Source organism: Haemaphysalis longicornis, unplaced genomic scaffold (assembly GCF_048455015.1).
Source record: "Haemaphysalis longicornis isolate Haplotype H1 unplaced genomic scaffold, Haemaphysalis longicornis Haplotype H1 scaffold_2, whole genome shotgun sequence".
NCBI classification, from domain to species: Eukaryota; Metazoa; Arthropoda; class Arachnida; order Ixodida; family Ixodidae; genus Haemaphysalis; species Haemaphysalis longicornis.
The window spans coordinates 52,407,600-52,479,688 of NW_027526295.1; the positions used below are offsets into that span (position 1 = coordinate 52,407,600).

Genomic DNA, 72,089 nt, shown 5'->3' on the forward strand with positions numbered 1-72,089 from the left:
AAACGTTCTGCGTGGCTTGTGCGGCATGTAGTGTGTGCGTTCAAAATTACTGCATGCAGTGACTGTGAGTTGGAATAATGCCTGGTAAGTGCAAGTTTCAATGCTTGCAGCTGAACGACAGTTATAAGCACTGGTTCGCACCGGACCAGGCGAATCCACATCGGGCAAAATGCAAGCCTGCGAAAATGTTAGACATTGCTGCTATGGGAGAGTCGGCGCTGAAAAGTCGTGAAAAGCTCCAAACATGACTGAAACATGAAGGCAGCAAGTAGCACCATGAAGAACTTTTTGTTGCCCTCGCAAAGTAAGCAATCTGTGGACCCAATGCCATCACAGTTGCCTAACTTGGGCAGCGTGTGCAGGAAGCAGGAGCCAGTGACTGATGCAGAGATTTTGTAGACACTAAAAGTAACTACATCACACTAATTCTACAATTCCTGCTCGCAGACAAATGACTTATTTGGAAGAATATCTCCTGACAGTGAAGTTGCCCAAGCCTTCTCCTACAGAGAGCATGGTCTCAGACCTTTTCTTTTAAAGGGACAGACAACTGATTTTCATCGAGTACATCGTCTCTGAAAAGGCATCTTTTAAAACACCTTGACATAAAACAGTCTTGCTGATAGTGCCCTAGAACTTCTTAAATCTAAATTTTTACATCTCTGAGCCGCACGTGCCCTACCAAATAGAATGCTGGCAACCATGACATACAGTAGTGCGACATGGAGGAAAGAAAAGGTTAGGAGAGGCCCTGACGTCACATTTGTGAAGCCGAGTGCCGCCATGACTTGAGCCCACTGAGCCCAGCACTCTATCCCATCATCCTTTGCTATCTCCGGTTTGATTTGAATAACATGGCGTCGCCCTGCCCTCCCGCTTCGCAACGAAAACAGCTTCGTCGCTAATTCCTCGGTACGATGTCATGTTCTAAGCTGTTGATTTCGCCTTCAATTTGCCCATTCTAACCCTCACCCAAAGTTTCGATCGAAAAACGGCGTTCGTTTTTGAGATAGAAGGACGATTTTTCAGCTCTTAAGCCTGGCAAAGTAGCGTTTGTCGTCGCCATAGCAACAGACTCGCGGGATGGCGAACGCATACGAGTTAAGGCCGCCTCCGACGGCGGAGTTTTCAAACTGGTCTAATCTAAAAACGTTTGTCGTAGCGAGTGTACTGGTTTGCAAGCGTTGCGAGGCAGCCACATACTAAGCGCCTTAAAAATTTGTCCGTTTTATTTGCCCAAATGTGGCCGCCGCAGTTGTAAACAAGTAAGCAACATTGTCCATGGGCTCAAGAAAAATGACGCCACTTCCTCCACACTTTTCGCAATGCATTGGGATGCTAGGGGCCTCTCCTGAGTTTCTTTCCTCCATGTAGTGCGGCAACAAGACTGCCGCTCGGGTTGAGGCAGAAACAAGGGCGCTCAACCGACAACATGTGTAAACAGTGGTCTCTTGTCTGGACGAGACATTGAGCGCATTGCGGAGCCCCTGGAAGCGTCGCAGGGGACGGAGTACTCACAACTAGCACATGTAGTCCGCGAGGCACTGGAGAAAAAGCCACGTAGGAAGGGCCAATGGCAGAAATACAGACTGAAAAGGTTGTGAAATCGGGAGGTGCAGACCACAGTAAAAGAAAGGAAAGAGACGTGCCGGGCACATCGGCAGGCAGTCGGAACGGGACAACCGGAAAGTATCCAGAACTGGTGGTAGGGATACTTGGTGAGGAAACATCGGGCAGCAACCACGATGCAGGAGAAGATTAAAGCAGTTGACGACCAGTTTCCGGACGAGTTGAAGAGGAGCGGCCGGGACACGTCAAGAAAATTCTGGTGGCATTGGCAGTGGGTGCGCAGGCACGCCTGCGCATCCTGGAGTGACCTGGAGTGACCTCAACATAACCTTTGCCACCCGGAGTCCGGTCAGCGGCTTTCTGGGGAGGAAGGATGCATCCTAATGGAGCAGCAGGTCAGAAAAATGTCTCAGTCCACGGACACGGAGGACTTTACCACAGCTGCTGAGGAGGAAGACACAACAGAACTTGAGGAGTGGTTCGGCTGTATCAGTGACCACAGAAAGCCGGATATCCTAGCCACTAGACCATGCCGTGTCAGTCAGTGAATTGGAGCTGAAAAACATCTTCAGTCACATCCAGGCAGGGACGGCGACAGGACTGGATGATTTTCCAGCAAGATTACTGAAGAAACTAGGCCCCCAACAATGTCTGGCACTGCAGGAGATGTTCAGTGACATGCTGAGGACAGGAACCGTGACTAAGGAGTGGGCGCAAGGCAGGAAGGTATTTTTGTACAAAGGCGCTCGACAGAGGTGCAGCTGGACCTCATGCAGGCCAATTACAGTGACCCCTGTGCTGTATCGGGCCTTATCTTAGGTACTTCGCAGGCGGATACAGGACTGGGGAGAAAGAAGAGACGTCCTGGGAGAACTGCAGAACGGTTTCCATGGGGACGGCACCCGGAAGATAGCCTCTTTTGTCATTACAGGGTTCGGAGATGGCGCGCGCACAGGGCAATGAGGTACGGATGGCCTTTCTGGACATACAGGAGGCCTCCGACTGTAAGCCACGCCATGCTCTGGAGCCGGCTTTGTAGAAAGGGCCTGCCAAATGAGGTGTAGTCGAGGGTCGCGGTGATGGTAGAATAGCAGGGCAGGCTATTGGGTTCGGTGCCCCTAGAGCGAAGTCTGCGCCAGGGATGCCAGTTATAACCACTGCTGTTCATGCTGCTGCTGTGTGACCTAGAGAAGGAGCTGGAAGTGTGTGGCCTCGGAGTCTACTTGCGTACATGGACAAGTAGTGCGCCAGACGTTGCCCGGCCTAATGTATACAGACTAACTGCTGCTAACGACCGGCTCACAATCTGAACTGCACGGGCCGTTGAACATCTGCATCAGGCAGGTGGCCAGCCTTGGGCTCCAGTATACTGCACGAAAGTGTGTAGTACTGCGGTGGGTAGCCCAGGCTGAGCTGGGGCAGACGGAGTCACCGACTGCAAGGACAGGCGATCCCCTACGCAACAACATACCAGTACCAGGGGCTGGTGATAGGAACGGCAGCTGGGATGGCGATGGCGGTTGGGGTACGGCGGTAAACGCTATCCCCCTTTTCCCCCTCCACTCGGGTCTAGGACATTTCTGTGCGCAGACATTTCTGTGCATGGATATTTGGATGCACGGACCTTTCGGTGCGCAAGCGTTTTGGCGAACGAATTATCTGGTGCTTACTTGTTTTAAATAAACAGCCATTCTATATTTCAATGTAACTTGGGTTATGGAGCACAATCTACTGCAGTGCTTGCACATTTACATTGATGCCACATTTTATTTTTGCCAGTTATTTGTATAAATTGAGCATTTCTATATTTCTGTTTACACCTTATTGAGAAAACACCTATTATGCAGCCAATTAATTAAATCCTTTTGCAGACCTTCTTATTCTTAACAAGACTTCATATTGTAGAATCGCTCTTATTTGCCGCACGCACATCAGCTAACGAAATCAGCCGGTGTTTACGATGCATTTTGCAAGTAATTTCCTCTAATTAAAAAGCACACTCCCACAATTCCAAGAAAGCAACGTTACAAATATTCTGTGGCCCCCGAAAATGCAGAAAATCTAATGAAGTGTTTTATGTGCGCAGCGCTGTGACGCTAAAACGAACTTGCAAATACTAGAGAGGTATAGCAGAGCAGAAAAACGGCCCCGGTACGTTACCCGCTACACCTGTGCAAGCGCTCAACCAGTTTTTTTGCGTCGGGGCACGCTCAGTAGCATTAGTCGCCTACCAGGTGGGGTCCGGACAGTTTATCGAACGCCGTTTTATTGAACACCATGTTATCGACGGAGTCGTTTTATCGAAAGTGGTTTTCCCGGCCTTTTCGACTAACAGAATTTTCAGTCCATTTTTTTAATTTCCTCCTTGCTATGTAATTTGAAATTCTTCTCTCCACGGCGAGCCTATTTAACAAAATGTGTAGTCTTTGTAATAGTTGTCTTTTATTCCCAGCGTGTTCGTTGTTTTTGTGATGCGCGAAACATGTTTCCAGAATTTTTTGTTCTGTTCATTGCTCAGGTCGTACTGCCATAAAGAATTTCCTATTGTCGCTAGTCCCCCCTCTGAACCGAAGCATATCACAGCATTGCAGTGTATTGATTAAAATGCCTCGATATGCTTCGTACTTTTTTGTGTACACCAGTTTTGTGTCGACACATAATCTAATTACTTCACCGCGTATGTTGTACATAAGTGAGGCACTTCTTGGCGCTTGTGGGTCCAATGTCGAAAACCTAACTGGAACGCTAGCAAAAGTTTCTTCTGATATATGCATCCCTAATTCTTAATGGGTACTGAGTTCAGTTGCCAAGAGGTTATCAAGCCTTTTACTACTGTTCTCGATGCCTTGCTTGAACTAACGAGAAAAACATTAGCTACAAAATTAGCCACGGTCCTGCAGGTTGGTTCTTTTTCAACTCCCCCTTGTTGCACCCCACCATGTCTGGAGTTTTAGCCCATACTCTTGCCTTTTCATCACAATACATAAAAAACGGTAAGATCAAAATAGTAAACCCCAAAAATATAGAAATCATGAAGGTCTACTTAATGCAGAGCCATGACCCGATTACCTGGAAATTAAAATGGAAAATTAAAAAAAATGAGAACGACCAAAACAAAGACGTTAATACTATGGCCCGTGGGATTACCTGAACAAAGCACACAAAAACGAACAAAATTCCCTCCCTGGTCGGGCGTGTTCCTCCAAGGCCACCACGAAAACATGAGGTTGGTGATTCGAAGGAGGGGCTAAGAGTGTTGACGCAAAAGTAGAGATTTATACGAAATCCTGTATTTTTACCAAAATGCGTGATTAAAAAAATGTAACTTGTGACGGGATGGGCAATTGTCCAGTTGTACTAGGTTACAAGTTTCCCTAGTGTGAGATGACCTCTGATGACTTGTCCTACTTGACGAGTTCACCTATCACGAGTTGGCTATGGCGGGTTCCCTTGTGACTTCTCCTAGACTCCACCACCTCTGTTCAGGCCTCACTATCACTGTCGGAGCCCCCTGCTCCAGTCATATAGCACTCATCTTTCAGAAGTTCTTGGCACAATATTTTTCCATATGCAAACAATGTGACCCCAAGGTCTGAGTAGCAGTCGCGTGCGAACCACGTGACTAGAAAAACTGGGGGGACATGACTTTGGATCACGTAATGATGAACCATGACGCAAGGGATATATTTGGCAACACCAACCTAAACACGCCGACACACATCTAAGGAATATTGCGCACGGGGTTATGGTTGCGACTATAGGAGCAAATTCTGTAATATAAACAAGGGGGACAAGCATGCTTGAGTGCAATCAATGAAGACTCACAAAATAAAAACAGACTTAATAAAACAACGGTGATCGAAAACGTGGCAAAGGCACGTTAACACATATAGGCAGGTTTTTGTATGTAATGCACGGCAGAGACAATGTAGAATGAAGCTTATTGCAGGTTAGGTTAATGTGATGGCCAGTTTAAACAAAATAAAGCCCGAAAATTACAATGAAAGACGCAAAACTGCACTTTCGATAAAATGGTCGTAGGTGGTTCGATAAAATGGCATTCGATAAAACGGCATTCGAGAAACTGTCTGGTAACCCTACCTGGTATCGTACCGGGACTGGTTCTCCCCTCTGCTTTTTCTTATGGAGAGGTCTAAAATATCGTCGTGGCAGAGGACTCGGCCTTTTTGAAGACAGCCGCAGCTTCTATCTGTCTTAAATCCTGCTAAAGCGTGCATGGATTGTGCGTACAAATACCAGTCACTCCCGTGTTCAAGCAAAAGCGCGATGTCACTTGCCTTTGGGCCCAAAGACAGAAAATGCAAAGGAAAGTGTTCGAAGTTTTCCTAGGCATGTCAGTTTGGTTTTGTTTCGTGCGCCGCGGGATGAGGTGCCTCAGAATATCTGTAAAAGTGCATATGCAGACGTGCTTGTGGTGTCACAAACTGGTATGATCTCCATTCAGCAAAACCAATAGGTAATTGGGTTAGCCAAATGTATTATAAGTAGGGCCTGCACAACATACCATGAAGGTAAGCATTTGGCTGCAATCTGCTTGGTTGGGGTTTACAACAAATGAGAAGTCATTATTACACTGCAAACAATGATACAATAAATGGAGAACCCGACGTTTCACAACCACCTTTCTTTCTCTGGGGTAACTGGGGCGCCCCAGTGCCTTTTTGTGATTATGGATCTAAAAGAGCAGTTGTGGCACATCGTGGCGCAGACGAAAGATTCCCTGTACAGCAACCTGGGCAAACTGAAGGAACGCATAGACGCAGGAACCACTGCCCTTAGTGGCATCGCAGATGGTGCTGCATGCAAAGCGCTTCGGCAAGATGGTAAAGTCCGGTGGAGTGACCTGAATCTTACTATCAGATGGGAGCCCTTTGTTTAAGTCAACTTATGCGTCAATATGGCCTATTCAGTTCATCGTCAACGAGCTGCCGTTTCCAAGCCAAACAGAACACACCATGCTTGCTGGATTGTGGTTTGGACACAAGCATCCAGAGATGTTGCTCTTCTTGCCTAAGTTTGTGAAAGAAGTGAAAGCTGTGGGTGAATTGATGTGGAAATGTGCTTCTGCGGAGCTACGCTCCAAGGTGTATCCTGTTTGTGTCTGTGTTGATGCCCCTGCTAGAGCTGCGGTTGGGAACCACACCCAATTCAATGGCCAGTTTGGATGTCCTTGGTGCCTGGCGTGTGGAAAACGTGACAACAGTAAGCATTTTTTCCAAGTGCATACACATTTGAACCTGTGCTTGTGTAATTACACTTTCTAGCTCAGTTGCACATCATTTTCTGGTGCCCATAGGCAACAATTATTAAAACCCATTGCAGTGGCTCAGTGGCTAAAATATACTTCAGAGCCAAAGAACATGGATTCAATCCAAGCCATGGTAGCCACTTTTCAAGTAGAGGTGAAGGAAGGAAAGACCTATGGTTGAGATTCTGGAATGGCTTAAAGTTCCCCAGGTGGTCAAAATTAATCTAGAGCCCTCCACAATGGCATGCCACAAAGCCCAGGCGTAGCTTCGGCATGCTAAACCTCCAAAATTAGAAAAAACAAAGTCAACAATGCCGTACAGAGCATTTGGTAAATGCCTTGTAAAAAAATGCTGTCATCTTTAGCCACATCATCTCATCATTAGCCTCGTCATCTTGCAAATCATGCACTGTACTTAATCACATTGCTTAATTTATGTGCATAGCATACTAAAATGCCTAGCTACTAGCGAATTATTGCGATGTTCACATGTATGAATATTGTGGAGTGTCCTAACTAAAATGGATCCACTTGTGTCATTATATTCGTCTCATTTAATGGCAGGCATCGTTGTGTGTGAGTGGGTTTGTTTTCTGCATATACTTGGAAACCTCTGTGCATGTCATTCATGCGAAAGTGCCTGGTGGAATCGGCATCATGTGCAATAACAATAATTGTAATATATAATTTGTTCTGGGCGTTTTTATTATGGAAGTGACTGGTGCCTTTAAAGGTGAATAAATTGTGTTCCATTTAAATATTATCCCGCACCCTGTCAAATTTGTGTTTCTGTTTCCTACACCACGTACACAGGGTTAATCATGAAGACATCCTGCCTCATCACAAAAAAAGAATTGCTCTTCTGTAGGTAACTCAAACTGTGAAGGGTTCACAATACAGGGTTTAAACTGACCAATTTTACGCGAATGTTTATGTATATAGGGTTAGCTGTACAGTCTGATAAGTTAGATGCTGTAAATTCCCATCGGCTGGTTTCCTTTTTTAGATGTCATTCCTTATCGTGGAGTTAACAGACCTTGGAAGTTGAAGTGGTGCCTGCAGCATGGGTGTCTCACGATATGCGCTGCTGGCCTAAAGCGAAGCCAGAGAGGATTAAAAGGCTGGTGAAGGATGTTGCCGAACCACTGAAAGGATGGCCACAATACTCGGTGGAAGTGAAAGGTGTCTTTAGTAAGTTGTAAGCGCGTTTGTCACTGGCAGATTTTGAGTTATCTATTTTCTTTGCGTGGGTTTCATTTTCAGCAACTTGATGAGATTTTTGCGGACGCAAAGTCTCTTAACCAGAGAAATAGAGACAAATGAGATGTTTTCGCTCTGCAGGCCAGCTCGCGGCTGCTCGCGAGCGGGGAAATACCATTTCCCAGAAGCGCGGTGTGCCCAAAGCTGGCACGTGCATGAAAGTTACGCGCGAGCTGCACGCGCTCGCAGCTGGCGCCTGGTGTTTTCATGTGCCGGTGGCGCAAACTCAAACCCTTAAAAGCGTCAAATATGGCGGGGGCGCTGCGAGCGCGCGGAGCGAGCGAACGCACTTCACATCGGCTCCGTCGACTATGCTAATTATCAGCGCATCATCGACCCCTAACGGATCAATTTTGGTACGTGAGCGTTCCTCTTAACTAGCGGACCACGTTGATACCAAATTTGGGCCATTTTACCCAATTTTGGAGGAATTAAGGCGACTTTTGCGTCTAGAGTGGGCGCCGCCCCGCTTAGCCTAACGCTGACTGCCCCCGCGGCGGCCACGTGCTCGGCCGTCGCGGCCCCTGAAGTGGCCTTGGGCGCCGTTTCTGAGTTGGCCACGACTCCTGGAGGCGAAATGGATTACGGAAATGAAGAAATCCAAGCCATGGACATCACTGCTGCGACTACGGATGCAGACCAGACTCGCAAGAGGAGACAAGGCCTCGTGGACGTAGACCCAGCGAGGGAGAAGGCTGCTAACACTACTGCGACTACGGATGCAGACCAGACTCGCAAGAGGAGACAAGGCCTCGTGGACGTAGACCCAGCGAGGGAGAAGGCTGCTAACACTACTTCGGGACCGCCACCCAGTGCTTACGGGAGCGTTTCGGCTATCGGCGACGGTAGCTTTGCCAAGACCGGCACCGGACTGTGCACCGAATCAGTGGACTGTGCGAGTGAACCAGCGAACTTGTGCGCGGGTTGGACTGTTGTAGTCTCGCACCGCAGCAAGAAACAGCAGGCAATGGGAGCCTCGTCGCAGCAAGGGACCCAGTCTAAAGGTAAGCCGAGCACATCTCTCTCGGCTTCGAACGCTAGAAGTAAAGAGATGGGGGCGCTGCGTGCGCGCGGAGCGATCGGACGTGCTTCACATCGGCTCCGCAGAGAATGCCCTTTTTCGGCGGATCATCGGCCCCGGGTGAATTAATTTTGGTGCATACTTGTTCAGCTAAGTGAGCGGAGCAATCCGATACCAAATTTGGGCCCGAGGACCCATTTTTGGGGATTTGAGGACTGTTTTCGTGTGCGAGGCGGGAGCCGCCCCGCTAAGCCTAACGACTGCCGGCGAGCGCCGACCATGTGCTCGGTCGATGCGAAGCCTGCCGCGGCCCTAAGGGCCTCACCGGAGTTCTTCATCGACCACGGAGGTGAAGCGGAGGTGATCTACGATGGATTTCAAGTCATGGATACCTTGTCAACCGAAAATGAAGAGGATTCGGATCGCGAAAGACGAGCGGGCCAGCTAGGCCTAACCGCCGGGAAGAATAGAGTGACTCAACCAACGAGGGAGAACGGCCACGTAAGCGACGGGGATGCCTCGGCGAGTGACGGAAGCGGTCCTGCGACCGCCAACGAAGATGGACGGGACATTTTCGGCGCGGACAGTGACTGTGACCCAGTGAACTCATGCGCGGGGTGGACTGTTGTGGGTCCGCGTCGGCGCGGGAAGAAACTTCTGGAAACGGATACCTCATCGCAGCGAGGAACACCAGTTGCAGGTAAGCCAGGCAAAACAGCCTCGGCTACGATTGCTAAGAGCATAGAAGAGCGTCGTAGAGAGTTGAAAGCTCAGTACGTGGCTCGGGTAAACGCCAACATGGCAAGAGCGGCGAGAATGCCAACCTTCGCCAGGAAAGACGAGCACCGGGTGGTAATTAGACCTCGCGGGGGACTCGCAGTGAACAACGTCAGGGTTTCTGTGCTGCGTGACGCGATCACCGCGGCAGCCAAGATAACCAGAGAGGAGGCGTTGGACGATTCGTTCGCTCCGAATGCGGCTCAAAACATTGTAGTTCTCAGAACGCCGAGTGAAGAGAGATCATTCCGCTACGGATCGATCAAAAACATTACCATCGGAGAGCAAACGTTCGAGGCGTTCGCTTACAAAAGCACCGCGGAGAATACTTCGCGATGAGTAATAAGCGGGGTCGGGCCTGAGGAGACCGAGGAGGATATCACCCAGTGCTTAGTCAACAGGCAAAATCCAACGATCATGGCGGCCCACCGGCTCGGTGGGCCGCCGACCTGAGTCGGTAGTAATTCTTTTTGACGGCGAGAAAGTCCCGTACGTGGCTTCGGAGCCACCGAAGCGAGCAGTCGTGTTTTTCACCGCTCTCCCATTTTGTTCCACCGTCTAATAATGTAATGTAATGTAATGTAATATCTCTCTCCCCCTCAGTTTATTTTAGATCAGGCCGTGCCCCGTGGCAAGCCCTTCTCAGGGCTCAATAGGGAGGGCCTTTTCTTCCCCGTTAATTAGCACCTCATCTCATCTGCACTCATCATGCCCCCCCCACCTTCTAACGCCCCATGGCAACCTCTATCCCCCCACCAACTCCCCGTTCCCAGCCTGTCCGCACCCCCATCCGCACTATCTCACCTTGCTACTTGCTTGCTCTAGAGTCCGGCATGAGAGCTCTTAGCGCCATGAAAAGGGCAGCGGCTCAGGCTAGCGATGGTGGCGGCGAGACGACCCAGGATTCCGTCTCGCCGTCTTCCTCGTCGTCTGCCACTTCTAGCAGCAGCAGTGAAACCAACAGCAGCTCTGGTGAGTGTTCGCCCCCCGTTTCTCCCCCACAGCGCCCCTCGCGATCGACCCTAGACCGAGAGCGCTTCCGAACCCGAGGGCACAGCGCCGATAGCCCCCTGCAGCGTATCGCCTTCTGCCAAAGCGCCTGGCTCAATCATCGCGCATCGGTGACAGTTGCGCTCCCAAAACGACCCGCAGCGACGCAGGAGGCGCCCCCCACCCCCCCGCTCTCTCGCCTGCGAAAAAGCGTGCGACAAGGACGCGTCCCCGCATCCCCAAAAAAGCGCCGTCCAGCCCCAAGACGAAAAAGAAACCATCCTTCCCCTGAGACGCCTCGAAGGCCCCGGCCATCTTTTCTCCGGCCTCCCAGTGGAGATCAGTCTCTTGCGGCCATTGCCGAAGGCCCCCCGCCCCCTTCAAGCGGCGACGAGGCACGCCAGACGACTGACGGCTGCAAAGAATGCGGTGGGCCCCCTGCTGCCGGCGGCGCATCACCAGAGACGGATGGCCCGAGCGGGAGCCGCGGCGACGAGCGGGAGCCGCGGCGACGAGGCGGAAAGCGTCCCCCTGGCCGCTGCAGCCGATCGCGAGGCAGCCGCTAAAAGCACCTCCGGGCGGCTGCAAGAGACCACGCATGCGGCGCCCGCTTCCACGAACACGTGCCACCCCCCTCCCGCGGAGACGTCGCAAACAGCGCGCGACCCCCCAAATGCAACCTGCGGCTCCTCCCCCCCCCCCCCCCCCGCCAACTCCACGAGCAGGAAGAGTGCGAACGACGTAGTCAGCGAGCGCCACCCTCCCCCCACGAAGACGCAGCAGGCAGCGCGCAGCCCCCCGAGCGCGGTCCTCAGCTCCTCCTCCCCTGCTGGCTCCTCCGATGGCAGAGAAAGCCCCGAACGCCCCGATGCGGATGACGCGGCCGACGCGGAGGACGAGGGATTCACGTTGGTGAGGCACGGGAAGCGCCGGCCTAAAAAAACAAGTCCGCCAGCACCCCCCCCCCTCCTCTCTCCCAGGCCACCCCTCCCCGAGCGGGAGGTAAACAAACCGACTCTCGGCGGGCGAGCGCCGCCGGCAGACTCGCCCCTCAGGTCACGGTGCTCTTTAAACCCAACACCCAAGGCGCAAGCCTACGCCAACTGAGCCGCTATGACCTGAGCGAGGAACTGAAACACCTCCGTGGCCTGGGAGAGATCCGCATAAACGCGCGGCTCAATCTGGTGGCAATAGATACCGTACGCGATGACACCCGCGACGTTCTGCTCGGGCTTCGCTCCCTCGGGGGTGTGCCCGTGCAGCCGTACCCTGCCTCGAGGGAGGGACGCACGCGCGCGGTTCTGCGGGGCATTGATGCCGCAGGTGGAGCAGAGGAGCTAATTGCAAGAATGAAAACTCCGGTGCCCATCATTGGGGGGTCGCGCAAGGGTCAGCTACTGTTTTTGACCTTCCTGGGCCGCCAGCCACCCACCCATGTATTTCTCTCGCACATCCGCGTCCCTGTAGAGCTTCTGACTGCCCGCAACCTCCAATGCGGGCATTGCTACCACTTCGGCCATGTCCGTACGGCCTGCAGGGGCGCGGCTCGCTGCGCCAGGTGTGCTGGCGCCCACTCCACACAAGACTGCGCGGCCCCAGGGCTCCGCTGCTGCAACTGCGGGGGGACCCACTGGGCAACAGCTACAAGATGTCCCGCGCGCCCGACCGCAACGCTGTCACCTCCCACAGCGCACATCCAACCCTCCGCCCCCCACCCCCCCCCCAGCTGTACGAGAACGGCCCGCTAGCCCCCGTCACTGGAGCGACCATCTTACGCCAGCCGGCTGCGAGCGCCAGCCCCCTCGGCCGTACTACTCGATGAAGCGCGCAAAACGATAGCAAACCTCACAAGTTACATCGAACTCCTCGAAAATGGAAAATAACATTCCCACTCCAAACACCCGCGCCCAAGCAAAAACAATACCATCCATACTACAATGGAACTGCAACTCACTCCGCAGGCGCCACGATGACCTTTACGCGCGGGTCCTACATCATCCGTACGACATCCTGTGCCTCCAGGAGACAGACACCTTACCTGAGCAATGCCGACTGCCAGGTTACGTCGCCTACCATTGTGCGACGAAATGCGCCGAGCCGCACTGCCCGCTCAAGCGTTGCGACAACACCGCGCACGCCCCCGGCCGCACGAGAGCAGCCATTTACATCAAAAAGTCCATCCCGCACGCTCGGGTCGACCTTGGTGGCCCCCGGAGCGATCACCTCGAATGCGTGGCCGTTACGACGCGCATGGGGAAAACCGAGACGACGATGGTGAGTGCCTACGTGCCACCCAACCGGGACTGGGACCCTGCCGAGCTGTGCTCCCTGACTGCTCTCTGCACGCGTGATAAGATCGTGTGCGGCGACCTTAACGCACACCACGCCAGCTGGGGCAGCAGGCGTGCCAACAAGCGCGGCACTCAGCTTGTTGACGCTATTACCACCTGCGGGCTCGCCCCCATCAATACCGGGGAAACAACATTCGTAAAGCGCAACAACCGGCAGTCGTGCATCGATGTCGCCTTCACATCTGAACACCTCAGGTACTCCTGGAGGCCTCAGGCCAGCACATGGGGCTCGGACCATAAACCAATTGTAATGGAACCAGAAAGCGGGGGCGCCGCACGAGGCCGCGTCTTCTCCGTGACGCACTGGGACCGCTTCCGAGAACTGCTCTCCGAACACCAACAGGACGACTTTCTCGGCGCGCTCGAGCGGTCCCTCAAAGCGGCCACAACAACGGCCCACGCGGCCCCCTTCCAGCCGGCCCCGGATCTGAAACTCCTCAACCTGCGCGCCGCGAGACAGCGAGCGCAACGCCAGGCCCTCCGCTCCGGCGCGCGGAATGAATGGACCCTGTACAACAGAATCGACGCCGCATTACGCCGCCACGCGAACAGACTGCGGCGCGAGAGCTGGGTTTCTATCTGCGCCTCGCTCGAAAGCGCCGGGGGCACGGCGAGAGCGTGGCGGCTCCTACGTGCCCTCACCCAGCCCCCCTCGCCCGGCAAGCTTCCCCTCCTCTCGCTGGCCATCGCCCAAAGGAAGCCCCTCGCCGAAGTGGCCGAGGCCTTCGCCGCGCACGTCACCTCCTCCTCCCCCCCAGCCTCCGCCGGCCGCGCGCCGCCGAACGTAAACAAACCACCCCTCTCGGCCCGCGACGCGCGCGCGGCCGAGGTCATGAATGAACCCTTCACGGAGCAGGAGCTGGAGCGTGCGCTGGCGAGGGCGAAGCGAAAGAGCGCCCCGGGCCCCGACGGAATAACCTTCCAGGCGCTCCGAAATCTCAATGAAGAGCAACGCAAGAGGCTCCTGACCTACTTCAACACGCTGTGGGAACGGGGCACGCTGCCCAATTCACTCACCCTGGCGCACGTCTGCCCCATCTTAAAGCGCGGCAAGCCACCATCCGAGCTCGGCTCCTACCGGCCCATCTCTCTAACTTCTGCGGTAGGAAAACTGCTGGAGATGATGGTGCTGGCAAGGCTGGAGTGGCTCGCGGGGGAGCACAAACGGAGCCCCGAGCAGCAAGCCGGCTTCAAAAGGGGGCGCAGCACGGCGGACTGCATCGCGGACGTCGTCTCCACGTTTGAGCAGGCCAAGGGAAGCAAGCACACCATGTTTTTGGTCCTGCTCGACGTGGAGAAAGCTTTCGACGCCCTCCCCCACACGACGATCCATGCCGCGCTTGACCGCTGTCGAGTGACGGGGCGGATGCGCGCATACCTGAATGCCTTCCTAGGCAACCGCCACCTTCAGGTGCGCGTGGGAAAAACCCTCAGCTCGGCCCGTCCCGTCACAGCAGGCGTGCCCCAGGGCAGCGTGTTGTCCCCCTTCATCTTCAATCTGGCCCTATCAACCCTTCCTGCAGCATTCCCCTCCTCCGACCCCATCCCGACCCACATGATGCTCTACGCCGACGATATCGCCATCTGGAACAGCGCCCACACGGGCAGGCGGGAGGCTGCCCGCGAAGCCATCCAGGTGGCCCTCAACATCGTCGGCAGACAGCTGCAAGAACTCGGCCTGCGGGTATCGCCCACCAAAACTGTGGCCCTCACATACCACCCCACGGCGGGAATGGAGAAGCGCACCAAAGAGCTCCAACTGAACGGTGTCATCCTGCCGTGGAAAAATAAGGTGGTGTATTTGGGGGCCACACTAGACAACAGGCTCTGTTGGCGGCCCCACCTGAAAGCTGCCCGAGCCATGGCCGCCACAGCCTTACAAGCCATCAAGAAGATCGTGGCAGGTGGGCGTGGCTGCACCCCGGAGCTGGCCGCGCGTATGTACACAGCCACTGGCGTCAGCCGTGTACTTTACGCGCTCCCGCAGGCCAAGTTAACCCCTGCAACTTGGAGGAAGCTTGAACTTCAACACCGCGCCGACCTTCGCCTCTGCCTCGGCCTCCCCAACCACTCCCGCATCGTCGAAACCCTCTCCGAGGCCGGGTCGTGGCCCCTGCAATCCATCGCACTGCGCTACGGGCTCAACTTCATCGCGCGCTTGAAGCTCGCCCCAGACGGCCACACCCTCCTCGAGCGGTTTCGACAGCGACCCCATTCACAAGCCTTCCAGCTTCTAACCAAGTACGAAGAGCTCGTGGGTCCAGACCCGCCACCCACAGACCCGCCCCCCCCCACCGCAGCGCGACGCGGGTGTGCACATCGACACCACGATCCCCGGCGTAAAAAGCAAGCGCGCCACCCCCACCTGCGCTTTACAACAAGAGGTCGCGTGTCTGCTGCACGAGCGCTACGCAGGTGCAGTAAAAATGTACACCGACGGCTCCGTGCTGCCCGGCCCCCCAGGCTCCGCCGCCGCCGCTTGCGCGGTCCCCGAGCTAGAACTAACGGTGCAGCGCCGCCTCAGCTTTGCCTCCAGCTCAACAACAGCCGAGCTGGTAGGCCTGCACCTGGCGGCGGACGCCCTGGCGGAACGCCGCGACATCCTCCAGGCCGTCATCCTTTGCGACAGCCGGGCGGCACTCCTGCGCCTGCAAAGCCCACACAAACATGGGCCGCTCGTGCGGCAGCTCGCCAAGAAGCTGCGTGACCTACATTCAGAGGGGAGACGCGTCTCGCTGCACTGGGTGCCGGCTCACGTGGGTTTGGCGGGCAACGAGCTGGCCGACTCGCTCGCCAAGGCGGCCCACTCGGCGGACACGGCCGTCTATGAAGCGGCCACCAAGGGGGACGAGGCGCGCTACTGGGTGGCGAAGCACGCAGAACAACACCTGCACCCGCGACTGGCCAACGGGAACCCCCCGGGGCGCCTCCCGAGCCGCACCTTCGGCCGCGCGGACTGCAGCCTACTGCTTCGTCTCCGTACGCGCAGCGCGTTCTCCACGGCCCGCCGCTTCTTCTTCGGCCGGGCCGCCTCCCCCAACTGCCAGCACTGCGGCGAACTCGACAACACGGAGCACGCCCTACTACGCTGCAGCCTCCACCACACCGAGCGGGCCAAGATGCTGCAGCGCTACGCTGCCCTCGGAGTTGCGTGCAGCACGCGGGAGGAACTACTATTCCCCTCGGCCTCCCGCGGACGGGGCGCGGCACTCACCGCACTGCTGCAGTATTTGCACGCCACCGGCTTGGCCCAGCTGCTGTAGAGGCCAACGGCCCCGCCGCCGTCGCTCTCCTTCCCCCTTCCCCCGTGCGGTGGCGGCCCCCCGTGGCCGCCACCGCACGATCCGGCTCTTCCGTGTGCGGCCCCTCGGGCCTGCTGCCGCACGAACTCCGTGCCCCCTGCGGCGTGCGGGGCCCCAACGGTCAGCCAAGAACACTCCCCCCAGACTTTCCTGGCCCGGTGCCCGCATCGGAACGCGTGTGAATGAGTGTGTGTGTGTGTGACACAGTGCGGTCTGGTAGGAACGTGCGCCCGCGCCTCCCAGCACACCCAGCCTGCCTCAAACTATCCTGTGCCACAGACAACTGAACACTACGAACACTCTGCCTGCGGTGCGCGCCTCTTCGACCTTTTACACATCATCACCAGCGACTATATCAACCCGCTCACGTGCTGTACCAGTCCGTAACCATATATCCCTTTCCAACAAACCTAGTATTTACCCCCGCAAGCCCCTTATTACGCCCCCTGTACCTCGCTTACCAGCTATCCCCACTTATATCCGCCCCACCTATTCGCTCTTTCCAGATACGGTAGCGACGCCACGCGGTTTTTTTCCGAAGCCTGGAGAAGGTGATCGCGGAACGACCGCTCCGGCGTACGGGCCCGCTCTGGCAGTACGACGGCGGCGACGTCGCATGCAGCGAGAAGCAATCGCATGTGCAGTGTCCCCCAGTGCAAGAACCGAGCTATAAGCGGCAAAACAAGCCTTCACAGCTTTCCGAAGAACCCAAAATTACGTAAAGAGTGGGTGATAAAACTGCGCATTGGAAAGAAAGTGACCGAACACATGTTCGTATGCAGTGACCACTTCAAAAAGGATGACATGTTTTGGGGCCAGCTTGGTAAGTGAAATATGCGCTTCCTTGCGTACATTCTGTATTTACCGGCTCACTGATGCATTAATGTTGGTTTTAGATAACCTGGTTCAAGTCAAACCGAGACTGAAGAAGGGAGCGGTACCTTCGCGGAACCTACCTGTGCGTAGTCACGATGTTGCACCGAGGCCGAGGCGCAAAAGGAAAGAAGTAGCGAACGGTGCGTTGTTTGACGTTTTTATTTAAACAGTCGCGTAATGAAATCACTGATGAAGCGTTTTTATATGTTAACCCTCTTAACGCGCTGGTTTGGATCGCGTTGACGGTTCAAACATAATACGTTTCGATGCTGCATCCCTAAAAAAAAAAACAGCGTTGAAGCGCTAATTTGATTTCCATTGAGTGCGCCTAATTGTCGGTAAACTGTTTTATTCCAGAAAACAGCCCCGGAGCTGTGTCAAATGGTACATGCACTTGTGAGCCTGCATTGGCGCCGGAGGAACTCGGGAGCAGTGGTGAGGCAATAATAATGCAGTGTGTTGTAGTATGTGCGCTCACACGCACGCACACACACACACACACACACACACACACAATCTCACCTGTATCCACAGTTTTTGGCAGTTATATAAAGTTGCTAAAATACTTTTGAGGTATGTAGCAACTGTGAACTCAGGTTGCAGGTTGTTGCAAAATGCAATGAAGCTTTCCATGATTCGCGCTTATCCAAATTTGGGCATCTGCTTTTATCCTGCTTTTTGTAGCAGACCTACCTGTGCTACAGTGGATGGAAGATGCCAGTTCGTGTCCAGCCTTGGCCTCACTTAACGGAGAAGTGACACAAGGTAGTTTTTCTAAACGTATAGTTTGAAATCTGCGAATTGTATACGTGTAAAAATTTTGTCATATGCCTCATTTCAGAACAGGCAGCTGCCGAGGCCCTGCTGCTGCTTCAGCGGTTGGATGGTTCGCCAAAGGAAGACAAAGCAGTTCAAGCTAACCCGCTGCAAGACATAGGGCCAAAATTTAGGATAACTGATTTGCTGACAACAGACACTAAATTAAACACCTTCACAGGGATCCCAGACCATAAGATTTTGAATAAGCTAGCCCTACTAGTTAAGAAACACGAAAACACGAACAAGATGGACGCATCACCTAAAGAAAGAGTTGTTCTAGTTTTCATTGTTCTAAAGCAAGCGATTTCATTCTCCTGCCTGGCTGTACTTTTTGGGTGTAGCATTTCCTCTGTGCACCGGTATTTTGTGCACACTCTTCCAGTTCTTGCCGCTACGCTGCAGGCAGCCATTGAATGGCCTTCGAAAGACGAAATATTGAATAACATGCCCCTGCACTTTGAGAAGTACACGAGAGTAAGGGGAGTGGCAGACTGCACTGAAATTCCCGTAGAGCGCTCACACTGTGTGACATGTCGGCTGTTGACATACTCGCAGTACAAGTCAACGTACACAATTAAATTTCTAGTGTGCGTCAGTCCAGGAGGAACGATTACGTTTATTAGCGACGCTTATGGTGGCCGTGCTTCTGATAAGGCTATAACAACTCAATCAGGCCTCCTAGACAAATTTGAGTCTTTTACAGATGACATTATGGTTGACAGGGGATTCTTCATCGACGACCTGTGCGAGTCTCGTGCAGTTGGCATTGTCAGGCCACCCTTTACAGGGAAGGATCCCCAAATGACCCAAGGGGATGCGGTGAAAACAGCTGATATTGCAAGGGCAAGAGTTCATGTTGAGCGAGCAATTCAGAGGATAAAAATATTTAAGACTTTCAATTCTGTAATTTGATGGGACATGTTGCCACACATTGACCGATTGTTTAGAGTTGCATGCGGCTTAACTAACTTGTGTGCTCCTATTCTCGCAGATGACAAATTTCTTTAAGCAGTGAAGGATTCACCACGTTGTTTTGGAATGTCATTCTCTCATTATAGCACAAGTCACAGCAGTGTGCTTGATGAAAAAAATTGTGATAATACCCATCACTAACCTTTCGATCTGAAGTGTACGTTTCACCAAAATCTGCAATGGTAGCATGTACACGAATAAAACACCACTGTTGTCATCATGAGTCTGTGCTGCATTTATTAGTGAGTGACCGTGTAATTGAGACAAATCGCTGGGCACCACAAGAGAACAAGAATATTTGAAGTCGTGTAAGTGACCTCGTCATTATACATCGGTGACGCAATGCTAGCGAGTGTTGATCTCGGCAAGCTTTGGAAGAATTTTTTTAAAGTACACGTACTGCAGCCTGCCCAAAAGTTCTCGCATGTGCTGCACGTCCCTTGGCACTTCAAGCACAAGGCTTCCCACAGGTGAGTAGACAACAAAGTGGCACACATCCATTGCGAGAAGGAGCAGGCCCAGCTGCACTTGGGAATAGTATTTGTGCTGCTTCCTGAGCACGATGTTTCCTCCCTCGGCATGGAGAAATTGCACCTTTTTTTTCAGCACGAGGTTCACTATGCTGTCTTCCTTGCCCAGCACGGGGCACTTTACTTCAATTAGCACGCGCCTGTTACCCTGGCTGCTCACTCCATCTGGGCTGTAGCCAAGCCACGGAACTTCTGGCGCAACTACCAGCCCTAGCCTGCCGACCTTTGCCTGGTGTACTGTTTCATACTCCTCCAGTGCAACGGGTTCATTGTCTCTTCCATAAGTGGTTGCTTCGTTCCCTGTGAAGGTGCTGCGACAATACAGGCGATCGAGCTTTGCAGCCCACGTGCGTTTGTTCTTCTCTTCGAACGTGTGCAGCTCCCTGCAAATACTTCCAGTAATTCTTTTTTTTTCTCTCACTCTGCCAGAGAGTGCCATCCTGGTTAGCTGTGTCTAGACAGATTTGCTTGGCCCGTGCGTGACTTAGGCACACTTTCTCTTCATAGAATGCCCGCTCCTTGGCGTCCAGCATGGACAAAGAAAATCGTTTAACTTTGAGGCTCATTCCCTGCGTAACTGGCTCAAAAAACTGAAACTCTGTGTAATCCCTTAGAATCGGATTAACATGTTCTGCGGCAAACACTGTGTCCATCACACGTTCTGCGTTGATGTCATGTGGAGCAGCCTCCCTTGTCTTCCTCTGTCGTTGCTTATGCTTTGCAAGAGCAGAATTCGGCGCTGCCTCTATGAGCTCCTTTCGGATGTCTTCTTGAACGTTCTCCGGAAATGTGCTCTCTTCCCTGCGTTCGACGTGGCAGAATTGATGGACTGGACTAGGCTCGTACAAGGTGTTCACACTCACTCGGCCCCACTGCTGCTGAACATCTGTGCACGAAAGTGAGTCCAGGCGTTCGGTGCTGACTCTGAAAAAACATGAACCAAAGAACGCTGAGTGTAATAACTCTGAACATATGAATTGGTACAAGTTGACTTAATTTTGAGCCATAAACATTATGACGGCATGTAAATAAAACAATTTTGTGTACTGCTTGCTCTAAATATTATTTTACAATGCAGATGGGACGGGAGTCAGAAAAAAACAGCTCGCAGGCAGCTTGACCATCATACCTAGCCCATTTAATTTGGTTTGGCATAGCAGCATTGCTGCCAATCGAAACTAAACACATAATTCATAGTAATGAACTAAGAGACACTTTAGAAGGAAAACTTTTCAAAAATACGCTCTGTAAATTGCAAATACATATTGCAATACAAAAAAAAACCACTCACTTGCTCAAGTAGGTGAGGGCAGCAAAAAAATGCTTGCATCGTCCCGACAGGCCAGCCTTGCAAGAGCATTCTCCCTGAAAAACGACGCAAATAACAGTAATGATTTAGAGAAAATGGTAACTAATTTAGCAGACATGTCAGCATAAATTTAAAAACTGGTTTTCGAAAAAAATGGAGACGGCAGTTTCAATTCAGCAAACGGTGGCGGCTCGTGCAAACGAGCCTACGCGGAAAACTCGCTCGTTGACGTTTGCGTTACAAACACAGCAGGCTGCGAAGGCACATTTCGCTAGTGAACGTTCGTATGTCGCACGTAGCGTAAACCTATTTCTATTTTCTAAGCATTGGCTTCGGGAGTTCGCTCACAAGCACCTTCTGAAAGCACTGCTACTACGCGAAATTTGCCGAGAGGCAGCACGCTCAGCGACCGCCAGCACGTCCCCGCTACGTTCTCTGCGCGATTCGCGAAAATAACGAAAAACGAACAAGCACACAATGTAACGAACGTAGCGGCAATGTTTACATACCTTTACTGCTCCGGTCCCGTTGTGAACGTCTACCTTGACGCGGTGGGGTGGTTTCTTCAACCCACTTGACTGCAGGCAGAGTGCTTCGATGCCGATCACGTCTTGCGTTGCTTCTCTGACACCGCAACACACAATGTGACCAGCATTGTATATAGCCTCACCTTCGGAGAAGCATTTCTGCGTCGCTTTCGCGAGCGAAAAAATCGTTTTAAGCGAGACAACCGGGCTCAAATCGGCCTGTTGGGCTAAACGCGCATGCTTCCGACGGGGCTCCATCACCGTCTCGTCCGCCATTGCGGTATACCGCCGCGCCACCTATAGGGGCTGGAAAGAGCGGATATCCTGCTGCCACTATCATGTACCCCTGCAACCCGCTATACGAGGTTCCTTATTCTTATTATTCTTATACCATTTGTTGCTACTGTTTTCTTCCCCTGCAGTGTCGGCCGTACCTAGCACAGCTGGCTAATTCCAATGTGGCCCCCTGTTAACCCACGCAGTAACCAATGTCTTACACTCTACACTGTCCTTTCTAGTATTATTATTATTATCACTTTTTTTTTCCTCCCATACCATTTGTTGTTATTGTTTTCTCCCCCTGCAGCGCCGGTCGTACCAAGCGCACAGTCGTCGACTTTATCTGCCGCTCGTACAGCTGCTGCTGTTACGTCTCCCCCCCAGTTGTTTCGCGGTTCCTGCATATGATACTGATTACACTCGCAACTCCCGATGGGGCCCCCTGTTAACCCACGCAGTATCCAATGTCTGACACTTTACACTGTATTCTCTTTAGTATTATTCTCTGCAGAGTCCCCCCATGTTATTCTACTCCGGCGTCACCTGCTAATGTTGATGTATCCCTCTGTTATTGTTTTCTGTCTCCGATGTCTTCTGCCGATTCTGTTGTGCCCCCCAGTTTTTCTACCCCGTTCCCTATGCCACCAGCTAATTCTGGTGTGACCCCCTGTGTTCTTATTTTGTATTCGTTACCAACCGCCAACCTTGTTGTAACACCCTGTCATCCCCGCCTGCCCCACTGTACTGCGAAATTTACGTGTGCGACTCATGTTACCTGCCACTCACCTTCTCCCTACTCCATCCCCCCCCACTTTACCTACTCTTTCGTCTCTCCCACCCTCCTTGCTTCCGTTCGGCCGGTTGAGGTGTCGGCGTAACGCCAGACAGTTACCGGCCTCTGTCCCCCCTCCCCCCCCAACAACCACTTCATCATCATCACCATGTGAAGTATGGCGGCGTAGTGACAAAGTGCACGCTATACAGGCAACACCGAGAAGTGTGCAGCACGTGCGGGCAGATCGGGCATAGGAGAGATGTATGCCCGACACCCAACGTGAAGGTGTGCTTCGCTAGCGGGTGGAAAAATCCCGACGAGGAGCACGTAAACCATTGCAAACCAAGATGCAAACTATGCGGCGGCTCCCACGTCACAGGAGCGGGAAGCTGTAAAAACAAATTTAAGATGCCACCGCAAATAAAGAAGCGGATAGCGGCAAAACTGAAAAACGGAACTATAGAAGGCAAGATGGCGCCGGGCAAGATGGCGCCGAGCAAGATGGCGCCGGCTTCCCGCCCGGCGGCCAGGCCTTCTAGAAAAGACGACTTTCTCGCACAGAAAGTTCGAGAAGCTCATACGTCGCAGGCAAAGGCGAGGAGCAAGAGCAAAAGCAGGCCGGATGGGCTGACGTGGGCAGACGTCACATCCGGCAAGGAGCACAGAAAACGCTCGAAATCGAGCCGAAGGTCCGCATCGGGGCGCCGATCGGTTTCCAAGAATAGACGGGAACCGGTAAGCAAGTCTGACGTCACAGCCAGGCCGGCGCCGGCGAAACCCGAGCCACAGAGCGTTGCCAGGGCAACGGGCAGGGAGCCAGGCAGGAACGAAGAGAGAGGCGGCGGCGAGAGCAACCGCACGGAACAATGCAAAGCAGAAACTCGCGAAATGAAAGCGATGATAAAGAGTGGGCAGAAAGAAATCCAAAACCTGCAGACGGTGGTGACAGCCTTACAACTCACCATCAAGCAACAACGCGAGCACATGGCCAAACAGGACGCCATCATCAGAAACTTCCAAAATGGCGGCGTGCGAAAGGATCGGCGGATACAAGAAACCGAAGAGAAGATGGCGACGGAAAGCACCGTCGAGGAAACGGGAGCGGAGCCGCAAGCAACGAGCAGCTCCTGCCAAAGAACAACGCAAACAGCTAGAAACAGACCTCAATCCAGAGAGGCAGCCTTTGTGGCAGCCAGAGGGATCGAACTGCAATCCGAAGACGAAGACGGCAGCGAGAGTGAAGTCGAGGAGGGGGAGTACGATGACGACGCGCTATCAACGGCAACCGGGCCCGAGGGGAAGGAGAAAACGCAGAAACCCGTGGGCTATGCGGGCCTCAGTAACAGGCTTACGAGACTCGAGAATACGTACAAGAAATGGGACAGGAACCTAGAGGCAATGGAGCAGAGAATCGTCCAAAGATGCTCGCAACTCATACAACAGGAAATAGCTCAACAAATGGAGCAGCTCCAAAAGCAGATGATGCAGCAGTTCGCGAACCTGCTGCAACAACACCAATGTAATCACAAGCCCCAAGATGGACAGCAATAATACGATCAGAGTATGGCACTGGAACGCAAACGGTTTCAGATGCCGCAAAGCTGTCCTACAGCAGCACATAAGAGCGTTGGAGCCGGAGAAAAGGCCCGATGTGATCGCCATCCAAGAGACGCACTTGGAAGAGGCCCTAAGACTCATGGGATATAGAACGCATGATAGCCCACCATCAGCCCGAACATGCGGGAAAGGTGCGGCACAGGGGGTGTGCACGCTAATCAGGAAAGGGTTAGCGTTCACCAAACACCAACAGTTCCTTGGTAGCAGGGCCACCGCAATCGAAATGTGCGTAACGGAACTCGCTTTCATGGGACGCAGAAGATCGCAGGGAAGCAGAAAGGGGAAAGCGGCCACGTCGCTTCTCCTAGCTAACATTTACAGCAATCCGAGACACAGCGGGCCAAAGTTCAAAGCCCTCTTCAGTAAAATCAGAACCGCCAGACAAATGGCCGGGAAAGAAATGGCTAAAATGGGGGTTGCCATAGCACTAATTTGCGGGGACTTCAATGCTCAGCACGAAGAGCTGGGATATACAGTCACGACGGCGAAGGGCAGAGACCTACTCGAAGACGCCGCAGAAACCGGATTCACACTGCTAACGAACCCGGCACAACCGTCCAGAATCGGTACCTCCACGGACAGGGACACAAACCCCGACCTGGCTTTCGCGCTCCTACCCGAGGGCGGCACCGCGAGGTGGAGAAACACCGGGATCAACCTCGGAAGCGACCACCATATTCTGCAGATAGAAATCCCGTTAGCCCACACCAACGGCGACCCGGGCAAGAACAAGAAACATAAGATAGTAGACTGGGATGAGTTTAGAAAGCTCGACCCGGGCGTAATCACCAACGTCGAAGAATGGTCAGAGAAACTCAGGGAAGCCACGGACAAAGCAACGAGAGAAGCTGAGGCCACCGAGGACATCAGCACGATGGATTCGCGACTGGCCCATCTATTTGACGCCAGAAGATCGCTGCAGCGAAGATGGCGAAGACAACGACATAACAGAAAGTTGCGCAAGAAGATCACCGAGCTAGGCAAAGAAATCGAGCGACACAGCAGGCGGCTCTGCAACCAGCAGTGGTTTGCCCTGTGCAATCAGATCGACGGTCAACTCCACCGCATCGGTCCATGGAAGATTCTCAAACAGCTCATGGACGAAACCAAGAGCAGGGAGTTCCAGCATACCCGCATGGCACAGATTCTCCACACTACGGCTCGCCGCATGGGGGAAGAGGAAATGTACAAGCAGCTCAACGACCGGTACCTACCGGAGACGAGCAAAGAGCGGCATCGAGACTACGGCAGGCAACCTAACGCCCACCTAGATAAAGACATCGAAGAATGGGAAGTCCGGCTAGCGACGCAGAACCTCAACGTTCGCTCGGCCGCTGGTCCGGACAAGATCTCCAACAAGGCGCTCCGTAACCTGAGCGACTCATCGATTGCGGCACTAACGAAATACTTCAACGAGTGCTGGCGGACCGCACTCTACCGAAGGCTTGGAAGACGTCGAAGACGATCCTCCTACCCAAGCCCAACAAGCCACCGGGGATAGAGGGCCTGCGTCCCATCTCGCTCACGTCCTGCGTGAGTAAGGTGCTGGAGCAAGTCCTCAATACCCGGTGGAACGACTACATGGAACGGCACGGCGGTTTCCGGGCTCGTCTGGGCGCCCAGGACGCCATGCTGCTACTGCAACGAGAAGTCCTGGATCCCGCAGGAGGGCTACCCAGCAGGGACAACCGGGCCATCCTGGGCCTGGACCTCCAGGGGGCCTTTGACAACGTGAAGCATTCTGCAATCCTGGAGCAGATCTCCCGCCTAGGCCTGGGCGAGAGGTCGTACAACTACGTTCGAGCGTTCCTGACGGACCGTACGGCCCGGCTGGAGCTGGGAGGCAAGAAGTTGGAGGAGCGACGACTGGGCAGTGTCGGAACCCCGCAGGGCTCGGTCATCTCACCGTTTCTCTTCAACATCGTAACGATCGAGGTCGCCAAACGCCTCGAGGCACTGAGCCCGGGGGTCTGGCACTGCCTGTACGCCGACGACGTGACGATTTGGGTCACTGGCGGCAGCGACGGGGAGATCGAGGCCTACCTCCAAGAAGCGGTGGGTGCCGTAGAGACCGCGCTATCGAGCACGGGTCTGCGGTTCTCGCCGCAAAAATCACAACTCCTGATCCTGCCACCGCCGGGTCGCTTCAGGAAGGCGGCCAACCAAGCAGCAGCAGAGAACATCGTGGTCCGAACGAGAGATGGGGCGCCGATCCCGCACGTGCCCGGACTGAGAATCCTGGGGATGTACGTGGATGGAGTCCAAACGAACACCACGGCGATGAAGAACATCGTGACGAAGATCGGAATCGCCACTCGCCTGGTAAAGCGGGTGTCGACGAGGTATCAAGGCATGAACGAGAGAGGGCTCCTGCGTCTGTTGCAAGCCTTCGTAGTCAGCCAAGCAGCATACGCGGGAGCCTTCCACCGTTGGACCAAGACGGAGGAGGGAAAGATCGACGCCGCCATCAGAAAAGCATACAGAAGTGCGCTGGGCCTGTTACCAGGCACGAGAACGTCGGCTTTGCTGGCTCTGGGAGTGCACAACACACTCTCGGAGATAGGCGAAGCTCAACGAACAGCGCAACTAGCCCGCATAAACAGCACAAGGACGGGCAAAAGCATCGTGACTCGGACCGGGCTCAGCTTACCCGGAAACGGGGAGGCTGAGAACGGTGAGCTGGAGGACCAAGTACCCATAAGGGACGAGGCGGCGAGAGGCATCATCGTGTTCCCGCTGCCAAAGAATGTCGACCCAGAACGGGATCCGGAGCGGCGCAAGGCAAGGGCGGCGGCTCTAGCAAGACAGTTCCAGAGAGACGAGAATGCTGCGTTCGTGGACGTGGCCAAACACCCAACGAGGAAAGAAGTGTTCGCGGCGGCAGTCATCCGGGCGTCAACGGGTGAGCTGATCAACGCGGGCACAGTACGAGCCAAGACCCCGGGCCAAGCAGAAGAAGCGGCGATAGGTCTGGCGATGGGAGTTCCCGGCATCAAGACGATCCTGAGTGACTCCAAAACAGCGATCAAGAACTACGCCAGAAGCACGATCTGGAGGGAGGCTGAACGGATCGTGGGGCTCGCCAGAGCCTCGCAAACCTCGGACGGCTCCCCTACCGGACCGACCATCACCGTGAAATGGTTCCCCGCCCATGTGGGGGACCTGCCAAATGCGGTTGTGAGGACGTTGGGGTTAAGCAGACGGGTGTGTGACTCGCGGAGGAAGATCACAAGAAAGTTGACGCCATGGTCTTGAACAACACTGAATATATTGGAAACGGAACGCGCACACAAGCGAAATAAAAAAATACAAACAGGTCCAACCCACTAGAGTTCGGGAGAGAAGCGGGGAAAAAAAAACAATGCCACGCTCACGGCTCTGTCGCACAGTGATGGCGCTCAGTGGCCACGGCGTTGACGCCCTCACCGCAAGGTTTCGGAAGGCGGCGGACCAGTCGCGGTTCCGCTGAGTCACGCGCCGCTGGCTCCGCTCGCTAGGCCTTGCCTCGGAACTGCGGCTCCCAGGGTCGTCGCGGCGATCTGACAACTTCCCGAGCGGCGACGTCGGTCTTCCGCGTCACAGGCCCGTGGACATCACCCCGCTGGAGCGACCACGATAACGGAACCTTGAAAGCCACGAAAGCCTCGGCCCGCCTGCCTGTCGATTTGGTCCAGCTGCCCTCCGGAACCTCCGCCGCTCGCTCCGCTTCCCAGGCCAGCCCTCTATGATGATGATACTCCCCTCCTGGCACACACCCTCTAAGGAAAATTGGCCCGGTCACCATCTTCTTCTTCTCGAAGCACCTGCTCTGCGCCGTCGTCCGGGTGTTTCCCCACTCGTGGGACGCCAGTCATCACAGCGGTCAACCGCAACGAAGAAGCAGACGCAGCCGCCCGTGAACTCATCAGATGCCGGGATGGCAGCGTGGCTCCTCGTACGGAAGACAACGACGAAAACGCGCCCGAACCCCTGACCGACTATGGCGACGTTCTCAGAAGATTCAGGGAGGGCAGAAGAGTCTACCCAGCGCCGCATAGAGATCTCTCTCGTGCGGAATCGGTGTTACTCAGACACTTACAGGTGAAGTGCGTGTTAACCCCGGCGTTGGCGCGCCACATCTGCCCGGAGATGTTCGCAAGCCCTATGTGCAGTGTTTGTGAACAAGAACTCGCGACACTCGGACATATTGTGCGGTGTGATGGTGCAGTGCAACCGAGCAGTGACGCGTCCAGCGGAACTACCGATGAAGAACACGTCAGTGGTAGAGGCGCAACGAGCGAAGACGAAGATACCGACCTCGTCCCCGAGCAGACCCTACCCGGACAGATGGAGCGATGGATTCGCTCTATGGACTGCCAATGCCAAAAATGGGCGATCCAGCGGCTTGAGGAGGCGCTGGCCAGGCAGAAGAGAACGGGAACCAACGGCCCGTCAAACCGGGCCGAAGGGGCTCAAGTATCTGATGCTAGGCCAGACGTAACCCTCGAGATCTAGGCCCAGTGTTCTTAGGACTCTATTAGACTAGAGCACTAGAAGGGTAGTCCGAGCCCTGCGCGGCCGGAAACTACCCGCACGCAGGATCCTGTGAATAAAGTCTTTTCTCTCTCTAGAAGTAAAGAGGAGCGACAACGCGCAGCCAAAGCGCAATTTGTAGCTAAAGTTAACGCCAATATGGCCAAATCGGCACGCATGCCAAACTTTGCCAGGAAGGACGAGCACCGCGTGGTGTTTAGGCCTCGTGGCGGGCTAGTCGTAAGCACGACTGCGATGACTGTTTTGCGTGGAGCGATACTCGCAGCAGCCAACATTACTTATCAGGAAGCAGAGGAGGACTCAATTGCCCTTAACGCTGCTCAAAACATCATAGTGCTGAGTACGCCCAGCGAAAAGAGATCTTTCCAGTACGGATCGATCAGAAGACTAATGATCGGAGAATGCTCGTACGAGACTTTCGCGTACAAAGCTACCCCGGACAACACCTCCCGTGGCGTGATCAGCGGTGTTGAGCACGATGAAACTGATGAGGAGATCACCAAGTGCATCGTGAACAAGTACAATCCAACGGTCATGGCCGCGCACCGACTGGGCAACTCCACGTAGGTTGTAATATTATTTGAAGGGCAAAAGGTCCCGCACTACGTAAAGTACGGAGGCTTTATTGCAAAGTGTACGTTGTACTGCCAGCACCGCGAGGTGTGCAAAATCTGCGGCCAAGTGGGGCATAGGAAGGATGTATGCCCTACCCCAAATGTCAAAGTGTGCTTTGCGTGCGGACGGAGAAATCCAGGCGAAGATCACGCAGAATACTGCAAGCCTAAATGCAGGCTGTGTGCCGGCTCCCACGTTACCGGCGCGGGTAGCTGCAAGAACAAATTCAAAACGCCGATCCAAATCAAGAAGAGACAGTGGGCCAAGCAGAACGCTGAAGCCCCTGCAAAGATGGCGCCCGCGCCCTTGCAACCCGCCATGAAGACCAGACTTTCTCGAAGGGACGAATTCTCGGAACTGGAACCAGGCCGAAAGGGGAGCAACGTGGTGAACCGCAATTGGCGTAGGATGACGTCAGACGGCCCAACGTGGGCTGACATCACTACTGGAGAGTCGAAAACAACTCGACCTCAGCGCTCGGTTTCGCAGAAACGAGAGCGCGAAAGATCGCAAAACAAGATTGACGTCACACAGGAGGGAAAGAAGGAGATGCAGAGAAGGAGGTCCGTGTCCCGGGGAACGAAAACAACCCCTGATAACGCGGACGCGACGCCAGGCAGAGATAAGGAGTCTGGCAGAATTCCCAGCAACGGTTGCGAGAAGCAATACAAGAAAGAGGTGGGCGAGCTAAAGGCCACCGTGAGGGAACTGCAAAAGATGATGCAGGACCAGCAAACGAAGATGGCTGCAATGCAGCTAACGATAGCGCACCAACGCGGAACCATAGCGAAACTCAAGGAAGGCAGAGCAACGAGCGAAGCCAACAACACCATGATGTCGATAGACGCCGACGAAGATGACGAGGGCACCCAGGCAAAAGCCTCGGCAAGCTGCAGCATCAACACCACCGTACCCAAGACCTTTCAATTCACCGCTAAGGCGACGACTCCCAAGACTAGGGCGTCCATCATTGCGGCCGCAAGAAGAATAGAAGAGCAACCTACAGAGGAGCTCGACAGAGACAGCGAATGCGAAGACGATGAAGACGACGACATTTCCGTCAAATTTACTGCAACACACGGAGCGGACAAGGCTAAGAGGCAACCTCTTGGATATGCCGGGCTCAACAGACGCATCAACCAGCTCACCACAACGGTGAACCGCTGGGGCAGGAACTTCGAGGCTCTCGAACAAAGACTCCTGACTAAATGCACCCAAACCATCCAGCAACAGCTGGCCCAAACCATACAACTGCAAGTAAAGCAGGCGATCGAACAACTACTAAGCCCCGAGAAGTTGCAACCACTCATCGACCCGGCGGTGCAACGTTACTGCAACGCGCAGAAACTGTCGCCACAATAATGGATAGAAACAGCGACAGCACGATGAACATATGGCACTGGAATGCAAATGGGTTCCGATGCCGCAAAGCAATACTGCTACAGCACCTGAAATCACTTGACCCGTCGGAACAACCAGACGTCATAGCGATACAGGAAACACACATGGAAGACACGCCGACGCTGCCCGGATACCGTGCGCATGCCTGCCCGCCGAGCGCCCGCACATGCGGGAAGGGTGCGGCGCAGGGAGTGTGCACGTTTGTCCGCAAAGGCATCGCTCACGTAAAACACGACAAATTCTTAGGCAACAGAGACACCGCAATCGAGCTCTGCGTCACCGAGCTAGTCATCTCCACCAAGGGACGTAAGACTCGAGGCGGCAAGAAGAAGACGTCGACAACGATACACATTGCCAACGCCTACAGCAACACACAGCATGGAAAACAGAAATTCAGAACCCTGTTCCAAAAAGTCAAGAACGCCACGATGCAAACGCAAAAGGATCTGGCGAAAAGAGGAGACGCGGTAGCAATCATCTGCGGCGACTTCAACGCCCAACACACAGAACTCGGATACACCCACACCACATCCAAGGGGAGAGATCTAGAAGACGCAAGTGCGGCCGAGTTCACGCTACTGACGAACTCAGCTCATCCGTCGAGAATTGGAACGTCGACTGCCCGAGACACGAACCCGGATCTTGCCTTTGCGCTCCTGCCCGACGGCGGGGCCGTAAGGTGGAAGAACACGGGACACAACTTGGGCAGCGACCACTTTATCTTAGAAATCGAAGTGCCACTAAGTCATCCCAACGAAGGAGTGAATTACGGCAAAACAACGAAGCACAAGCTGGTCAATTGGCACAAATTCCGAGACGCGGAACTTGGAGAAATTGACAATATCGAAGACTGGACAGCGAGAGTGTTGACAGCCACAGAAGGCGCCACAGACGAAGTAGGAGCGCCAGAAGAATACGAAAAGATGGACTCACGCCTAGCCCACTTGTTAGAGGCTCGGCGCTCGCTCCAACAACGCTGGAGAAGGCAGCGGCACAATAGCAAGCTGCGCAAAAGAGTGGCAGAGCTCGGACGAGAAATTGAACGCTACAGTAGACAGCTATGCTCACAGCAATGGTTTGCGCTTTGCAGCCAGGCTGACGGGCGGCTGCACCGTGGCGGCACTTGGAAGCTCCTGAGGCAGCTCATGGACGAAACCAAGAGCTGTGAATACCAACGCACGCGCATGGCCCAAATCCTGCACACCACCGCAAGACAACTGGGGGAAGAAGAGATGCACAGGCGCCTGAACGAGCGCTATCTCCCCTCCACCCAGCATGAAGATCACCCGAGCTACGCGGGTCCGCCGAACCCTACCCTCGACCGAGACATCGAGGAGTGGGAGGTACGCCAGGCCACGCAAAATTTGAACTGTCGTTCGGCGGCCGGACCCGACAGAATCACCAACAAAGCTCTGCGCAACCTCAGCGACTCGGCCATCTCGTCGCTCACGCGCTTCTACAACAAGTGCTGGCACAGCGGGCAGCTGCCCAAAGCCTGGAAGACAGCAAAGACCATCCTGCTTCCAAAGCCAAATAAGCCACCGGGAATAGAGGGCCTGCGCCCCATCTCGCTCACGTCCTGCATGGGCAAGGTGCTAGAACATGTCCTCAACACCCGGTGGAACCGCTACCTGGAGTCCCAGAACATGTACCCGGACTCCATGCTGGGTTTCAGAGCAAAACTAGGAACCCAAGATGCCATGCTTTTGCTTCAACGGGAAATCCTGGACCCCCGGGCGGGATCCCGAAGAATGACAACAGAGCAATCCTGGGCTTAGATTTGCAGAGTGCGTTCGACAACGTCCGCCACTCGGCAATCCTGGCTCAGGTATCCCGCCTGGGGCTGGGAACAAGATCGTACGACTACATCAAGGCCTTCCTCTCCCGCCGCACAGCTCGGCTAGAGGTGGGAGGAACGAAGCTGGAGGAGCGAAAGCTGGGCAGCGTGGGGACTCCACAAGGCTCAGTAATCTCCCCGTTCCTGTTCAACCTCGTTATGATAGAGGTGGCCAGGAACCTGGAGACACTCGATCCCAAAATCCGACACTGCCTGTACGCCGACAATATCACCATTTGGGCAACGGGTGGCAGCGACGGCGACATAGAAGCAGGCCTGCAAGCTGCGGTGGATGCCGTGGAGTCCGCGCTCTCGGGCACGGGACTGCGATGCTCGCCGCAAAAATCACAATTGCTCATCCTACCACCGCCAGGACGGCACAGGAAGAGCGCAAGCCAAGAAGCGGCTCGTCACATCGTCGTCCGCACGGGCGACGGGGAACCGATCCCACACGTGCCGGGGCTCCGAGTCCTGGGTATGTTCGTGGACGGCACCCAAACCAATGGTACGGCGGTGAAGAACATCGTCACCAAAACGGGCATCGCGGCACGTCTCGTAAAGCGGATTTCGTCTCGCTCGCGAGGCATGAGAGAAGGAAGCCTCCTGCGTCTGCTGTAGGCTTTCGTCATTAGCCATGCGGCATACGCGGGGGCTTTCCATCGGTGGACCAACGCGGAAAGACAGAAAATCGACGCGGCAATCCGCAAAGCCTACGTGGGGGCCCTCGGGCTCCTACAAGGAACCAAGACGTCGGCCTTGCTGTCTCTGGGAGTACATAACACGCTCTTGGAGATCAGCGAGGCCCAACGCGCATCGCAGCTGAGCCGCCTGGGCAGCACGGCAGCGGGCAGAAGACTGCTAGATAGAGCCGGGCTACTACCTCCCAGCGAATCGACGGACGACCAGGACGGTCTCGTGCCCCTGGGCGACGAGGTGGTCCGAAGAACAGTCGTCTACCCGCTACCAAAGAACACCGATCCAGAACGGGACGGCGACAGACGGGCGGCGCGCGCGCTAGCGCTCGCTCGTCAACATCGAGAGGACGAAGGTGCAGTCTTCGTGGATGCCGCGAGGTATCCGGGGAGGAGCGGCGCCTTCGTGACGGTGGCAGTTCGAGCAACCACCGGGGAACTCCTAACGGCGAGCACCGTGCGTGCCCGAACGGCCGGCCAGGCGGAGGAGATGGCGATCGCCTCGGCCATGAGCCTACCGGGCACGCGCACGGTGCTAAGCGACTCCAAGTCGGCGATTAGAAACTTCGCCCGAGGAATAGTCTGGCGGGGCACCGAGCGGCTAGTAAGATCCTCCGAGGTCTCGCGGGCTGCTCGGGAGACCGTACCCAGACTCATCGCTCTCAAGTGGTTCCCGGCCCACGCGGGCAGGGAGCTAACACCGAACATCGTGAACCGCAACGAGGAGGCGGACGCTGCGGCCCGTGGTCTCACCAAGTGCCGGGTCGCGGCTGATCGCCACCTCGGGGCATGCGGGGAAGATCAAGACTTCGCGGAGCCCCTCACCGACTACGGCGAGATCCTGGCCTGGCACCGCGAAGCCAGAAGAACCTTCCCGCCTCCGCACCAAGAACTGTCTCGAGCGGAGGCGGTGAGGCTTCGACAACTGCAGGTGGAGTGTGTGCTGACGCCGACCCTGTCCCGGCACATGTGCCCGGACCTTTACGAGGACAGTACGTGTAGTGTGTGCAAGCGAGAACCGGCCACCCTCCAGTACATCATGTGGGGGGGTGCGAAAGTGTGGTGCGCGCTGGGGATGTGCAGTGCTCGAGAGACACGTATCCCGAGGAAGTGCGCGTGTGTGTGTGTTCTAGTGAACTCAAGCATCAACGGATGGCCGTCCAGCGGCTCGAAGAAGCCCTGGCGAAGCAGCGGAGAAAGGGACCCGACGCCCCGACCGCCAACGGCAGAGATGCCAGAGGCAGTGATGGGAGCGGAGGGATCCGAGTATCAGCAGCCTAGCCAGGGCACGAATCTTCGAGATCTAGGCCTAAGACTAATGGACCATTACCATAGTCTATAGATAGGGAGTATACGCGCCCTGCGTGGCCGGGGACTTCCCGCACGCCGAATGTTTTCTATAAAGTCTTTTCTCTCTCTCTCTCAAATATTGCTGTTTCCAATACCTCCCATTTGTGTTCACGGGTGTGCAGTGTAATATGTTCTCAATTACGCAAGTGCGACCCCATTTTTAATGCGAACGCGCCTGGGCTTGTACCGCCTTTTCTTACGCCTCTCCCCCCCACCACCCACCTTTTCCCCGATCACTCCGTTTGGATATTGAGGATATTGAGCTGCTTTCGAGATGCCCTCTTATCGGCAGGAGCAAACTTGCCCACTTTGGAGGCCTGTATCGTTTCGTGGTGCCATGCGTACAATATTTCGGTCGATAAAAAATACATCAGAGGTCCCTGCTTTGCCCCGATGCAGGAAAAGGGAGTTCAAGCGTAACCTCTATTCTTTCCCGTTTCTGTTATCGAGTGCGTTCGTAATGTGTTGCACTTTGAGCGCAAGGAGCAATGCAAGTTTTCGCAATCTTTTTTCTTTGCCTGTGACAATTTGGTGTGTTGTGAAACTAGTTTTAACCTCACCAAAAATAATGCAAAAATGTGAAATAATAGATTACAATTTGAGAGCATACGTCACAATATTGTCACAGATCAAAGCTTAGCATGTATAAAATAAAAATAGGCACGATGCTAGAAAGCGTGTTATGCATGCAGAAAATGATGTATTTACTAAACAATTATTATAATGGGCTGCCCTTTACTTTGTTTCGCCGGTTTTTGCTGCACATAAGTCTACCACAAATGCTTTTTTTTGTTTTTACGTTTCCAGCTTAATACGAAAACACAAGGAAAAAACTTGATCGCTCACAGTTCACGTCGGATTTGTCATCCATGGAAGGCGAATTGAATCAACGTCAGAAGGTGCGGAGGACAAACCGCTTTGAGTCTGATTCTGAATCGGACTCGCCACCGCAGAAGAGAGGACAGAAGCAACCATCATCTGCCCGGCAGCTGTACCCAGAGAGGCCGGTCTGCTTTCTCTCGTCCCTTACTTCAGGTCTGTTTCAACCTTTTCCATTCATTGTAATATGAAAGATTTGGATCGACATGTAATGGCGCAAATAAAACAATGCTCTTCGTACAGCAGTAAGATTCAAATATATAAGTTACACATATTTTCTATTTCTACAGTGGATAACTCTCCACTCCGAGGCAGGGAACTCCTAAACCTACAGATGACAGTCGTTCAAGTGCACCTCGTGTTGCAGGTATGAAGCAATTATATCAGCAACTGAGGGCTTGAGGGTTATAATAGTTTGGTCTTTCTTGCAGGACATACTGCCTCTACAGCTAGAGCTCCTGCCACCCCAGAAAGGGGTATCTACATTTCCTGTTGCTCTTGGATTTTTTTTCGTTGAAAAGTTGTTTTGGTCTTTCTTGCAGGACATACTGCCTCTACAGCTAGAGCTCCTGCCACCCCAGAAAGGGGTATCTACATTTCCTGTTGCTCTTGGATTTTTTTTCATTGAAAAGTTGTTTTAATGGGGCCTTCTAATGCCTTCTAAACCATCATTTTTTTCTGTAAGTGATTTCGTAATTGACTGCCTTTATTACATTTGCTAGAATTTCAGAAGCAAGTGCTGAGACAGCTTCAGGTGATTCGACTGATGCTGGAGCAACACGGAGATGCATTTCAATGACAACTTGACCCAATTTCAATCTCCCGACACCGATGGACAGCCCTTGCTTGTACACAAACCGTTTGAAGAGATCAGCAAACTACGGGACTTCAATGACACTGTCAACGAAATTAAAGAGCAGCTGGTGAACATACTTTTTAGTCCCTCTTAAAAGTGGTTTTATGATGACAACTGTTTCAATGCATGACTAACAGCGTATATAAAAATCAGTGGTTACCTCCTCCTCCGGTCAGCTTAAATTAAAGCAAATGAAGGGTGTCTTTTCCCTTATCGCCACAGATTGTTTAAAAATAAAGCTTACGTCTACATACTTTAAATTTTTTAATTAGCTTCTACTTCATCGTGGCCACGACGAAGGCAATTGAAAATTAGGGGTGAAGTAGCAAAATATTTTAATGGGAATTTTAATGATCTGGTTTACAAGACATATTGCAACTACAAAATAAAGTCCTATCTTTCTTTGTGCCAAACACACGGTGAAATAGACTAAAAAAATTGTTGCCTACACGAGTAATTGTTTCCCATCCGCACCTCTCCTGAAAGTGAAGCTGATCGGAAACAGGGTGATATGAGGACACTTGCCATGTCTCCGACTTTACCACCGATGCAGACGCAGTAAGCCGTTTCGAAGTGGAAGAAATGGGAACACTGCAATTGAGCCGGCGATGCGGGCGCAGCTAGAAAACAATGACGACGTATCCCCTCCTTTCCTAAGCCAGCACCACTGTCATTTCGATACGGTGTCGCTGTTAGCGGTTTGAAGCCTTGAGATGAGGATAGATTTTGAGTGAAATTCTCCTGGACCGCGCAGGAACTGGTTGCAGAGGAAGAAAAGGAAGCGGCGAGCACCAGCAAGTCGTGCCCACCCCCCCCCCACTCCACAGCCAGCCAAGGGGCGCCCGCTTTGGAGAGGAGGATTGAGACGTGTTGACATGTGCGCGCCAAACACGCCGCCGCCACGCCAGACGGTCAGGAAGGAGAGAGCCCCACGACTAAAGACACGCTCCCGAGAAATCCAGAACTGCACAAGGGGGAGCGGAGGACTGCCGCAAAGCAAGAAGGCAGGGCAGCCTCTCCATCTACTTGCCTAGAGGACAAGGAGCGGAGCGACACTGGAAGCAAGACCGGGTCAACGAACCTCGGGGGAAGCTCAGCAGGCGGAAGGAGTTGAAAGCCCAGTCGGTAAGCGCCTCTCTCACCATGACAACACACCAGAACGCAGTAACGCTAGCCACATTAAATGTGGTGAGCCTAACCTCACAGAAAAGGAAACATTGGCTGGCGGACCTTCTAAACGAAAAAAATATAGACGTGGCTTTTCTACAAGAAACCAAAATTGCCTCACAAAAGGACGCCCAAAATTTTTTTGATTTTTTTGGCCACCAATTTTGGTGTTTTTACACCCTCACACCTACGCGAGCGGGCGGAACCACAATTCTAATCCAGAAGCATGATTTCTTAACCGTAATTGACTGCGAGTTGGCAAAGGACGGGCGTTTTTGTATCGTTGACGTCCTGGTGGGAGGGGAGCTTACACGCTTTGTGTGCGTTTATGCGCCGAATGACCAGGCGGCGCGTGCCGACTTCTTTTCTTCCAATCGAAGCATTCTCGTGGTTCCGGGTCATCTCATCCTAGCAGGCGATTTCAACTGTGTTGTCAATGCCAGCGACAGCGTGGGTATTCGGGATGTAGTGGACACATCGGCCCATATTTTGAAAGCTATCCTCCGTGAAGGTAACCTGACTGATGTGGCGCTGCAGCACGGGTGGTCGACCAATCACTTCACCAGGTGGCGCGGCACGTCACAAGCTCGCTTAGATCCGGTTTACGTGACGGGTGACGTGCTATCACTAGTGACCGATTACATTGTCACCCCTGTCGCTTTCTCGGACCACGGCCTCGTAGCATGCTCCCTCAAAATCAAGCCTGAAATCAAAAGAAAGGTCGGCAGTCGTTGGCTGATGAACGCTATGGTCTTTGACAACGCTGCCTTCGTCGACCGCATAAGAGGGGAGATCGAAGCACTTAATGCTTCAACCGTCGACACAGTTGCGTGGGAACGTTTTAAAAAGCGCGTCAAAGGAGCAGCTATAGGCTCCGTGCAGTCAAGTTTTCGCCGGAGGTCGCGACACCTGACGGCGCGTCGCGCCAACGCTGGGTCGGCCACGAAGCCAGTCGTGGCCAGTCGTCCATGCGGGCAGTGTTTTTCTATTGTTTCAGAGCAGTTTTTGTCAGCGTTTGGGATCGGTTTGGCCCATTCCCGGCAGCAGCATGCTTCAGGGCAAGGAAAACGGCAACTCGCCAGTGCGACAGCCCGAAAAACGTAGCAATAGCCGCCGATACGGCTGCGTGAAGGACTGCCACAGCCAAGAAGGAGAGCATGGCGTCAGCCTGTACAGGTTTCCCGGCCGAAAGTGGGAGCACGACCGCCGGACCAAATGGATTGCGGCAGTACGAAGAGTGAAGTAAGGAGAACGCTTGTTGGTTATTGTCTCGACCAGTTCCTAAGTGAATAGCATCCTCCGTCACGCGATTGCGTGGCGGGGGGCAAATGCATATTGTGATAGGTGTTTATCGTGCCCGAAAATCGTGAGCCACTCGTACTTGCCCAAATCGCATGACACTTGCGACGAAGCGACGCGAGTTCTGTCGCAGCGATTTAAATTCGACCAGACCAAACCACAAAAACGATCGCCGTGCCACGAAGCGACAGAATTCCCGGCGCTTTCGCCCGCAAGTGGGAATGGGCCCTCAGTGGTGCGAATAATGCTCGCATTAGTTAACAGCTACCGGGTTTTCTTTACAGCGATCGTGACGGTTCGGAATGGACCCCCAACGAGGCTTCAAGAATATGCTCGAAGCACTTCGTTGGCAGCGAGAAAAGTTCAATCTCCTCCCATCCCGGGTACTTCCCCACGATATTTCCACCAGCGTACAAAGCGCGCCCAGTCCACTCGAAAGCAAGCGTGTCAAGGTATAAAAGGTAAGCATCGCAAACAAACATGTGGCGCTCGCCTTTACGGACCCTCGTCCTGCATAACAAGAGCGAACTCGCTGTGACGATGCTATTTGGTTCCCAAGGTGGCACAAAAGGAACTCAGCCGCTCGCGACCTCCGAGAAAGCGAAGCGGATGCAGACAGCGATGCAGCTGTGGATTCGGAATGCCTTGAGGAATGCAGCGATTCGGACTCTGTTCCAGACATGCACAACTTGGAGCTTCTGTGCGCCGTGGCAGAAGCGTCGCGCCAAAAGCATGACCAGGTAACGTGTTCATGAGAAGTAATAGCGTAAACATGCAGTAGCCGACACAGCATGGAAAAAAAGGAGTGTACAGATAAAATTAGTGGCTATACGAAGCTTTGTCACATAAAGTGAGTGCTGGCAGACAAAAAGCTGAACCCTCCGCTGCTTTTTTCAGGGTGCCTCAATTGTGAAAAATTTAAGGCTGCATGGCTGGCCAGGGTGCATCCAGCACTCACTGCTGTTTTTTTCCTCACCAGTAACCACCTGTCGTAATCTTTTTCTTTTCAAGGGCTGCCAAACCGAAGAAAACCTGTTACTTGAGAAGACCTTTTCGGTATTTTTGTCCACAACCGATGGGAGTGATGCTTGTTCGCAGGTTTCTCACAAAGCTGTTTGTGAAGTAGAAGTGCAGTGTAGCCCGTGTGTGGTGTCCCGGCACAGTGGGTCCGATTACCGGACCAGCTGCTTCACAGGCTACGACAGCGTGAAGTCTTGTGCTTCGGCAGTGAAGGATCTCTGTGGAGTTTCAATGGATGTGTTTGCGCTTCTGCTGTGCCTTCTGACTGCTCGTGCCGAACGGTCGTGTGACCCTCCCCTCTGTGACAAGCTGCTTTTGTTTCTTATGAAGCTCAAACTGGGCATCAGCTATTCATCGCTTGCAGTGCTATTTTCAGTGAGCAGGACGACTGCTTCACGCCACTTCAACAGCATCCTGCGGTCACTCAGCACTGCAACACAGAAGTGGATCTACCCCCTTGTACCGCTCCCCACCTTTAGGCCGCCTAAAAAGTGACATCCTACGGCGTGTGCGGAAGCTCCCCGTCCCAACAAGTTCAAAAGATTTCTTCTTCCATCTGCACACAAGGATACTCCCAACTAAGGCAGGAAGAGCGGGGCTTCTTCCTCCCTGAAGGGGCCAACTGTCCACTGTGCGGAAAGCGGGAGACGGGCGAGCATGTATTCTTGGAGTGCAACAAGGCATCGCATTTCCGAGACGAGCTGCAATGCTCCTTTGGCACACAATGGCAGCAAGGTTCTTGAATGCAGACACGGAATTCCCACACCTCCGAGATTGTATCCACATCATGGGACTCCACTCACTTTGGAGGGCAAGGGTGGATGCTGTTGAATGCGCTGAACACCCTCGGCCGGCGTGGAGGCTTTTCGTTCAGAAGGCGCAGTGGGCAGCGGCCGCCCATGACAGGCCTGACTCAGACTCTGAGCTGTGTGATGCACTGGCGCAGGGTTCGCGCGTCCTTTCAGAATTTAAAGTAAAGGAGCAGAGGAGATGGGACTCAATTTGATGGCTAGAACGGGGAACACTCCTGCTCACCTCTGCCCACTAACTATTCTTGCACAGAACCCCCTTCCCATCCCTCCGCTCCCATCCCATTCCCTTCAAGCGGTGCACAAAAGGCACCATCATCCATTCGACAACGTTTGTGCCAGCGTAACTACCGCCCGAACTCTCCGGCTGTGCTAGCATTACGATGCCACTAGCTCAAACTTGCCGGCAGACCATGCTGACGACATGCTAGCGTAAAGGCTTTTTCTGCATGCGTAAAACTGCTGTTTGGTACGATGTATACCCTGCAATCATCTGATGTGATCCTGTATATACCTCTGTAAATAAAGTTCTTGTTATTTTTTTTTTAAATCGGCCATACCATGCTGAATACGCCGGTTCTTGTCCGATCACCGAAGCTAAGCAACATTGGGCTCGGTCAGCACTTTGGAGGGAGACCACCTGGGAACACCAAGTGCCGATGGCATCCTCTTTTGCTTTTTTAAACTTTCCGTGTTAATTTCCGTTCAAACAGTTGTTTTTATTTTTTTTTCCCCACGAAGTTTCGTCTGCCCACTGGCGGTGGCCGAGGGACCACAAAATAATGCTTCGCCGCAGACGGCGGGTGAGTTAGCCGATTTTCCACCCTTCGTTGGCAGCGGCGGATTACCCGTGACTGACTCGTCTTTCTATCTGCCCCTCGAGGGTCGTGAAAGCAGGCATTTCGCACTTCCAGAGCTCCTGCGGCTAATCTGGGACAAACGGAAGCATTCTCGAACGTCTAGCCAGCGTGACCACGACTCAAGGCCACATACGTTTCCAAAAGTGTTCCCCAAGTGCACGCAGCAATGTTCGGCGACTTGAGGGCTTCGTGCGACGTCGCGGGATCCCTAGGATATGGAGTGATGTGTTGTGGCGGTCGTGTGTCCTGCCGAATAACAGATGAAATGGTAGAGATGCTGGTTGTTGGTGTGATGTATAAAAAGGCACGCAAGGCTTTGATTTCAACAACAGCATATGGCCAAACCGAGAGCTGTTCCCAGCCTATCTTCGCAGGAAGCCATGTGGGCAATGCCACTTGTACTATCATGTGCAGACCTACACTGCAAGTCATCTGTAAAGGAACGTTTGACATCCACCTAAATGCAGCCATACGGCTACAAAGGAAAGCTCAGTTGGCAGAGCGACTGCTCCGGTTAAGCAGTGGTCCCGGGTTCGAATCCTGGACCAGGACGAATTTTTCTTCAACTGCGAAGTTCCAGAGGAAGCTGTATAGCTTTCCTTTGTAGCCGTATGGCTGCATTTAGGTGGATGTCAAATGTTCCTTTACAGAAACTTACTCCACGTAGGGGATTTCCCCTAAATCTGGTCGATTAGCACCTGTCCTTCACTTCGCGTTGTTGATAAATTCGCTTTCGCGCTACTAACGACTAGCCTCCTGGTTAGTTCAGTTGGTAGAGCGACTGCTCCGGTTAAGCAGTGGTCCCGGGTTCGAATCCTGGACCAGGACGAATTTTTCTTCAACTGCGAAGTTCTAGAGGAAGCTGTATAGCTTTCCTTTGTAGCCGTATGGCTGCATTTCGGTGGATGTCAAACGTTCCTTTACAGAAACTTACTCCACCTTGGGGATTTCCCCTGAATCTGGTCGATTAACTGCAAGCAACATACCTGACAATGCTAGGCGATGCAATACTTTCGGAGCTTCCAAAAGAAATGGCCGTGGACTTCCACAAAGGACTAAGGCAGTTTGACAGATTAATAAAAGGAAATGCGTTTGACGATTTGCTGAATGACTGATGAATTAAATGACTTACAAGCCATGCTTCCGAGGCCTTCCAGTGTTACATCACGACCGACTCAGGGATTTTTTTTTCCAGGTCGTGAACAGATATCCCACCCCAGGATCGTAGCTGCTTTCGAGTGTACAAGCAGCCAGACAGTATCTATGATAGTAGAACCTCAGCATTCGCTTGTGATTACGATACTAGTTGTTTCTCTAAACTGGTTATGAGTGGTTCACCATTCTTCGCGGCGGTATGCATCTCAACTGTACACACCTCCCTAAACATTTTGAAAAAAAAAAAAAAACACTTTAACAGCCTTTGCAGCTCAACAGAGCCACTAATCAACTGGTGAAGACATCAACAAACAATTCCAAGAATGGATAGTTTTGCACATCAGTTCCTAAGACCGTTCACTCCCAACAGACCCCAAAGCAGAAACCATGGGAAAAAGAAAGTGCACTGACCTCACATGCGGCATCAACAGAATCACAACGTCACAGGCTGTCACCATCTGCTACAGCCACGATCACGTCACACTTTCTGCTGACACCACGTCAACAGCTTCCTTGGGTTCTGCGATGTGGCTACGCTGACTTGTGTGATGTGGCTGTGTCTTTCCCAGAAGGTGGAACTTCTACAGATGAAATGCTGACTGAAGCACAGGCAGACGTAGCAGGCTGCTCTTGAAGCGGATCTTCTGCAGACGAATCAACCGTCCACAATGCAGGACACGACACATCTTCTGATTTGGAACACAGAAGTTCAAGAGGAATGGAATGCTACCCGGCAGGAATGCTCGCTTCAGTTTGCTTGAACATTGCACGAGCTCAGCAGATGTCTTATCGGTCCAAGTGCTCGGCTGACTGCTGTTTACACAGATATGGTGCCAAACATACTTTAGTGTCTTCCTCACTCCTACAATATGAAACCGACCCTCTGTCCTATGTAACCATTACTAGCAGGACTAAACTAAAAACAGCACAAATGCCACTACACTGATGGAAGTCGGAGTTTTGAGGGCACAAAGACACTTCTGTTGTCACACATAACCTGTTCATGAAACTCCCAAAGAAAAATTGGAGCTCCTTCATAACTAATCCTGATGTCACTGTCACCACGATGTCCACATCCAGCCAACTGGAAATGCAGTACTGATTATCAAGAACTTGTACCTTCAAGTGTCCTGGCAAATTCACGACGCAGTGTTTCCACGGGCACAACGGGGTGTTCCAGCTCCATGACTACTGCTCGGCCTTCCCTTACAAAGTTTTCGATGAAATCGAGGCCTTCTGGCTTGGCTATCGCTGAGACACAGTTCAACGCCGTGGCTAGCATGACGGAAGCCTGCCAGCTCTGGCCCAGAGCTTCACCATGTGCTCACAAATCCCAGCTGGCGTTTTTGTCGTAGGGCTGGGTGTGGGGTAGAATTGCGGGGCACTGGGCACTGCTCTTGACGACAATGCGGCAACACAGGCACCACGAGCGCATAGTGCGACCCCCAAGACGCACTACGGTGGAAAACACCTGCCCCCGTAAACGCTGCCGTCTGCGGTATTCATTGAAGGCCAAGAGGCTCCAGGTCACCCATGTCTGTAGCGCAGAGCCTGCTGGGACGACCCTGGCATGAGCAAGGTGCAGCAGTTTGTGGTCCACGTACGATCTGTGAAATCATTTGAGTGAGCTGCGAGATTGTTCCGACCACGTCTTTGAGTGCAACTGCTGATGCTTCTTGGTGTTCGCGCTCCGAACGAAGCTGAACGCACAACAGTTTTTTAATAGTCCTTTCACAAGCACAGCGTTGCTGGAGGTTCGCGTCGTGGAGTGCATGGGCGAAACGGTCGCAGAGCATAACGGCGAGCGAAGGCGCTGCTTTGGCAAGGCCGTCAGCCCTTCTTGCGGCACAGGAGGTAGCGTAATGAAGTTTCATTCACTCACCAGCATCATCAAAGCTGTTACAAAAGCGGCGACGGATTCGCCTGGGAGTTGAAAACGACGTTGAAAACGGCAGGGCTGTGAGCGATATGTTCGCAGAGCAGGGAGATGCAGTCTCTCAAAAGCATCGCTGGTAGTTGTCGGTGCGGCAGGGGCATTTGCGGTCTCGTATGCACACGTGGGTGTCAGTCTCCCTGTCGTTGTTCGCTTCCAAGTAGGAGTCCTGCCGTTTTGATGCCTAATGCCCAGCCGGTGATAGAAATCTAGAAATATCTTCAAGCGCGCTGTGATCGAGACGGCATGGCGCTTGCAGGCGAGGGCGGTTACACAACGTGGAAAACTCGCTGTCAACGTGGAAACGCGTAGAGAAACGAGGCAAATTTAACTGCAATGTACGAGTTCCCCCACACCGCTTTGTTTTGAGCACCGCATGTGCACCACAAAATCATCACAAAACCACGAGGATAACAAAAACGAAGCCAACAAGTCAGTCACATAACTAGCCCTATCTGTAGCCGTAGCCATTGCCGCACTGGCGGTAAAGTCAAATTGCAATTTCACGTAGCCTGCGTGGGATGCTAGGCGCAGGCCCCCTTGTTTTACACCATAATCACTGTGCGCATAATCGAAATGGCAAAATTTTGCAGCGAAATTGCTAACAGCATCTCGGCTGGAATATTTCGTGTACGCGCAGTCGGCCATGCAAGCGAGAAAACATTGCGCGTCGATCACGCTACGCTGGCCGAAATACGGCCGCTTGCTGAGGAGTATTCCTCGTCAAACTCATTCCGCTGCTACGCCCCGCGCCTTTGAAAATCGCTCGGCGTCGGATGGTGAGGGCATCATGAGGGCTAAGGCAAGCTTTGCGCCGCCTGGGGTGTGAAGTCCGTCGGTTACATGTGAAGTGCGCTCCTCTCACCAGCAACATAGGGCACCGCCCCGAATTTTCTGGCTATCTCCCTCTTCCCCTCTCCCCCGCTGTTTACACAGACATGTGCAGCGCCACCATATTCAACATAACCACGGAAAGCGGCATAGTGCGAGCCGTGGTTACGTCACAAGCTGCGTCCTTATTTGACCTTTTTGCGAAGAACTTAGCAAGTGTTCGCACTTTCAAGACGACCACACACGAACTGCACTTTCCTTGCCTACCCCCGCTGGCCACCGACATCAAAGCTTCGCACCACCACCACCACCCTTTCCAAAGGCGCTGTATTCCAGATGTGCAAAGTGGGGGAGAAGACAACCACTTTCTAATCATCTGCACCGATGCCGACACTGCTGGCTTTTCCCTTGCGAGGTGACATTTTTGCCACTGACGACGTCATAACGTGGCAGCTAGGATGTAAAAATTGAAGTGCGCACCGCCTAATGCAAATACGGGGCAGCCTAGCGAAACAGCCCCGCCAATGCATCTACGAGTGGGCACTGTGACCGCTCGCTCGAAGAGGAGAGAAGGAGTGCCGTTTGCGAGATGACCGACCACTGCCTTCCATTATTTGCAAGCAAGGAGCAGGTTACACGGAAATGTCCCCCGAGGGGTTGCGATCCTCTCCTGAACAGTAAAGACGGAACGGCACTCACGAGATGACCCCTGGCTGGCTTGTGTTATTTGCAAGTGCACTTTTCCCAGAGGTGGAACGACGTTGGCAAGGAGTGTAAATTGGTGGTCTCTGAATGTACAACTTGCCTACTGCATGAATACCTGCGATCCTGCCATCAAATGATCGCCAACTTCACTGGGCCACATTGTGATCAGCAATCAATCAGCATTATTATTTGTCACGGATTTGGCAGCAGATCGTCGTGCATTTTGGATCGAGAAAGGTCGAGCAGGTGCCGATGTTACTGCCAGTGTAGATGACGTGGCAATTGTGCTTCAATACAGATGCAGTGAGTCTACTCTACCATCGTACTCCACCCCAGTTCAACTCGATTTCCATTTCTGCATCTGACAGCTGCACCTCGGGTCTACATACGTTACAAGGAGCTCGATGAGAACCACTCATGAGAACATGAATTTCAGCCTGCCGAAACCACGCTGTGCTTGTCTGGCAGAACCTGGCCGATAAGAGCACGTGACCACAACGAAATAAAGAGACAAAAAGGCCTGTAACGCAGCTCCGATATCCCTGATAAGCTTAGTTTCAAGCATTCAGCATTTCTTTTGTACGTCGTACAGACCATGATAATGTAGCCCGTAGGTGAAATGAGCGGCTCATGTGATGGTTTACTGGTGAATGCCTGGACATGGCCTTTGAAGCAGCTGGTGTTATCAGCACATCCTCTGGGGGCAGTGTTGTTGATAGGGTAGGAGAGCTCCATTTCGATTGGTTCACCACAAGAAGTGCTCGAGTTGCTACCACTGCTCCTTAGCATTCCCTTTCCCCACTCTTGCACCGCTTTCAGGGAAAGTTCTGACAGCCGATTTGGATCATTAGTATTTCTGGGATTCTTCAAAGCACAAGCCTAACCATTGAAATAAAATTATGCTTTATACTGTAAAGGTGAGAAAAGCATTAGTTGTTGTAGTACAGTCCAGCCCACTTCTAACAAACACATTGGCATCAGAAAACAGAAATGAGTTAGTTATATCCATTTTTTGCTTTACCTGAAGATAAAATATATGTGTACAGATGGCATCGGGAAACAAAGGTTTCTTGATTATAGCCGGAATTTCATTAAAACCGGGTTTGCTATAAGTGGGTTATACTGTATATCAAAAATGTTTCGGTAGCGCTCATGAGTTAACATTCTATCTTAATTATATATGGCCTGGAAGCTTTCAACCACAAATGTACACAGTGAAATAACAGTGGAACCCGTCACATTGCTGAGTTGCTACCCAGTAATGGCTGTAGGACCTTCGAGCCCTTTCATTGCACTACCAATTCTCGCAAAAATTAAAAAAAAAGAGAATGAAAAGACAGAAAGAGAGTGAATTTATTGTACATCTCTAAAAATCGCAGAACACCGCAACAATTGAAGGTACGGTACGACAACTTTATTGATAGTGCCTGCAGACGGCTTGTCGCCCTGGTCTTGTTAGGGTACTTCGCCGCGACGCGGCCTTGACGTCGTCTCGGTTGGTGTCGCCTCTACTTTGGCCGCGGCCCCGCTACTTCCTCGGGTCGACCACGCCTGCCCCTGGTCTGGAGCGGCAGTCTTCCCTCGGGTTCGCTGGGTCGCTGCCTTTCGAGTGCGGCCGAGACCTGCTGGACGGCCTGGATCTGGGTCTCTCTGTCGTAGCTCCTCGTCGCTGCTTCCAGCAGCGGCGGGATCGTCTTCCTCGTTGCCGCTTCGTGCAGCAAAAATCCGCAACAATTGAGCCCACTCCACAGTCCACAGAGCAGGTGTCGTCTAGTGCCCAAACAGCAGCCGGAGTTCGCAGTGCCGAGTCCGTGGGAACATGTCCACTGGACAGGCCAGAAGGAGGCAGAATGGCGCTCCCACTTTCCCTGCCTGGGAAGGTTGCTGCACACCCTGCACACAACACACACGAATGCATTGTACAACAAGCTGTCAAAAAATTCCTGGGGCACTGAAAACTGCTTATGCACTTTGAACCTGAAAGCCTGGCGATACTTATAAACAAGTTCTTTGCTGCTAGTAAGTCTCTTCGTACGCTTTCATTTCTTTGTCTTTTGGCGAAAATTGCAACTTCGACCAGGCTCTTTTCTGCAACTCACAAAACTTCACACTCAGGTATCATGCTGCAAACACTACCATATATTCACGCGTATAACGCCCCCCTGCATATAATCCCCACCCCAACTTTCAGCCCAACTTTCAAAAAAATCTTTGCGTATTGCCAGCACATTTGATACAGGAGAGGCTGCACCAAAGCTACTGCTCAAGCCACACATGACATACTACGTGGACAGAAAAAGCGTATACTATTTACCAGGGTGTCGAACCGGAACCGAACCGAACCGAAAACCGGAACCGAACCGGTATTTTTGCCGGAACTGAACCCGAACCCGAACCATTATTTTTTGAGCCGGCTGAACCCGAACCGGAACTGAACCGAAAAAAGAAATAACGGTTTCCGGTTCTCGACAAAACGGTTCGACCATCCCGTTATTGATAACGGGTGGTAAGTGCCATTAGGGGCTTCTTTCTTTCACGCGCCATCAACTTCGCAATCTCTCGCTCACTTTTACCCGTTCAATGAATCAAAACGCTCCGAACACGCTCATCACGGTCACAACATGGTGACAATTTGATTACTTGATTGATTGTGAGGTATGTTAATGCGCCGACGCAAGGCAGGCGATGAGGCGCACCGCAGTGGAGGGCTCAGGATTAATTTTGACCACCTGGGGATCTTTAATATGCGCTGAAATCTCGTACACACGGGCGTTTTCGCTTTTCGCCTCCATCAGAAAAGCGGCCGCCGCGGCCGGAAATCAAACCCGCGTCTTTCGGCTCAGCAGCACAACGCCATAGCCACAACATGGTGAAACTACTGCACACCAGTATAGCAATTAAGGCTCCTAATTGCAATGGTATGTTGCTGATGGTCGAGCAAGCAGGGTGCAAGGCTGGGAAGAAGAAATGTCAAACTCTTGGCAGCCTGCACGATGTTTGAAGCACCGAATTTACCCTTCCCGCAGTCGCCGGTGCGCCTGTCACCACGCCCCCACAAGGGGCATTAAAAGGCTCAATAAAACGTTTGTCGCTCTCTTTCTCCCTCATTGGGACAGTGCAAGTGCAATCAGTCCACGAGATTGTTGCACTGTGTACCAGCCAAGGTTCAAGCCCTACATTTGCCTATGCCTATTTACAGCAGCTAAAGAGTGTTGAAATTTTGGCTTTTAGGTACATGCATAACCACAAGAATTAAAACAGCGCCACTAACGGGACGCACGAAGAAAGGGACGCACATATGTTTGTTATTGGTTCGAGACATCGGCTTTATACAAGCGAGGCGAACCTCACGAAGCGAGGAAGAGGGGAAAATAGGGCGAAGGGGCCGGAGAAATAAGATTCTTAAACGTACTGCATGGGGAAAGAGAACATTGATTGATTATGAGGTTTAACGCGCCGACGCTACACAGGTGATGAGGCGCGCCCCAGTGGAAGGGTCCGGATGAATTTTGACCACCTGGGGATCTTTAGCGAGCGCCGAAACCTCGAACACACGGGCGTTTTCGCTTTTCGCCTCCATCAGAAAAGCGGCCGCCACGGCCGGGAATGGAAACCGCGTTTTTGAGGCTTAGCAGCACGACGTCTTAGCCAGTGAGCCACCGCGGCGGGTGAGGTAAGCGAAGATACGTGTCTATTCGAAATTCTAGAGACTGTGTTCTTTCGAATTGACAGGTGTGCCCAGCGTTGGGCACTGTACGTTTGGTTTCGCTGATTTCCACTAGCGTCTTTGGTAGTCTCTTGTACAGGTAAAGCTGCTCTTCACAGGCGAATAAAACGCCATGTTGTGTGCGCGGGCGTGTGTTTGCGCGCTTTACGTGGAAGTTTTCTTTGTTGATTGTTTTGCAGGCAGCATTCGCTCGATTGTCGCAGTAAGCCCGATAACGAAGGGGCCGCAGCCCCTGGTCGGCGATATTTTTCCGCCGCGTCATCTTACATGCTTGGCCAAGGATCCTAAATGGACCATGAAAACAAAGCCCTACCTTGCCTTATTTGAAAGATCTGCCTTTGGTGACTCGTTAAGGAAGTTGTTTTTACAAGAAGTGGTGAGAAACACCGAAAAAACTTTCAAATTTTCTGCCACCCAGCATCAGCAGTGACGTAACAAGGAAGTAATTCAAGCAAAATGGGCAATGTCTTAAGTCATTATTAGCATCTAAGCAGTACAATAAAACGAAGAAAGGGGCACCAATAAATAACACACTCATGTCTCTTGGCGGCGGCTTTGTGTAGTCTCTAGGATGACAGATAGGGGTGGTGAAAAAGAGGCTGGTACATTTTCTGTTACACCTGGCCAATATTTTCAAATTTGACAGTAGTATTGCAGCTCATTTTCAAAAAACCACTAGTTCGAGTGAAGAAAAAAAGTACTTCAGTTTTGATGAATTTAGAGTATACAAAACTGATTTTTCACGCCTTGCTAATAATTCAGTTCTGAACCGGTTCACGAACCGGTTCAACACTCCGAACCGGTTCGCGAACCGGTTCGTGGATAGAATTAGTCGAACCGGAACTGAACCGGAACAAAATAAATTTACCTGAACCCGAACCGTAACCGAACCCGTATTTTTTGCGGTTCGACACACTGCTATTTACCAAGTAGAATACACTCACTGCAAGGCAAAAGTCACAATTCACTCCGTGTCACTGCTCTCGCTAGACCTATCACTCGAGCCGGAGTCCTCACTGTTGTACACAAGGTCACCTTCAGTTCCATCCATGTTATTTGTGATGCAGCATTTCTTGAAGCTGCGGAGGAGCTTCACGGCACAATGCGCACTGTTGTGAAGCCACACTAAAGGAAAAACCCTGCGTATTACCCGCACCCCTACTTTGGCACTGAAATTTTCGCATTTTTGGTGCAGGTTATACTCACGAAAATACGATGCTCTACAACTTTGCCTTTTTGACTCAGAGTTTTGTGAAACGGGCACGTTACCTCCCCAAAGCTCTCGATTCCTGGCCCACGAAGAAAGGAACAGGAGCAACAATTTTTGTTCCCCCGTTGGCAACATCTGTGACAACACCGCGATAGCACATCGGGCAGCCACTGCAGGGAATCGCGTTTAAATCCCAACAGACCAGACGTTTCTTTTTATATATTCTTCCGAGCAGTGGCCATTTTGTAGACTGGATGACGACGACAGAACGGGCACAGTTAAGGCCCAAATAACTCATTGCGCAGGTTTACTTGCCACTACTGTCTCAATACTGAACGCGAATGACTTACACTTCGGGCGCGACCCTTGAGAAACCAGTCATCCTTTTTCTCATTTTTACATGTGGACTATACAACTAGTCTTCGACACACAGACCACGGAAAGGGCTGAACACCGGATGCCATAGCTTTGCCACCATTCTGGTTCATTATGACGAAACGAAAAAGAAAGAAAGCCCTATGTAACTAACAAATAAAAATGGAGTTGGCTCGAGTTTGCCTATACTATACTCAAGAGTTTGCCTATACTATACATACGTAGACTTGGAGGACAGTGATGCCCTGGGGAAACCAAGAGATTAGAAAGAGAAGAAACACTTGGCAAGTTGGTGAAACGGCATAGCTCATTGAGTGATTGTAAGGTTTAACGCGCCGACGCAACGGCATAGCTCATAATTACAGATGAAAACGAAAGTGACGCAAATTTTACCTGTCTTCGGTCCAGTCCATCTAGTGCCACTGCCACGGTTGTGAGCTATGCAGTTTCGGTGGGATAGGACTGGATGAACACTTCAATGCCACCAACATCACTACCATTTAGGTAAAGGACCAACGGAACCCGGTACTTTGCAACGATCTGATGGAGAGGACCACTACCCATGTATTACAACATGTTGGTACCAGTGCAGGGCTGAGGTAGCACTGGAAAGGATGAATTACGGGGCAGGCCGCACGCAAGTGCAGGTACGCCTCAGAGTGCTCCCACAAAGTTTATTATTCCAAGCAGATTCTTCACCTTATTTATAGCTGGTGGCTTCTGCTGACTAACTGCCCAAAATTAGTGCCCCTTTTCGCTCATCTCTACAACTCCATCACCAACACTGAACAACGGTTTCCGAGTTCCTGCTTCAACAACCACTTTGGATTTCCACACGTTTCTACTACTAAGCTTCCCCCTGATGCTTAATGAAAAAACACAGCTGGGGTATTCGCAGGATATTTTCAATGTGTACACGAGTTCCTGCATGCCTACAACTCCACCCTGAGAGGAGGGGGATAAAACAGCACAGTCCATAAGGTAAGTGAGATTGTGGCCTGGTGTCCCATTTTTGCTATTCATGCTAGTGAGGTGCTGGAACATGATTCCGCTACACAAGTGGGGTGAACTATAGCAAGGTGCATTGCAAGGAGCTCCCTGTTCCATTGTCACGTGCATTGGCCTTGCCTCTGCTCCCTCTCTTCCCGTCAAGAAGCAGCGAGATGAACCGCTCTCCTTTTTTTTTTCTTCTGCAGGCTGTCTGCATATTCACTCAACAAGAGACTGTCCCCAGCTGACCTATATTTGCTCTTTCTGGGAATGATGCAAAAAAAGGCACGGACGGGACTTAAACGGGACACAGTGCAGTGGCGTGTTTGCGTTTCATCCATGTCTCTTTTTTTGTGCTGTCCCAATAATGATTGACTGACACACCCTAGCTTACAACTTGCTACTTACCGTATTTACCCGATTCTAACGCGCCCCCGATTCTAACGCGCACCCGATTTTCCTGGCAAGAAAACCGAAAAAACTTGCACCTGCGATTGTAACACACACGGGACTTTGTAACCCAGACAAACGAATGCGAGAGAAACGGGCGATTTATTTCCCGAAGTAATCTCACTCATCTCACTCCTCGTCGCTCTCCGCTGACCACAACATCTCGGCCTCGGTGCCTTCAAGCGTGTTCGCGATGCCACACTTCTGAACGAACGTTCAACCATGGTCTATGGGATCGTGGCCCACGCCTCGCACGCCCATCCCGAGAGCTTCTCCAGACGTGCACGCTTCAGCCGACCGCTCGTTTTGAACGCGTGGGAGCCGCTGCTGCCATTGCTGTTATCAAGCGCGCAAGTGAAACGATTTGACGATTTGTGTGAACTCCGATAGAAAAGCCTAGGTGCCTAGGCTTGCTGCGTCCGAAAAATCATTGCTAAAAGCATGCTAAAAGCTTTGGCGCCATCTTGAGATGGCGATGGCGATGGGTGGGACAAAATTTCCGCTGTATCGGCAGTTTCGGTTTTGTATCCGATTCTAACGCGCATGCGATTTTTCGGCCTATTTTTTCGGAAAAAAAGTGCGCGTTAGAATCGGGTAAATACGGTATACTCCCGCACTCGCCCCTTTCTCTTTTTGCACACCATTTGGAGATTCACTTGGTGAGAGAACGTCGCCAGTGAACCTCCAGTAGCTCACACGTCCATCACAGCAACTCGCATCCCAAGCATTCCCAGTTCTACAGATCTCAGCAGCCTCTGCATCCCTGCGAAGCCCTGGCCCCCTAACTGTGTGACTCACTCAAGCTGGCAGGACACACAGACGAGGCGCTGGGTGCGGCCGTACTCGCGCAGCACTTGAGTAGCCCTCGCACCTGCAAGGCACGGGAGAGAGAGGACGTCAGCTGGCACAACAACAAAGATGTAAGCAGAGTTCTACAGAGGTCACTCCCATTCCTGTCAAGGGAACAGGGAAACTGGGATGGGAGCGAAAGAGGAACGGGGCATCGCACTCGGGGAACAAACACAGGCAGCCAAGTTTTGCCACGAGACAGCAAGCAGCAGCACAGAAGTGCCTCAGCTCTACTTTACTGGAGTGCGTGAACACAGATGAATGTAGCAGGCAACAATCATTGCGAACCGCAAGAGAGCGAGGCTCCAAGTACGGGGAATAAAAGTTTTCTCTCTCTCTCTCTCGCTCTCCAAGTAAGGTGTCCATTCCCATGAGACGCGATTGACGAGCAATTGTGGCTGCCACAGTGAGTGTCTTCCATGCAGGAGGAAGAGGTCAACCGCTTGCATGGGAGATCTTACCGAGCTGACCTCGCCCAAAGTTTGACTTCAGAGTGAAAAACTTTTGCCGTACGAGAGAAGAATTTCTGCAATAAAGGCACCTGCACGCTGGCTGCCACCACAGCGATTCAGAGCCGAGTTGCCACTCCACATGACAAAATGCATTGGACCATAAAGCTAAGGAAGCTCTCATGCAGGCAGCAGAAGCTATTGTGCAGGGCTAAGTCCTGTACGAGACCAATTTAAATTAAAGCACTTTACTGCTAGCGTGATCTCAATAGTGTTTGCAGGTCAGGATAGGTTTGGTTCTCATTGCAGCAGTGCATTAACTGAACAAGGCCACAAGTGCAGCCAATCGTCCTCACACCTTCCTTCCTTGTTAAAACCACACTCCCCATGGCCCATTAAAAAAAAAAAAAAAAGAGGTCAAGGGCCGAGGACGCGCAGTTTTTCTACTTTCATGATGCTGCACCAACTAGCCCAACAACATGCTGTATTAGGCCGAGGACCCCAGCATTGCTTGCAATTGTGGCACTGAGAAGCTTTCGTGGTGGAGCATGCCTGAACATTGAAACAAAAGACACTATTTTGCAGCTAGAGCCACTAAACAAGCTTCATTTCGTCGCTATAGGCACAGCTCTTTTCCAGCTGAGAAGCTGCCCACCATGCAGTGCGAACTGGAGGCAGACATCTGCAGTGGATGTTTAATCAACAGACAACGCTGAATTGCACGTGCCTGCAAAGCCTCACACATCTAGCCAGGGTTCGTACAGGATTCAGGGACAAGAATTCAAGCATATTCAAGGACTTTCAAGGTCGTGCTAAGGCATTTTCAAAGCTGCAGCGAAGCACGTGTACTGGCACTTCACCACTGTTTTGACACGCTAAACGTTTGCTTCTTCACATCTCAAAAAATGACCCCAAGAAAAGTCTCTTTAGAACAGCTCCACCTTTTGGAAGTGGACAAAGTTACAGTTTACCCCCTGTCGTGAAATTCGGGTCCCTCCATGGCTGTCTTTTTTTCACTCGCCATATTGGGACCCAGCGGGGGGATGCCGGCGGATTAGGAGTGTCTTCGCTGCCATTTCGGCCCACAGGTCAGTGGGCCATGTGTCTCGGTGAGAGAGGGGCGAGAGTGCCGCGGCCAACAGAGGCCCACCCGCTTGGTTCTCGGAAGACGCGCTGTCCGAAAGACTGGGTGCTCGGTGCAGCGCAGGGTACGCGACACGCAGGGAGAAGGAAGTGAGAAGTGGCGGTGGAAGGTGGTGCGGTTGTGACGCGGCGGCCGGTTCTGTGGGCTGCGCTGTAGCCCCGAGTGCGACGACAGCGGCGACTTCGGGCACCGAGAATTCCCCTCGAGGAGGGGACTGTGCGCAGCCCAGGTGAACCCAAATTGTGTTGCCGATCAACGGGACTCAGCGCAGACGACCGGCGGACCGGCGCATCTTCCCCGGCGACAGCAACGACCAAACCAAGCTAAGGCATCCTCCCCTTCCCCGCTCTTCTGCAGACTCTAAAATTGCCCTCTCTATTATCTTCCTCCTTCACATAGACTCCGCACACTTGATTATCCTCCCTTCTTAGTGAACCGTGTTGTGTGTTTGGGTGTGCGTGTGTGTTTAGCGGGCCTACTGTTAGAGTAGTTGGGGGGAGCTCCCCAGCCCGCCTATTGTCTGCCTCACTCCTCCCCTCGTGTTACGGTCGCCCATTTCCTAAGCCGAGCTTCGTTTTCTTTGTCTGTGTTACCCTCTGTGTCAGTCTGTATTTCCTGTGTGTGTGTGGAAGAAGTAAATGTGCCTTGTTCGGAATCTATTATCCCGTGCCCCGTCTCGTGCCTCACGCCAGCGGCCAATCAGGCGTGGACCTATCGCCGATTAGCTGGTCCGAACCACATTCTCGAATTCGCCCGTAGGGGGGAGTTGTTTGTCGCTCCTCCCGTCCAAGACATCGGCCCCTAAATTAATTCGCAATTCCATGATACCCCTCCCCCCCCCCCCCCCCCCTCCCCACAGTAATACTGAGGGAGCTTTACAAAAGTCACGCCATCTTGAAATTTTTCGAGCTCTGCAAACGCTCTCAATACACAGTCTCGGAAAGCAAGGAACATAACTTAATACCCTCTGCCATCCTGATCCCCCAAATTTCTGTGTTCATTTTAAAGGGGAAGATTGAGGACTCTACCGGCTCTGCCCACCATCACACCTGTCAAAATAAAATACCGTATTTACTCGCGCAATCCTCGCACTCGCGTAATCCTCGCACCCCTAATGTGAGCCACCAAAACTTGAATTTTTTGGTTCTTCGCATAATCCTCGCACCCCCAACTTTGCAACTTTGTGCTTGGTGCCGCTTCGCCATGGGGAGGAACGCCAGAAGAGTACGCGATCGAACACGGCAACCGTGCCGCAGGCAGGCGCTTCGGCGTCACCGACTTCAACGTGCGTTAATGGAGTAGGGCACGCACATACGAAGACGAGATAAGGCGCGCGCCAGAAAGCAAAGGCGGCAATTTCATGATCGCTGATCGACGGGAGACTACGTTGTAAATAATAAAATTCTGTTGGCAACACTGAGCCTACCTATACAAAAAACGACCGCTACATTTAGCGGGATTGGCATAAGGCAAATTGGCAACACTGTGCACCGGATTTTTTTTTTCCCGCGTAATTCTCGCACCATTAACTTTGCATTGACTTTTCCGAAAAAAAAAGTGCGAGGATTATGCGAGTAAATACGGTATTTCACTAAAGCCTAGGACCCAGATGCACAGTGTTTGTTTATCTGTGCTCATTTTTACTTCACCCTGGAGGGCCACCACCATTCGTTTTCGTAAAATGAACAATATGTAAAATGAATACCATAATAAGGCAGTGCAGAAAGCAGAATAAAAATTGGAAGGGGACCTATGCTAGTTTCCCGCTTGGCCAATGCAGGGATTTCATTCTGCACGAACCAATGTGCAAAAATGTAAAGCAGCACGCCTGTGCTCCCAAGCTCACTTTAAGTTGCAAAAGCTGTATAAAGCAGCACTAGTGCACCTCTAAGCTGGCTTTAAATTGTAAAAAGCGTGTTTTTTTCTGGGGGGGGGGTTAAGCCATGAAAACCCGGTCGCGTAGTCAGGTCCCCTTTTTGTTGCCTGAAGAAATGAAGGGTTTTCAAGGAGAAGGAAAAAATTCCAGGCTTTCAAGGCCCTTCAAAGCTCAATTTTCAATTTCAAGGGTTCTCAGGGTTTTCAAGGACCTGTAAAAACCCTGGTCTAGCTCAACAAGTCAGGGATGCCTGCTCACAGACTTCACAAGGTTGGAGCCACCCCAAGGTGCCATAAAACACGCAGCAATAAAGTGATGGCTGAGCAGAAAATGTTCGATATTCCCGGACTCTGCTCCACCAAGAACATTCGTGCCCCCCCACTGTCAGCAAGTCAGGGACATGGTTCCTGTTCACAGTAAAAACTCAGCACCACAACTCAACGCTTGGGGCCATCAAAGCTCCCTCGGTCCTTTCTTTGTTTCAGCCACAATGGCCGTCATCCCTATCCACTCTCTAATCCACGATCATGAAGCAACAACATTTCAGGAGAAGCAGCTCAGCATTTTCAAGCAACTCGGAAACAACAGACGTGTTTGAAGTGTAGGACAGTTGCAAGTTCGGCGAGTTGGTAGGTGTTCAAACTTCATCACAGCGCGAAAGACGGGACAGACCGAAGAATAACCACAGGACAGGCGCCGTCCTGAGGTTATTCTTCTGTATGTCCCATCTTTCGCGCTGTGATGAAGTATGTTTGAAGCGGTAACACGCTGGTACACCCTCGTGGCTCTACAGTCAAAGAAGACTAAATCGAACCTGTTTACATCAAATTATACTTTATGTTGAACTATTTCTGCACACAACACATTTACAGTGAGAATATATAGCAGAAACCACGCTTATATCAAACAAAAATACCAGCAACAACCGATGTATCGAACAAGAAATGCCACAGAATTGCCCCCCCAAGTGGCTTTCCCTTGGGTCGGGTAAGTACCGCCAGCACACCCCTCAAAGTGGTCTAGCCCGACTGGTCACGAGCAGCGGGCAGCTCCTTCCCCTCACTCACCTCGCTCTCCCTATCGTGACTGCGCCATCGCGCTGTGTAGGACTAGCTGTCGGCACCCCCCCCTTGCAAAAAGTGAGCCCGGTCTGCCCGCCATGCTTTTTTTGTTTCGTTCGTTGTGTTTTCATCGTTCATGCTTTGTGGGCTTTTTCAGAAGTGTAGTTGTGGTGACTAGCAGTGCTGCCACTAAAGATAACCGACCGTATTTAGTGGCTCTAGCTAGCGTGAAGCTGCAACATTTCCCTTTCGCCGTGGAGCTGGCAGTCGCAAATCAGAGATGAACTTGATGAGAAGTCGGACGTTCCCGTCAGGCACATGCGTTGTTGGCAATGATTGAGGAAGATTTTATTCCGTTTCCACTCTGCCCTACCGGGTGCGTGGCAGACGTCTCAACGAGCAACATTACCGAGGACGCCGTGTGGCAGTATTTGCACACGACAACGCCGACTATCAGTAAGGTGCACCGAGGTAGACTCTTCAAAGACGAGGGACACGTTCACAACCTTATGGTGAACTCGAATACAGACGACGCCGAACTCAGCCTTGTACAAGCGGCGTGTGTGCCATCGATAAAGAGTGACGTGTACGTCGTGTCGGCCTGGTTTAAGCGGGCGCCTGGCCTCATTGTGGGAGCTCACTGCGATTCTGTGGCAGGGCAAGTATACTTGTACCTTTTTTGCAGTCGCTCTCGTAAGGTATTCACCCTAAGCAACATACGTTATGTTAGCTGTTGAGAATGGCTACATCCTTTCCTACTTTCTTTTTATTTCATTCACCGCGATCACTTGTGCAACTTTCGCTGCGGTCACTTTCGCTGGAAGTATGTTCTGTACTTGAGAAAACAAGCTGGATTGCGGCCCTGGCTGTCGGGGTAACTCGCTCTCATTTGCGGTGGCGGTGTTGTTTTCTAGAAGTATGCTAGCAAGTACAGTGACTGGATTTGAATGAGGGCCGCCTTTATTTTTTTTAATCAGTACTACAGATCAGAGATTTTGCAATCCTACGAGGGCGATTTCTGCTTCATGTGCACGGAAAAGCGCAGCTTTAGGGAAACCACACATAAAAAATCCCAGCGTAATTGCTTGTTTTACCATTTCCGGAGCGTAATATTGCAGCATGTCTCATCAGAATGCCTCATTGTGAGTTCTTGATTTCAGACTCAGCGAGAGCTGCCAACACGTCGCTGCCGTTCTTTTTGCTGCTGCCGAGATAAAAGGAGACGCCGAGAGCGGAGTATGTTGCACTGATGTCCCATGCACGTGAATTGTGCCTGCAGAAGGTGTGACCTGTTTTACCACATGCATCAGTCTTGCACCAAATACCCCTCTGTTGTTTGGTTCATGCATTGCACGTCATTTCTATATTTTACTCCATGCAATCACGTATGCACATCAGCCACTCTGTGATAAAAATGTGTTTTTCTAGCAGTATTAATGAACTTCAAGTGATGTTTATTTTTATTTGTGCAAGTTTTTTTTGCATCTAAGCAAAAATGCTTGTGCTGTCAAAAGGACTAATGTGAGTCAACGAGTGGAAGCATGCGCATCATGAAAAATCCACGACAGCATGAAACAGCAGTCATTTTCACCATTTATTGGTTTCAGTTTAACAAGAGCAAGGGTGTGGGATACTTTCTTCGCATGAACGCTGGATATTGCATAAACAGTGCTTTATTTCTTTTACAGCCGAGAAGCCAGCACCGCGACTTCCTCTAACAGAGATAGGATTCAGACGGCCCGTCATCAACAAGCCAATGCCTCCAGCACGCCCAAGGCAGTACGACCCCTGCGAGAAGCTGGAACCGTTCCCCCCGACAGCATCAAAACACTCAAAGATGACCTGAAAGCTGCATTCCCAGCATTGCATGCTTTGAGATACCTTAGTCTGAGCGATACCCACCCACCAGCAGCCGAAGAGGCACCTGATGCGCAGGTGGAACTGCAGGATACCGACGACCTGTGGAGTGAGCCTTCACAAGAAATAATACAAAACTACTTGGCATCCCTGAAGCCACTGCCTGAGAGACAAATAGCAGAAATCTGTGCAGCCACAATGGGCCAAGCTAATAATAAGCAGTGGTTCGTTGAGAGGACAGGACGACTGACAGCTTTAGCCTTCAAGAGAATTTGCTCTTGTACAAAGCCTGTTGGCCTGCTGAAAACGCTGCTCTACCCGTGACAGAGCGGTGTCAGAGGCCATGGTTTATGGCCGTGACCATGAGAAAGACGCTGTGGCAGCCTGTCTCACAAATGAGAATCATGGATGTAGAAGTCGATGTTTTTGAAACTAGACTACGTGTTCACAAAGAGCACCCATTACTAGCGGAATCACCTGAGAGGCTAGTGAGTATTGATGACGGGGATGGCCTGCTAGTAGTCGTGTCTGCCATCTAAGAAAGGAATAACTGTAGAGGACGCCTGCAAGGACAGGAAGTTTTGCTGTGCTCTGAAAGATGGCGTGGCATCTTTGAAGACAAAAGAGTACTATTACCAAGTACAAGGGCCGATGGCTGTGACATGCCACATGTGATGAGACTTTGCCATATGGACGGACGGGGAAGATGGAAGTCCTGCACACATTCATGTCGAGGGCATTTCCTTTAATGAAAGCTTCTGGCAAAACGAAATGCTGCCTGCACTGCATCACTTCATGCTTCATGCGTTCATTCCCGAGCTTCTGACACAAAGAATAAGGAGGCTCGGTGTTCTGTACACGTCTGGAGCATATGTCTCATTTAAAAAGTCCGCAGTGGCTTCCTCGTGAGCCAACCAGCGGTCAGTTTGAAGTTGAAAATGAAGCTGGTGTGAAACGTTTCAAACACAAGCATAAATGCCGTACTTTATTTTTGACGCGTTACGCTCTCTTGCATCATTCTGCTGCTTTTATTAGAGGAGGCTTGAAGTTCGCGAGGAAGCAGCACACTTGGAACACCTGTTCAGCAATGTCGAGCATTGTAATGGGAAAGGCTCCCTTTAATATTCTGAAGGTCTTAACTAGACCTATCGCTCATTCAACATGCACCCTAGCACTTGCAATCTTGCGCGTCTCGTAAACTGCCTCCGCAGGCATTTGCCTTTCGTGCCGTTCACGAAAGGGGGGTCGGTGAACCATTATACCTGATCGCAGGTGAGGAAACGTAAAAACTTTATCAACCATTATCGCGTCTCCTTCCTCCAGCAGATCCACGAGTCCACTGCTCTCTAGGATGGCTTTGTCCCAGAGCCGAGACACAAAAGCAACATAGCCGTCCGGGGTGCAGCCAAGAAGTGTCTTGTAGGTGTTGTCATGCTTATATCTAGAGAAGGTCTGACGCTGTGCTTTCAACAAAGAGGACCTCTGAATGCGAACTTCAGTCGCATCAAGCACAAGAGGAGTATCTTCAAACCCTTTAAAAGATTTGGGAAGATGTTGCTCCATATCTTCTTTCGGAAGAATATTAGTCAGCCTTCGTAGTTCCCTTTGGAGAAAGTTGATCCATGTCGAAAATATTCTGCTGACCTGACTTTCAGAGTGCATGAAATTTCTCGCCACCTCTTCGGTGGACATCCCAGTCCTCATGCGGACCAACACCATGAAAAATTCATTTCTGAGGTCAATTTCTTTTGGCCGACCACGTGTCTCGCTTTGCTTTTTGTCGTCAGAGCCCCAGTACGTCATGTTCCTGGCACGGGGTTCCAAGTGCTTGAACAGAGACTCAAATACCTTAATGTTCGGAAGGCCGGTGTATGAGCGAGACTTGGAACGACTTTGGAGTATGCTCAGGTTAACGAGTCGCGACCCGGCGTGGTGAAGTCGTCCCTCAAGCCTTCGGTTCTTCTCTTTTAGTATGATGATCGCACTTTGTAGCTGGGCAATTTTTTCCTCCTACAGCTTGATCTGCCCACAATTGCAGTTCTGGCAACGACAATCAGCAACATCTACACATTGGAAAAAGACATACATACAGAAGCTATTAATGCATTCCGAAAAAAATATTGCGCTAGAATTCTGTAAAGCTTGTTTTTTCTGCTAAAATTTATTATTCCTGAAATAAGCATGCTAACACACACAGCAAAAACAGTGGCCTGATGAATTAATTTACTTTTTTCTGGTGCTATGGGCCTAGTATACGTTATGCGGGTTAATAATAATGTGCTGGCTACTCAATTCCAAGCAGGTAGAGGAGAATCGCACTCACCCGAAGTAGCAGCACTTGGACAATGCACCGGGGGTGCAGCAGACACCTCATCACTGGGCTCTCCTGCACAGAAAAAGCAACTGAGAAATTTGGACACGTTCAATCACCCTAAGTATAGCACAGCTAGAGAATGTGAGGCAGACAAATGTTATAATGAGGTAACAAATTAAATACCAGTCTCTTCCCGGCACGTTCCTGAAAGTGCAGGCTGTAGTGTGCTGAGCAGGCCATTTTCGTCCGTGTTCCTGCTATGCAATACGCCATTTCCGGCACCTGCACCACAAACTTCACCTGCACACATGTCAGACATTGTAGTCTGAAAAGCAATACGTTGTGATGCAAGCAAGTGCTCACTGCAACAAGGCATCAACAAAATACTAAGGTTGCGATCCAAATCTTCCTTCTGGTTAAATAAATGAACACTTGTCAAACAGTACCTGTGTCGTCTTGGCGGGGCCCTGTGTGAACAGGCTGCGGTGTGCTGAGGAGTGCATTCTCATCTTGTTCTGGGCGCTCCAGTTCAGTGTTTGCACCACCTAGAATACCGAGGCTGTACAGAATCAATATCTGAAAGCCTATTCCTCTAAGCACAATAAATAAAAATTCGGCTAAAAATTGTACTTGCTAGATTTTTTAAATTTATATTACCTTATACAGCTTAAGAGTTACTATAAGGGCGTGTTATAATTCCCGTAGTTCTGAACACGCCGTATTTTTAAGGCGTTCATTGCATTACAAAAAAAAACGGCCTTAGAGCGAAACTTAAACCAGAAATGAAAAAAGTGGCGAGGCTGCGGACAGCATGATGCTTAGCGGGGCGCACTGAATGTACTGTTTCTGGTAGCCCTGCATTAGCGTCAGCATTTCCCAGCCAGCATTGCAGTGGCGTTACCCGTTACGAGCCTGAACAGATCACCGCAGTTTGTGAACAGTTCACACAGTTCTAGTTTTGAACTGCGCACAATCGCAGCAGCGGCACGGCGGGGACCATTCACCCTAAGGTCCCACCACCCCTAACGGGCATTTTGTTTCGTTCGTTTAGGCCACCGATGTTTTCAAACGAGTTTCACATCCGCAGGCACACGGCAAAGAGAGACCAACACGCGTACAAGCGGCGATCGTTCGAAATATGCCACGGTCACAGAAATTAACCAACTTTAACAATAACAGCAAAAAAATGCCCCGTTCGCTAGTAACCAACGAGCTGTAGCAATAAAAACTGACCAAGAAAAATTCCGCACTTACATCCTTGTCGCTTCATCCTCTGTGAATGGCGTTTGATGCCACCCTCGCCTGGACTTCTCGCGTAGTTAAAGACCGTTGGCACCCAGTAAGGGTGGCTCATAAATGTCGACGGTGCTCCTATAAATCAAATATTACATCAAGGGGACATAAACGCGTCTGACAGTGGACCTACCTGTAATTAAATGCGCGCTGCGCGCTGCAAGTGGGAGTGCGGGCCGGGTGTCCAAAGGAGCCATCTTCGTTCTTCCTTCTCACGGCGGCTATCCAAGCTTCTCGCTTTTTCGGGTAGAGCTTCGCGCACGGAAACGAGAAATATTTAATGCTCGGCTGGTCATAAAAATAATTTGTGCAACCAACGGCCACGCAATGTGCCGGCATTCTGACCAGCCCCGACGCAGGCTGCAGCAAGCGGCAGCGGAGTCGCCTGGGCTTCGTTTGTTTACCACCCACGCAGGGGGCGCTGTGGTATGCACTTTTCGTGCATGCGCAGTAGGTTATTCGGCAAGTCGTGTATATACCGAAACTGAATTTGGCGCCTCAGTCCGACGTCCTCTTTTTGCTTAATGTTTCATTTACTTTTGTTTGTCAAGCTTGAATGCTTCGAGAAAACTAATAAAAAGCATAGAAATTCGTAAAAATACTCAGTTATTGGCATAAAAGTTGCCTAATTTTAGCTTAGGGCCTAAATTTGGGCCTCATTTTAAAGAAATAGCCATATCTTCAACTATTGATCTGGGAACTACAGCGTGGCATCATGGCGGCATCCGTGTTTAGACACATTTTTGAGCCAGCTGTACCCGCCTGGCCTGTCTGGTTTCCGAGGTGGAGACCAAAAATTAGGATTGTGGTCGCCTCCCTTGATATGTGCGCTGGTGAGAAATTTATACTTGCTGATTTGTAGTCAATGATGATTGTCTTGATTTTTGGGGAACCCTTCGCGGTGGCTTATTGGCTAAGGCGTTCTGCTGCTGAGCTCGAAGACACGGGTTTGATTCGCGGCCGCGGCAGCGGCTTTTCTGATGGAGGCAAAAAGCAAAAATGCCCGTGTGTTCGAGATTTCGATGCACGGTAAAGATCACCAGGTGGTCAAAATAATCCAGAGCCCTCCACTATGGTGCGCCTCATCGCCTGAGAAGCATCGGTGCATTAATCCCTACAATCAATCACTTTTTGTGAAGGCAACCATGCCTAGATCAATGGCTTTTCTTCTCCAACCACCGGGTCTCGTGTGGATAGAGCAGGAGGCTATGGTGTTAATCTAAACCTCCTACACATCGTACTGGCCTTTGTAGTAAGTCTGGAGACGTGCTCCACTCCGTACCTCCAGCTACAGCTGGCAGAGGCAATTAAAATAGACGCTGTCCTCCGCACAGCCTGCAAGTGGGCGATCGGTCACCCACTAAACACGTCTACCGAGCAATTTGAGGCCCTGTGCCTTACAAATATGAGCTCATCAAAGCTCAACGGCTAGGGCAACTCACACGGATGACCTACAGCACAACGGGGCGCCACATACCCGACTCACTGGATATAGCTCACTCCACAAAGCGTCTATTAGTTTTGCGATCCTATAAAGGAAAAGATTTATGTCTCCCCGCTCCCGTGTAGGATGCATCCTATGCATACCAAGGAGCGGTGAGAGGCCAGAGCCCGTGCCCTGCAAACACGCTATGTGAAAGTTGAAAACATTGCTACGTGGACGCACCTGATTATGCTGGTCGAGAAGCAATGGCCATAGCAATGTTTGTGTGACACTAAGTAAGGGATGTTTGGGAGATAAGTTTAGCGTGTGGGTGTGGTTTGCACGTCTTCGTTATAGTGCTGAGTTTTGCAGCTGTGAGAGTCTGTGCTGTACTGTACTGCAGCTGTAGCAGTTACTCTTGTCTTTCAGCATTCTGGGACAGGGCCCTGCGGAACCAGGCGGATATCCTGGCCCAAATGAGTGCCATAAGCACCCAAGGGGCCACGGGTGTCCGCGTTCCTGTGCTTCCTAAAGACTGCCCTAGGCTGCCCCGCTGAGGACGCCCTAGAGATGAGGGCGCTCAACACATAACTTGGAGACGTGGAGAAGCTTGAACAGATGGTATTTGTGAATAATTTATTTCTGCCCTACACTCATATTCGGCCTAGGTTTGTTTATTTTGTGAGAAAATGTGAGAGCCTCTATAATGCCAGGATTCTTGTGAAGGCTTTGTCAGGTGCTCCCTGGTAGAGCTACTGAGTGCCATGTGAGGAGAACATTACATTTAGGCTGGTCTGTGGAAAGATGTTTTCCATAACTGGGATAATATAATATCTCTGTGGATAGCGAGTAAATTGGTGCAAATGCTCGAGTAAGTCAAATGAGGAGTCTGTTGTCATTTTGAAATAAAGAGATTTTGAATCACTGTATAGCGCAATTGAACGAATGATGATGATGGATGGAGTTTTTTGGCGGAAGCCCATCTGGGGCAAAGAGCGCCAAACAAAAGTACCTTAAAGAAAATACTGGCTACTAAAGCCAGAATAACAATAAAATCAATTAACGGCATTGGTGATGGCTTGTGTATAGGGTCAGATTTGATTATGTGTGATAGGAAATGAGGTTTAAAAACTTAACGTCTGACAACTACTCAAACACACGTTTCACAGAAAACATGGCATCGTCACCCAGAAAGAGCGATGGATGTAGGGGAATATGTTGTCTGTAGAGTTTGTGTCATGTTATGTGAAGTGCCTTGCATGTGATTAGTATGTGCACTATAGATAGGGCCTCACCGCACCTGCCGCACTGGGGTCTAGAAGATCCCGTCAGCAGGTACGAGTGCGTTGCATAGGTGTGCCCTATCCGCAGCCTACCCAAGGCGACTTCTGTGTGTCTGTTGCGTGTGTCAGTGGTGTATGGTCCCAAGTGTCGTCTTATAACGTGTAACTTGTTATCTGTCTGTTCACTCCAGTGTGTTTGCTATGTTCTACGCAAGTGTTGTCTTATGTGTGGCTTGAGGTCTGTATATAGTACGGTTGTTATGTCTACAGTGTTCCTGAGTGCAGCAGCAGCGACCCTCTCGTGTGCCAACTCGTTCCCAGCGATCCCAACGTGTCCTGGGACCCAGCAGAGGAGCAGCTGATACTTCTGCGCATACAGAGACATGATAGTGTTAAATATAAGATTAACTATGTGGTTTTTGAGGGGTGTATGCGATGACAGTGCGCGAACAACACTGAAGGAATCTGTGTATATGTTAGACTTCGGAATTTGATGTCCCAGTATGTGTCGTACAATCAGTAAAATTCCATATGCTTCTGCTGAAAAAATTGTTGTGTGGACGCTCATGGTTCTGGCTGCACTGAAATTCGGACCAGGAGCACCGCAGGAGACCATAGTGGAGGTTTTAGACGCGTCACTGTAAAACTCTGCAAGTGGGCATTTAAACTGCAGAGACAGAAAATGCTGCAGTATTGCAGTTCGCGGTACCAGATTTTTGTCAAGTTTCATGAAAGAAAGGTCGGAGGACACAGGACGAACTTTCCAAGGAGGTAAAATGTCTGAAAAAGATGATCTCTACACCTCTAACAACGAAGCACTCAGATCCAAGGCTCGCTCTCTCACTCTAAGTGAACAGGGCAGAGGAACGGATGGGCGATTTACAAAAAGCACAGATGTGGATGTGTCGTTAAAGACAGGATAAAAAGGATGGTTATTCAGCGATGAAATTTTAAAAGCATAAAGTTCATGTACGTCCATTGGTTCTCAAGGCTCCACTTATCACACTCGGCATACAGACTCTCGACAGGGCTAGTGCGAAAAGCACCCGACGCAAGCCGTAGCCCCAAGTGTAGCACTGGGTCAAGCATTCGCAACGCTGTTTCAGTCGCCGACCCATATACCACACTGCCATAGTCTAAACGAGACCCAACCAAAGCAGTATAGAGCCGTAGTAGGAGTTCTTTGTCGGAACCATACGATTGGTGGGACAGAACCTTAAGTATATTCATTGTTTTCAGACATTTATGTTTAAGTTCCTTGATGTGTGGAATGAATGTGAGTTTCTGGTCAAACACAACACCTAAGAACTTGTGCTCCTTGTTCACAGGAAGCGACATGCCATTAAGAGTAATGTCTGGGTCCGGATGGACCCCGCGCTTCCTGGAGAACACACCGCAGGAGCTTTTTGCAAGATTCAATTTAAACCCATTCTTGTCTGCCCAGCCAGAAAGCTTCTTGACACCAAGCTGGACTTGACTATCGCATATTGACATATTACATGATTTAAAGGATATTTGCACGTCGTCCACATACATAGAATAAGAGATTGTTCATGGCAGGGCCTTTCCAAGAGAGTTCATCGTTACTATGAAGAGAGTGCAACTCAACACGCTACCTTGCAGCACGCCATTTTCTTGGACGTGAACCTTTGAAAGTGCACAACCAACTCTTACTCTGAACGTTCTCTCTGACAAATAACTAACAAGGGTGTTCAACATATTACCCGAAACACCGAAGGACCTGAGGTCACTAAGGATCCCATAACGCCAAGCGGTGTCGTAGGCCTTCTCGAGGTCGAAAAAGACAGTTAAACAGTACTGCTTATGTATGAGTCAAGTGCAACCAGTTGATCGTTCGTCGATCGCCCACCCTAAAGCCTGCCTGGCAGCTCTCGAGAAGACCATTGTACTCGAGGAAGTACACGAGCCTACGGTTTATCATCTTCTCGAAGAGCTTCCACGGGCAGCTCGTCAAGGCTATAGGACGGCGGCTTGAGGGGGACGACGGGTCCTTTCCCTCCTTCAAGAAAGCCACTACTATGGCCTCCCTCCAAGAGGGAGGGATATGCCCCGAAAGCCATATGTTATTGTACAGATGTAGGAGTGTTTCAAGGGTGTCTGAGTGTAGGTGTTGTATCATTGTATATGTAATGTTGTCTGGGCCTGGAGCTGAGGGTTTACACGTGCTCAGAGCAGCCCTCAGCTCACGTAGTGAAAAAAGGGAGTTGTAAGAAGTCTTTGATTTGTTGTTGTCGTGTAGAGACTTCTTTTCACTAGAGTCTTTATACTTCAGGAAAGTGTTCGTTTAGTGTACTGAACTGGACACGTGTTGGAAGTGTTGTGCGAGTGTGTCAGCCTGGTCTTCCAGTGTGTCCCCTGTTGTACTGACCAGGGGCAGGCTGTGTGTCTGTTGTCCTTTGAGTCTGCATATACATGTCCATACCTTGCGTGTGTCTGTGTATGAGTTTATAGATGTTATGAATGAGCGCCAACTATTTCTTTTTGCCTCACGGCGCACACGTTTTCCGAATGCCTTGGCCCGTTTGAAGAAGAGGAGGTTTCCCGACGTGGGGTACCAACGGAGGATACCCCACGCCTTGACAATTGAACAAATGACTAGCATGTTTCACTTGTATAAGCCTGTGTGTGAACAAATGCAGATGGTGCTTCATTATTAGCATAGAGATTAGTCCAAATTCGAAGGTGGAGGTCAAATCAAACGACACTGCACACCAGCGAAGTGTTTTATTTTTTTGGAGCTATACAAATGTGTAGGTGGGGAGCATTTCTTCCAAACAGTGCTTCACTGCTTGCATACCTATTTGAGCTACACTACGTGGCCACAAATAAGACCCTAAATAATTCACTTCTAAGTTCAGCACACCTCTTCTCACCTATCGCCTTGACTCCCTCCTTCCACCCCCCAATAACAACTAAGTAAAGAAGCCAAAGCTCCTAGCGTGGTGAGCAGAACTGTCATTCTTTTATAACAGTCTGTAGTATGGCATGTGCTGTGTCTTGCTACAAAATGTTTTTGCAGTCTCAGTACGTAGAAAATTTTTGTCAGCAAGGTGCTCCCAAACTGATTAAGACCTGACACCTTCTCAGCCTTCTCTGCTCTTTCTCCCTTCATGGTCATAAACGCCAAATGAAGCTCCAGGTTCCCCTTAGCAACAGCCTGTTTTGCAGTCTAGGCCTAATTGAGGAAAATACTATAAATAAGGTGGATTGCTTTTGGAGAGGGTCCATTTAAAAAACTTCAAGTATAGATATTTTGTTACGTTGGTGGTATTTTAGAGGTTGCTTCCACAACTCAAAACCTTTGAAGGGCAGGTGGGCAATATAAAATTTCGAATCGACTGATTGATATGTTGAGTGGTTGTAGGGCTACACCTGGGCTTGGACATGCCATAATGGAGGGCTCCAGATTAATTTTAACCACCTGGGGATCTCTAACATGTGCCGAAATTTCAAAACAAGCGTTTTTTGCTTTTCGCCTCCATCACAAAAGTGGCTACTGCAACCAAACATTTCACATTACTGGTGGGATTGATGCATAATAATATCGTGTATGGAGGTAATATGATATACAAGGACATTTTAGCTTACAAGTCATAGCTCACTTGTGCATGGGTACCAATCCAATAGTTTCTGTTGCTTTTATTAAGACACATGTGCAGACATTGAAAGCTTTCAAATTAGAGCTATCCATGTTTTGGATCACAAGATGATTGACTTTAAAATGTACAAGTGCTGCTTTTTTTCCTTTCCAGGCGGACTATCTATGCCAGATTGGAGGTGCTGATGAGAAGGTGGCTACAAGGGCGGTGTTATCTGCCCTCATTAGTTGTGGCCTGGGCAAAAGGTGCAGCTGGGCAGGCTCCAAAGGAGCAAAGGAGGTTCTCAGTGATCACAAGAACATCCTGGCCCTTGTTCTTGGTTTGTACCTCATCTGTTTTAATGTATTATTTGTTCTTTGCTTGTGTGTGCATTGTGCTATTGCATTGTCATGTGACTTGTTTAGTCGGGAAACACGTGGGTTGCTCCATAAACTGTTGGACTACGTTGTAAACAGCCTATGCATTGCATACTTTCAGTGGCATTTTCGTGTTATAGTACCTATACTAAAAAAATCATTCATTATTTAGTATTTCCTGTTCATTGATCCAAAATATGCCCCAGAGTAGAGGTGATGTAGGGTTCATAGCTATAGTGTCCCTTTGTCACATAAATTGCCGCTGATCCCTGGGTTAGGCCAGTAATAATATAGTCCCCAGCTAGACAGACTTTTAAAAAGTTTTAGTATCCAAGTTTTTTGGGGGTTCATAAGGACCATGCGGTTCATGCGTGCCAAGGTACGAACTAACTCAGGGACTTCTATAGTTCATTTAGTTTCACAGTAACCCACAATTGGACACTGTTTTCCGGAGGAAGGTTTTTTGAGACTTGCTAACCCGTCAGTGGTATCTCCACAGTTCAGAGCTTTAGAAATATATTTTTCCACCAAAGGAAACTTGCGTACCATATACCCACTCTGTCGGCGTTATAAACAGCACATTGTTAGCGTTTATCATTGTCTTGTATTTGTCAGTTAGCACTGTTTTATAGTCACGGCATGCCAGCTCAGCCAAGCCTCCGAACATTTTGCCTCTACCTACTGTGTAGACCAAACTGTTTTCACACGTAACCTGCCCTCATTTCATAGAAAACATTCATGTTCATATAGCATTTATACCAGTTCATACAAAGGGCCCTCAGGTGTAATGAACCCAAACATGGCCAGTTTTTCAGCAGTTTGTACTTTACTGCAAACAGACTAGAGAAAAGCTTTCAAATGCTACCTCTTGAAGTCAAACAAGTACTGATTGCTTTACATTCACTTCTCTTACAGCCAGTGGGTTAGGCCCTTTTTATAATTAAAGTAAACATACCCGCTTGTGGAGGTTTTGGTACATAATAGAAAATGGTGAGTGTTGTAAATTAATTTGTTGCAGTTCTTCCACCAAAGTGGGCCTTATAATTCAGAGCCACTTGGTGCTCAAAGCGCTCAGCCAAATTAGGAAAATGAACTTCCATAGTGCATTGGTGTTACCAACCGCACAATATATTTCTGATGGTTACGGTATGCAGCAGAACGCTTTGTATATTTGCATGGTGGAACCTTGTTTCAAATATATAAGTGTAATCTCGTTTTATTGAGGTGAAACCTAGACTGATAAACATTGTGTACCTTTAGCAAAACCGCCGGAATTGCGGCGTTATTTTTGGTGGCTGCCATTTTCATCTAGTGCTTGTGGTTTTTACCAAAGCTACAGTGGGTATAGCAGGTGCCGAGCAGACTCCTAGTGTCAAAGCTGAGTGGGTATACACTGCATTGCAACTGCTGTATCAGGAAGTTTATTCTACAAAATGTATACTTGTTTTGTCATTTCTTTTTTTTTCAGCTTCTCTGAACGCGAAGTTTGCGGCGGCTGACAAGGTCTCAGTGGCAAGTACCACGAAGAAGTGGGTCTACACTTCAAGTGACCGGGACGGAGGCCGCACAGAAAGGCAGTAGAAAGACAACTTGTAGTATTTTATGCATAAATAAAAGCATGAATCAA

General features: G+C 51.2%; 1 long non-coding RNA gene and 2 pseudogenes across 2 annotated transcripts; 1 reads left to right on the forward strand and 2 right to left on the reverse strand.

Annotated features, from left to right (window-relative positions):
- Nucleotides 1-20,189: 20,189 nt before the first annotated feature.
- LOC144168890 (uncharacterized) lies at nt 20,190-45,497 on the reverse strand. The gene is made up of 3 exons (XR_013322279.1): nt 43,128-45,497; nt 21,028-21,101; nt 20,190-20,660 (listed from the first exon to the last, which is right to left on the reverse strand). It is a non-coding gene; the product is annotated as an uncharacterized LOC144168890 (long non-coding RNA).
- Nucleotides 41,248-41,366, forward strand: LOC144171207 (5S ribosomal RNA; annotated as a pseudogene).
- A 15,673-nt stretch (nt 45,498-61,170) lies between the features above and the next one.
- On the reverse strand, nt 61,171-63,795 carry LOC144168891 (uncharacterized; annotated as a pseudogene). Its single transcript, XR_013322280.1, has 3 exons — nt 62,671-63,795; nt 62,497-62,559; nt 61,171-62,236 (listed from the first exon to the last, which is right to left on the reverse strand). The product of XR_013322280.1 is annotated as an uncharacterized LOC144168891 (transcript).
- Between the last annotated feature and the right edge of the window lie 8,294 nt (nt 63,796-72,089).